This window comes from Mizuhopecten yessoensis, unplaced genomic scaffold (genome assembly GCF_002113885.1).
Source record: "Mizuhopecten yessoensis strain PY_sf001 unplaced genomic scaffold, ASM211388v2 scaffold6169, whole genome shotgun sequence".
Lineage (NCBI taxonomy): Eukaryota > Metazoa > Mollusca > Bivalvia > Pectinida > Pectinidae > Mizuhopecten > Mizuhopecten yessoensis.
Window position 1 is genome coordinate 1766599 of NW_018406415.1, and position 53039 is coordinate 1819637.

At 36.6% G+C, this 53039-nt stretch overlaps 1 protein-coding gene across 1 annotated transcript; it reads right to left on the bottom strand.

The window, feature by feature from the left end:
• Window positions 1–2064: 2064 nt before the first annotated feature.
• LOC110451775 (somatostatin receptor type 4-like) lies at window positions 2065–20089 on the bottom strand. Its single transcript, XM_021499944.1, has 3 exons — window positions 20012–20089; window positions 6371–6438; window positions 2065–5130 (listed from the first exon to the last, which is right to left on the bottom strand). Exons 2-3 carry the CDS (start codon window positions 6398–6400, stop codon window positions 4207–4209), a joined length of 954 nt encoding a protein of 317 aa, XP_021355619.1. The 5' UTR covers window positions 6401–6438; window positions 20012–20089; the 3' UTR covers window positions 2065–4206.
• Window positions 20090–53039: the final 32950 nt, after the last annotated feature.

The following is a 53039-nucleotide window of genomic DNA, read 5'->3' on the forward strand; positions in this document are numbered from 1 at the left end:
ATTTCCCTCCATTTGTATCGATTTTGAGTCCAAATTATGGTTTTGTTATCACTTCAGTGTCATCTTGTCGTGTCTTGAACCAATCTTTTTGTGTGCCAAAAAGGTTTACGTGATCGGGGTTCGATTCCCGTAACGGAGGTAAAAAAAGTATGGGGCCAACTGCCTCCGAGTAGGTGAGTATAACTGCGTTTTTCTCCTACATTCTTATATCTACGCCAACAAAAGTGATAAAGATACTGTAAATGATCGCGTTTTTCGCGTTGATTAATTATAACTAAACACAAAAATATTCGCACGGGAATATCTATTGATAAACTAAACAGATTATAGATAGATAATAGATAGATAATAGATAGATTTCAGAATGCAAATAATTCTACACCTTAAACATTGCCACTTCTACAGTACGTGCGAATGACTTGTTTCAAAAAATGTTTGTTACATTAATAGGTTTATACATACATAAATTAGGAATCTAAATATAGATAAGATGAACTAGATTTAGGAACCTAAAGCCTCCCTACTCCGCCTTCGTTCCAACAGATAACGGAACGGTGTCTCCATTGTTGATTATTTTAGTGATTTGTATTACGTGTTTTCAAAACTGTTTTTTCTTAAATATCTCTATATAATATATAAAAGTGAATCCTTGCAAACTTCTTTTTTTGTGTTTAAGGTCTATATACATGAAAATATATCTGGTTCAACAATTATCAAGTTCTTTAAAAACTTTCTGCATGAATTCCTCTGGTTAACGCGTCATGAAATATACATATTGATTGCGGATGTCAAATCACAGCATATCGAGTGTAGAAAATTTCAGAGGATACGTATGGATTTTCAACCATACCACATCAGTGTCGCTCAGAGTTTACAACGTTGGCTCCGGCGTGAGAATTGCCTGAATTTGATAGGAGACACTAAGATGAACTAGAATTACTCATTCTTCAGAATTACCTGCATGGATATGCTTCTGGTTTTTTGTTGATGTTCAAATTTTGGTCCTTTCCTATTGCCTTTACCTGTGTTTATTGTCTTTGCGTTTAATAAGCGTGGTAGAATGTTTCAATTTGTATCTATCATCAAAGAGTCCTACTATATTTGTACATCTATGGTGAAATTTGAGAACTCCTATTACGTGGTAGATCGATATAATAATCAATATACATATATCTGTTTTAGCAATAAGCGTTTTCCTAAATACTTTCTGCATGGATTCTTCCGATAAGTGTGCAAACTGATTGCGATCCAACCAGTACATATCTAGTGCTAGTTAAGACTAATCAATCCAATATCATCTACTAATTAAAGTCACGGTAGCATCAGATCAGAAAAAAAGCTACGTTTTGTTCCAAGTTTGTCTAGGAATATTTTATCTGACAAATCCAGCAGATGCCGTGAACGGAGAATCGACTTTTCTGTAGAACTATTACACCTTGTAAACTGCTTCATAGTTACTAACTAACCTTAATATCTTTTTGCCACCATTCTAAAATGTATCTCCAATGGGTGTGCAAAACGGCCTTGACAATGAGACGACCGTCACTCTCGTCCAATGGCTGATGTTCAAACGACGCGGACTGTCCGCTGTTCTCTCCCCTTTTCACTGATATGATAATTAGCGACGCCCAACGCCGGACGTACTATATCTGAACTTGTGTAAATGTACAGTAAAACCTCGATTAAGTGCCATCATTTGCCCGAAGAAAGGGTTGGCGTTATCAAGGGTTTTACGATAAATTGAGGAAATTGTAAAAAGGAATTATTACGTAATACTGAAAAAGGGATATTTACATATTTTGGCGGTAAACGAGGTGGCAAAAGAAACTAGGGACGATATATCGCGGATTCGCTGAACTTAAAGGTACATTCATCGTGAATACACGTTAAAACACAGACATTTTGAATGTCACAACAATGCAAAGAAGGAGTGCATATTTGAAATCAAACAAATTTGCCCCAAAATATTTTATACTAAACATATACACATATCTGTACTTACCGTAATCAAAATACATTGTTTAAATGAAAGCAAAGACATCATACATAATACGCATCATTTTATTGAAAATATGTGGCATTAAGTACGCTTATTTACATTGTAAACACATATAACACATTACTCCGATCACCTTGTGGAGCTTATAGTGGTCGTCAAAGTCAGTATTTAACAGTCGATGCAATTTTATAGACTCGATATATAAAGAGATTTTATAAAAAATGAAATTCTATTGCACAAAACATTCCTACACAAATACTTAGTTTAGTATGTATGGTATAAACACGCCATTTCCCTCTAAACATCGTACTTCTGTATATTCAAAACAGTTTGTGGTGGAAGGGAGCCAAATTTGGAACAGCTTACCAGTAGAAACACTACTTTCATCCTTCCCTTCCTAAATTCAAACAAAATATGATTGGAAACACTAGGAATACAGTTTGATTTTTTTTTTATTTTGATATCAAAGAAACCTTTCAATATAGCTTTTTGATGGTTATAGTTACGCTATATTAGCGTGTATGCTGTCAGTTTTTAGTTTTTGCTACATTAGTATGTATGTAATTAAGACATTTGGTCTTTTACTGAAAAGCATATTGGTTAAGCTTAGAATAGTGTATCTTTGCTTCTGTGATAATTTTAATGAAAAGTGAAAATGATCCTTTGATTGTATATATATTTAGTCTTATTACGGTAATTCAATAAGCTCAACTACTGTTATGCCTATGCTAACTGTGATAATAATTTGAATGTTAATTTGTTTACTGTAATATCAGGTTTAAACTAAACCTATTACTAACGGAGAACCCTGTGGAAGATTAGCTCTGCTTAAAAGGTTTTTATCCTCCATAAATAAAGTTTATTATTATTATTATTATAACTTACGGCAATACCGTATTAGTCCTTATGAAAACGCCTGTAATAATGATAGCAACGTAGTTGAGCCTCAATCATTCAGCCAATCTCATTTCTAGAAAAGATGCGTGGTCAATTTTAAGGGCTGCTTTATTAGGATGCGTTTGGGTAAAAAAAAGCAAACCGACAAATGGTGAACCTGTCGTTCTTTGTTAAGCAATACAATCATATGGAAATTGATAAAATAGAAATTTGAAAAAGCTGTTCCAGGAAGTTCCAAGACATAATTATAGTTGAACAACCGCAACATCATCTGAAGGTCATGCGACCACCTTTCCAATGGTCAAGGAAACGTGCCTCAAGTAACCAGGGGCTAAATCAGAGGAACAGTCACCTCCACACATGTACTAGTACGTGTCCTTGTAAGAGAAAATCACCAAAACTTATGGTAAACTTAGAGATATGTAAAACAGAAGAACATAAATCTAACTAACAAAACAAGATGGTGTGTCAAATCGATCCTTACAAGAGCATGTACGGTAAGCATTATGTATTTCGTGCATGACTTTTGTATACACATGAAAAAAGGATTAATTTCTCAGAATAGGTTCCGTCATCGCCTACCAGACACATTGGGTGCAGTCCGTTATCTCTCTACAGGCGAATAGTCCAGATGATATATTTGTGTTTGCAATCCATAAGTTGACGCCTACTGTATCGATACAGTACGTCGATATGTATTTCATATGATCCGTCATACATTGGTATAATTTTGTGCAGACGATGTCTGTTCATACTATGTTAAAATATTTAGGGATGAGTGAACTGTCCCTTTCGATAAGACATCGCCTGGCATACTCGCAATAATTTGGCTTAAGTTCCTGGTATTAAAACTTGAAAACAGAAATATGTTAAACATGTAATTGTATCATTTTATATAATTACATTGCAGTCATGTGTTCCACCCATGGCGACATCAGAAAGAGGACAACAGCAGATATGACACCGTAGACTTCGAGATGACATTTTGACGTCACATTGAGCGGCGTTGATGATTGGTCAGAACAAATATCCTGTGATGTGGTTTCAGGATCCAGTAGTTTCCGTTCACGAAAATGAAAAAAAGACATTTTTGTTCCTCTCATTCGTCCACACATCAGAAGAAAATAAAGACTCACTGTACGACTTGAGTTTGTGTGATCATTAGATGTATACACATCATTTCACGTATACCAATCATTGTTAGCACTGAAGTCAATGTCCTGGCTCCATGCGGTACCAGAGGAAAGAACACGTGAAATTGATAAATTAATTACAATAAAAAGTGAATGTATTGTGATGTTAATTACATGTCACACTGTCTGACTCGTGCCGGCAGAACCCTCTGCGCCAGTACCAGTACCAATGTATTTTGATGTTTCGCTCGTGGCGACATACTTCTTGCTCACTTCAGTAATTTCAGCAGGTTTTAGTACGTCGTCGCAATGAAAGATACTTTTAAATTCCTTTCGGAATGCTTTGTTGAAGAATCCATATATAATTGGATTCTGACCCGTATTTGCTAAAGCTATGATGATCGTGATGGTGAACTGTGTCGATGTAATGGAATTTAAATACACTGCAAGGAAACTGACAACAAAAAATGGCGACCACATTATTACAAAAGACACTACAATCGCGACAAACATTTTTGTGAGCTTGAGTTTCCTCCTCGTTCTCATTTCTGATCTGGTGAGACGTCCGGTGCGTCGCAAAGACCCTCGCACGAAGTTGAAAATCTTATAATAGTTTATGATAATAATCATAAGAGGGGCGACAAAGAAAAAAGTGACCATGAATGACAAATAGACGTCAATATGGAAATGTTCTGGCCACATAATACCACAGTAAGTCAGAGTGACGTTATCCCAGACTATCTCGCGTTCCAATTGTGCCCAGGCTATGGGTATGGGAAAACTTGACGAGAGCACCCAAATGGCCAGTATCACAAAGCATGCAATTTCTTTGGTCATCTTTTTACTTGACAGTAAACAAATGCTGAAGAAACGTTCAATGCTGATCATCATTAAGGTCAATATTGAGGATATTCCGGACACGAACTGGACATAAGTGACCAGCTTGCAGACGACATTTCCAAACACCCACCTGTGGGTGACGCGTGTAGCCATAATGAACGGAATCCACGTAGCAAACAAAAGGTCGGCTAGAGCAAGGTTACCGATAAAGTAGTTGGTGGTTTTCCTCATCTTTGGATTCCTATATATTGCCAGCATCACCTGGAATGAAGGTTACAATCAATCAGTTTTTGAATTAGCATGGCATTAGTGTTAAATTCACTAGTAATTAATTACTGGCATTATCAACTTACCCAGAATTTTCTTAGCGTTATCGATGCATGTATTCATCTTCCTAATTTTGTCAAGCAGTAATCATAACTGAATCTGAATTGCAATCATTAGCGATAAATCAACAAGTTTCACAAAAGGTCCTCTCTTTGAGAAGGGATTGATCCCACACAAGGTAAACCGTTGTCGTTAAAATATGGGGATATTTATAGTAAAATGAAACATTGAAATTCCATGTAATCACGTTGTTTTAGATAGAAAAGAGTATCAGACACCTGTATACCTAAAGTTCGTCAAGAGGGACTACTAGTTACGATGCATGTGTAGTTACTGGTAACGAGGCTTTTGTAGTTCTATGTAGACTGGAGAGGGACTACGGGTAACGAGGCATCTGCAGTTCTAGGTAGACAGGAGAGGGACTACGGGTAACGAGACATGTGTAGTTCTTGGTAGACAGGAGAGGGACTACGTTGCAACCAGGCATGTTGAGCTCCTTGATGCATGGCTTTAAATGGGTTACAGAAGAGGGGTTCACGATAAAGCTTCTTCCCGCCTCTTTGACAACAGGAGAGAGACAAGGTGAACGAAATATCCGACACGTAATGGTAGGGAGAAGGACTACGAACTGGAGAGACACATCATTCACATCTTAAACAAGATATTTAGAGCTTTATGGTAACAGTGTAACAGCGGGGCTACTTGGCGTACAGGCGAAAGTTGATCACTATAGCAACAAATATCAATAGATGTCNACACATCATTCACATCTTAAACAAGATATTTAGAGCTTTATGGTAAAAAGAAGACTTCTGTGTAACAGCGGGGCTACTTGGCGTACAGGTGAAAGTTGATCACTACAGCAACAAATATCAATAGCTTGGTTCATAGCTTGTTGTTTCAGCTATATAGTTTAACACCGCCGTCTGGCGGGCGAACAGGTATTTACTAATAGCAGTTACAGTCTACTTATACACATTACCAAACAGTATAGTGTTAAGCGAAAACGGTGATAACAGGACGTGATAGTTAGAATGTGAAAAATAATTTCTGTGAGGTTTCGATATAACGGTTTTGTATAGATTACGGTCATCACACGGTGAATATATTAACAGGTAGTCATTTTAGATAGTGGGTCGTTATAGACAGGTTTTCAAACCTTAAATATACATACCATTCCGTTTCCGATGAATGCCAACACCATAATTACACCCAGAACCAAAGCCTCGATTGCAGCTTGACCTACATATAGACAAAACAACAGGTCTAATTAATTAGTTGCTACAGTGTACATGTATTCAGTTTTATGATGAGGTTTAAACATGAACTGTGATTTGATTTGATTTTTTTTTTTAGTTTTGCTATTTAATGTGTTTATGTACATCAGTCGAATGTTTCATTTCAAACCTGAAACAAACTTTGCATATACTAACCGGGTCCGTATTCATGAAACCATTGTAGCTAAAAGTCAGGTGACATTGCAGGAGTTGACACTGGAAACATTTTTCGGTTTTAAAGCACTCGCCGATTATTCTAAATCATTCACAAAATGTGAAGTTTCATGGATTTATTAACAGATATGGAAATTCGGCCCATGCACGGAATTTAAGTTGGAACATGAGAATGGTTTCATGAACACGGGCGCGGGTCACATTATATATCTCATGACCCCGCTCCCCAGCATATATAGTTTCTCATTTATCACTAATTTCAGTTAGAACAGCTGTGTAAACGGTGATTGTACCTTTGTCATACACATAAAGAAAGGGTTTTCACCACCTTTAGATAACAATGTCTGTATTATTTATAAGTATAAGTTTAAAACTCATATCATTACACACTAGACAGTACATTTAAAGAAAGATAGAATACTTTTCCACGGGTTAACTTCACGCTCAGTGCTTATTTAAGATCGTCTATAACACCAAAGTTATTTTTGCAATGATATTTCGAAAATAAAGTGTACTTTTTATGTGACTTCCTAATTTGAAATTTTATCAGACAAGGACAACTGATATTTCATATCCCTCAGTTATTTTATATTTAATATTGACAGGTGATCTTATACTACTTCCGAAAACGCTAATCGTCATTTCAAAAGCATACATATTTTTTCTAGAATGTTTTTGACATGAGATGAATTTGCATCCAAAAGGTTTGTGGTTTGTTAGTGTCATTTATGTCGAAGGAGACCGGGTATCACTTTGATTTTTCCTTATTCGTACATTTCCATTGTATAACCTTTTTTTATAAATTTATCTACAGAAAAACCTGAAAGGAAAGCATGGCCAACGAGAACAACGACGCGTATTCAAACAAGAAGCGGTTCGGGTGTTTCCGTCATATTGTTTTTGTGAAATTGTAGACCTATACCATGTCATGGCGTTGGATTCATACCTTTAACTAGTTTTTGAATGGTTTTCTATTGATATTTGTCACCTGACATGTATGTGTCTAGAACGAAAACATTTTATGATTTTTGAAGTAAGATAAGGAGTGAAATGCACATCACCGTAGTAATTACTATTTAAGATGGTTTCCAACCAGACTGATTGCAGAAACAATCTCAAAGATGCGCTACCTTGCATCGTGTCATATGTTTGTAAGCGTCTAGGATTCATACCAACATAAGTATGAACAAAATATATTTTTTTCATTCATAAAGTATACAATGTACTTATGGTTGAGCTATATTTGAAATAAGTTGCGTGGGATTGAAATAAATATTATTGATTGTATGCATATAGATACAGCTATCTCTGTAGGTATCAAAACTCATGTTCTGAAGAGTCAAAAACGTTGTTTTTACGTCATATCTGGGGGATCGGTAGTCACTTGCTCCCTACGATTCTGGCCTCGTTTGTGTACACAAATTTGTAAAGGGGTTTATGTAACATGCAATGCCATTATGAGGTCGAAAACCAATGTCTGACCTTCACCTTGGCACTGATCCTCCCACAGGTTGTGGTCATGCTAGTGAATCATAATGGTAGAAACACAGGGTCATGAGAATTACGTCTGACAATAAGAATATATATAGAGAGAGATAGTTTAATGGAAGATGTGTGTGACACAGTATTATAATATTTTCCTTGTCAATGGCTTAAAACAGCCGAAAAAATGCCACTTCCCACCTACCCTTATTACATTGTATTTGTCGACCGTTGCCATCTCTACAACGTAATAACCATTTTCCCCTTAAGCATCAGAAAATTGTTTCTACACAAAACTGGGACTTAATTATAATGTCCCTGTGCTATTGGTGCACATGTACGCAAGGACGCCAAATCATTCACACTATATTATCTTTCCCGAGTGAATTGAACGCCCCCTACATTGTATTGTCATTCTACGATGGAAATCAATATCGTTAATTGTCCAATTTCAGGACATTCCGCGTAATCTTCTGCTCATTAGGCATATATTGTGTTAAGGTAAATAGAACCATAGAGTTAACTCGCCAAAGGAAGTAAATCTAAGCCAGAATTTCTCATTTAAATTGCTTTATCTTCCATTGAAAAGGGTGGAATCTAAAATCTAAATAGAAAAACAGCTCTGATGTGGATCTCTTAAAGTCTCATAAAGGATTTGTGATCAGTGTGGGATATCAAGTCATTGAGTAGATTTTCTATTGTATCTATGATTGTAAACAATGGAGTAAACTACAACTGCAAAGTGCTACAAATGTAAAAAAAAAATAAAAAAAAATATCATACATCCGTCACAGCAAAGCAGAAGGAAGGATGCTAACTGCATCTATTTTTCATGAATGATCTAGCAAAATACAACATATTTACGCGTGGAAAAGCCTACACCTCTCCTAATAACGCAGGTGAATATTGTAACTTGTATTTACCCTTATCTATTACATTTAAACATTACTCCGAAGCGACTTGGTTTTCTGTCACTTTTCCGTGCGGAAAATTATGTAATAAAAGCAGAAAAAATAATAGCCGGGCTGGGATTCGAACCCAGAACCCTTCGAGCTCTAGACGGACGATCTAACCAGTTTGAGCTACATGTACCCAGTTGCCGGTGATCGATCCAGTCCAGTTTTGCTACAATCATAACAAGCACTGATTGCCAACCTTAAAATAACGGAACTAAACTTTTCTTTGATAAAATGATACGATGAACTATGTAAAAGTGTCATAGTTTACAGAACTGAATATAATGAGGAAGATATGTAACAAGTTTCAGGAAGATCACCCATTAGTTAGTACTGATCAGGTAGCCTCTTTCATAGATTCGTAGTTCGAAGGCAGACGCACATGCTGAAACGTAGTACGCAGGTACACACAAATTGGTCTGTATCGGGGAATCGAATCCCGGTCATCTAAGTGAAAGGCGAGTGTGCAATCCACTGTGCCAATACGTAGTGCACAAGACCACGTAGTACACAGGTACACACGCCTTTCTCTGTAAGTTCATCTACGTATTACGCAGTAACAGCAACGGAAGCCAATTCAAAGTTACGTTAACAATTCACTATGGTGTTAAAAGTAATTTCAGACCGCCAAGTATGTATTTATAAATTCAATTAAATAAATCATCGGTGGTATTACTAACACTATAAAACACCCCCTCGAGACAAATTTAATCATTCAAACGTAATGTTTTGGACTTTTACCAGGATAACGAGCGTAAATCATATTACGGTTTTCCAATAGAGGTGATTGTGTATGACTTTACCACGATGTTAATCATTTTTTGAATAACTTACTTAATTTCATTGAAACAAATATAATTTCTCAAACACATTTTTAAAGGAATACAAGCTATATTATTGATTCTGATATTCAGTAAGTGAATTATTACGAACACATATTTTGAATAACGAAAGACGTATCCGTTTAAATTGGGAAAAAATGTACAAAACAGACATTTAGTGTTGTCTTAAACTATCCATTTATGGAGTCCAAAACATATAAAAATGTTTTCCTGATTCGAAAAACATCAGGCAATCATAATTGCGACGGGAAGGTCAACAAAAGCCAATAACCTATACATTAAGTATAAAGTGGTCGGGTGGTGCAGTGGATTGCGCAATTGTCTTTCACCAAGGCGACCGGGGTTCGATTCTCCGATCGGACGTGAAAAGGCTAGGGGTCAACTGCCCGACTACGTGGGGTTTTCTCCTGATACTCCGGTTTCCTCCCACATTAAGACCCCAGCGCGCTAACAACAGGGCAAACAAGAGTGATGACTATAAGTTGAAATAAATTGTTTCGTAATTGTTGTAAAATAAATAAAGTTACATTTACTGTTAAAGGTTTCTTCATTGGTACAATTTTTCTCAAAAGTTCAAGTTTTTTTATTTTACGATTCATTAGTTTCAAAAGTGAAAATTTTACAGTTTTTACAATACTTAAATACACTACAATACATTGCCACACCAACAGTATACAAACAGAACGGAGAGTGCAACGAATTGAAAGTGTTTTTTTTCTTACACTTTTATATATTTGGCCAAATTGACTAGTTCTTCTGTGATATTTACATCAAATAGTTCTATCATTTTAAAGTTATTTGGCTTTTTTAAACAGTATTTTTTTTAAACTTTAAAATGTTAATCAGAATAACATGGACATTTCAACATAAAATAAAACGTATCTTCAACATCATTTAAATTACATAATAAAACAGTTACAGAATGGAAACTAGAATAAAGTCCCTTCTTAGCAAACCCTTTCGCCTGGCATTTGAAATCGGGAGATAATTCCCTAGGTTGGTCGAAACACATAACATACAAGTATGAAGTATTCTCGGATCAGACAAGACACAAACTATCTATTTACTAATATTCGGAATAAGACTCACCAGTTTGGTATGAATAATAAAGGCTAAGTTTGTTTTGAACACATACAGGAATTGAAAACTTACTTCTCGAGATTTCGAAGAGAAAAGCCATTACACACCATGCTAACACGCACAACATTGACTGGAACAACTCAAAAGAGCTTGAAAGGGAGGACAATTTGAAAGTCAGGTCACCCTCCCTTGACTGCCTGCGGTGTTAGAGTGCAATTGGGCAAAATGTCTCTATGCTTTTTGACAGATGACTTTACAGATTCAGCACACTGTGGCTTAGTGAGTTGTTTTCAGGGGTTAAGAGTCGAGACGCCGGTGATTTGCACTCTTTGCTTGACAAAGGAATTTGACGCAATATAAGTTTTCAGTTCCTTTTTGTGTTCAAAATAAACTGAGCCTTTGCGTTCAATCCGGCTAGTCTTTTCCCCCTATATCCCTTCGCGGGATCCATACAAGCGAGGCAAAGCAATCACGAACATCTCAAACGACGATCTATACTAGTCAGGTGTTGGTACTATCCACGTTTGTCGGTGGTATTGATCGAACGATGGAATATACACTTCCTACTATATCGCAGGGAATCTCCAATACCACATTGTACATATGGATTGATTTTGTCTGCAGTGAGATTTGTGGTTTCCCGTTTTGTGTTTGAAAGTCCTTTTCAATCAAAGCCGATTGAAGATATCTTTTTCTTGTGAGAAAATATTTAACAGATATAAATGTATCATTTTATAAAATACTGTTCCGGCCATCAGAACCTTTTGGTCTTTCTATTACACTAACATACTAAGCTGAAGGAACACTTTCGTCCTTTTAGAATGAAAGCGGTATTTTCCAAGAGGGACGAACGGCGATATCAGTTTCTGATTGTAAACTACTTTGGGGTATATTTTGTGAAAAACAAGACAAATGATGCCATGTCCTTCCGTTCATTTTTAGTTGCATCGACGATGTGCTGTCTTTAAATGGGTAGCTATTTGATAACGTCGATCGTATGTACTCTCTTGTGCTTGAAATTAAATAACAACTGCACCCTAAGAAATCATTTGAGCAGCATTGTCTTGTTGTTATTGCCTTATGTTAACCTTGTGACGTCATCCAAGTAAACAAAATGGCCGATGTCTACCTTTATAATCGTATAGACATTGATTTATTGCTAAGATTATAGATGATATATTTGCTTTTCTTTGTTCATTCAGACTTGAGATATACGTTTGCTTTGTGTGGCTTTCTGCATCGACAAGCCACAATGGTTTACTTCGTATTTCTAGTAATTGTTTGACACACACATGATCACATATATTTTTCTGGATGTTATTGATAATATTGCTTTGGTGGCTGAAAGGTTGCATTGATGCATTAAAACTGAAATCTGATGATAAAACTTAGATATTGTGCCCTCTGAAGCATATAACTGATTTAAAAGCGAAAGTTACACCATTCCACGCTTTTTGGTCCGTAGTTGTTATCTCAATCTACCTAATTACACAGCTGGATAGACTGAAACATTCGTTGTAAAACACCAATGTCAAAGTCACAAAAATGTTATCTTTTATACAGCTAAGGGGACTTGAAAACATTTGTGATGAGATATCATTGACGCAAAAACATTCTATTGACATCGGCGAAGTCCTTGAACGTTGGATCTATGACAGAACAATCGGCCATGTACTGTCTCAATAGTCGTCTTATATAATACTAGTGCTTAGACCGCTTTAAAGTCAAAACACGTTACGTGGAAATGTACATGCATAATCGTATTGTTTGCACATTCAGGTTTTCGAAGTCATGATTTTCAAACTAACTCATATTTATCATTAGCATTATTGAACTTCCAATATGTTTTCTTCTTCTATAAGTCTGTCACATTACGTGTTTCTATGTAACCGCGAAAATATCACCACAAGGAAAATTATCCATGATCACAAAAACGTTAAAGCAAATGAAAATGTAGAGACAGCAGAAAGAACTTGATCCCCAAAATTTAATCCCCAAAACTTTATTCCCAAAATGTAATCCCCACCCCATTTCTCCTTTGGCCATTTGTAGACAAAGTAATGCATCTTATCACAAAGAGCAGTTAAGCTTAGTTTGTGTGTTCGTCTGTCTATTTGTCTCTCGGTGTCTTTCTACATCTGTCTAGTTATATTTGTTAGCTCTTACATGACAACTGTTTTAGCCTGTCTGATTGTGTGTTGTTTGCCCTTTTTCTTTGCTGCTTCGATTCTGTTTCTAATTTGTCTTTCTTTAATGTTTGCTGCGCGCTCGTGAAAATTATCAAAATATTAGCCACACTTAATGGTGCCACACATTTGTTATCACTGAAGACACCATTACATTTTCTATTTATTACATTTGCAAAGCATAAAACATGAAAAATGAAATGCATTAAAAAAGGGCGGGAAGCGTAATAATTAGCACCATATTCTAATGACGTCACGCTTGACAACAAGGCTGCGCGCCATTTTGAATGGGATACGTAACGCTATTCCGACGTTTTCTGCTATTTTCTGGTATGATTGCTTATACATTTTTTATTAATTGTATATTTATGTAAAAACTTAAGTATTTGTACAAAATATTTACCATAGCAACCACTTATTCTACCGTTTATTCATTTGAATCTGAACAGAAAATCGTTGACTTTAAATGCAGCGAATTGAAGATACCGTTATGATTGGTCAATACCAAAAAGTGATATTGTTACACTGTGAAAATATCACTATTGATCTTTGTGAAATATACCAGTTGTATTAAGTTAATAGAATTCGATATTTCACTGGTAAAAATGTAATAAATTATAATTTATGGAAGTTTCATACTTATCCCACAAGGGTTTTTTACTTAAAACACATTTTCTTTTGTTTTGGATTACACGGACTAAAGTGGATCTCCTTGCTCAACACCAAATATTTCCATCTCAACCACACCTCACTCTCTCCCTCCCATCCTCTTCCACACTCGCTCACTGTCTCTTCCACACACACTATCTCCCTCCCACACTAGCTCACTGTCTCTTACACACACACTCACTCTCCCACACTAGCTCACTCTCCCACACTCACTGTCTCTAACACACACCCTCACTCTTTCTTCCACACTCGCTCACTGTCTCTAACACACACGCTCACTCTCTCTTCCACATTCGCTCACTATCTCTCTCTTCTGCACTCACTCACTCACTCTCTCTCTCCCACACACTCACTGTCTCTCCCACATACACTCACCCTCTCCCACACACTCACTGTCTCTCCAAAACTCACTCACTCTCTCCCACACACTCACTGTCTCTCCCACATACACTCACCCTCTCCCACACACTCACTGTCTCTAACACACACGCTCACTCTCTCTTCCACACACACTCACTGTCACTGTAATTCCTCCCTCATACACACTTCCAATAAGAAAACGACTATCTTGAGCATGGCGTATCCAATCAGAGGTTACCTTTCACAGTAGATACCTCCAATATAAGATTACAACTGCCGAAGTAACAGTCTTCTCATGTAGATTAAAGTGTAGTATTTGTACACGTAACAATCTACAGTCGCTTCACTACAGAAACTATGCTAAAAGGCCAATCAGGGGTTAGGGGAGCTTTGATTACACATCAGCGCAGAGTTTGGCACTTCCGTGTTTGATACAACAACATCAACTATATAAAATCGTACAGGTTTTATATCAAATAAAATATTTCTACACAGGTGTGCAGTTTTTATAACATTAAATGTAACACTACAACAATATTTTAACTCTCGGTCATTTTAAAGGGAGACATTTGAGCGCGTTCTGAACAATTGCATATAAATTATGTTTTAAAATGGGAAAGGTAAACATTGAAATATGATAAATGTTTGCTAATTCCAAGTTGAGTAAGATGGTAGGTAACTCTTTATTGTTTAATTCTATATCAAGTAGACCGATTACACTTAATCCCTCCCTACTACCGCTACTAATCCCTGTAATTATCGCTTCCGTTATTGACTACTACTCAGATCAACGGTCTAACGACTCTATAGTACATAGCTACCACAGGATACTGAAGCACGATCTTTGCCTCCCATGTAGTATACAGTCATCATAGAGGATTGTAGCACGATCATTGCCTCCCCTAGAGTATGTATTTAACTACCACATGGGACTGAAGCACGATCATTGCCTCCCATGGAGTATATGTATAACTACCACAGGGGACTGTAGCACGATGTTTGTCTCCCCTGTAGTATACAGCTACCACAGAGGACATTAGCACGATATTTGCCTCCCCCAGAGTATATATATATAACTATAACAGGGGACTGTAGCACGATCATTGCCTCCCCTACAATATATATATATATATCTACCACAGGGGAGTGTAGCACGATCATAACCTCCCCTAGAGTATGTATATAACTACCACAGGGGAATATAGCACGATCATTGCCTCCCCTAGAGTATATACCTACCACAGGGGACAGTAGCACGATATTGCCTCCCCTACAAGTGTATAGCTACCACAAGGGAACGGTATCACGATCCTTGCCTCCCTTAAAGTATATAGGTACCACAGAGGAATGTTGCACGAGCTAGCAGGAGACTATGTCGCCTCTATAGTATATAGCTACCACAGGGGACTGTAGCACGGAATTGTTTTCACAAGACCTTGGACATACGGACATACGGACGTAATGACGGACGATTTCTGATAATAATGATCGTTTCTTTGGGCTCGTACCTATCTAAATACAGTCAAAAAGGAAAGATGTACAATGATAGAATACAAAAGATTGTCAAATATTTATAACAAAATTATAAAAAGAAAGTATTTCTAACATAAAATCAACAGCGATGTTTATACATTGATTTTTTAAAAGTTCCAGTGTCTTGGATAGTTTTATATTTTGGGGCAGTGCCCGAATGTTTGAGGTTTTTTTTATAAACAGTCGGAGTTGGGACGACAAATGAATAATAGATGAACGAGGGCTGTATTCATAAGCCATTTTACATTATTTTCTTGTGAATAAATGCGGATTAAGCTAGGTTATTGAATGTTCTTTTCATTAATACAGCTCTCTGAAATCCTATTGAATTACTATTTCGATAATTTAATGAGCTATTCGTTTTTTCTCTCCATATTTTACCATAATGTTGACCATATTTTCCCGTTTTGGTACGGTACCCGACCATGATATTCAAGAATACAGCTCTTTGTTTATTTCGTCTCACTCTTTTCTTTTTATCAGTGATGTATATTTGCATGAATATTTAACACATAGAATTTCGCGAAACCAATTACAGAATGCAATATCGATATAATATGTGTTACATGTCTCAATCAACGGAAAAAAATAGGTTGATACAAAGTAAATCAGGACTTATCATGAACAAACAAAGTATTAACACGGAGACCATTGAAAGATGAACAGGAGGAAGACCAGGTATTCCGGAAGTATAAGCGTCCCCTGCTTCCATCAACGACACCCGCCATGTAAATCTAGGTCAAATCACAGGTATCTGCTTCTAAAATGTGAACATGTAAATTTATTTACTATATCTTCCCCATTTTTGGGACAGACACTATGGTCAAATCAAAGTAATGTCATGTGGGATAAGGCAGAGTAATGCTAATTTAAAAAAAAACACGTTGATATACCTACTGCACAAAAACTATTACAAGTTCTGATAGCCTTAATCTGGAAAATTTGCTAAAACCTCACATATTAATTACATTTCCTTTGTTGTTGGGAAACAGGATTCTTTGTTTCTCTTCGATTGATCGTGTTTCACAAGGAATTTCGGAATCTAAGTGCACTGGCATCCACGACAATTTCCGTCGGAGCAATTGCTGTACTGAAAGTAATATTTTGTTTGACATGTAGTGACCAAAATATCAGTATGCGGGAAATAGAATGTCTAAAACATTGCAGCACCATGACCACCATCCTTGAGCAAGGAAATGCACTTTAGCCCGTGTATTCCAAAACAAAAGAAAAAATGTGTTTAAGTAAAAAGGCATTGTGGGATAAGTATGAAACTTTTAAAACATAAATATTGTCTTATAACTAATATCTATGCCAAGTTGCATGCTTATCCCAAAATGCCTTTTATGTACAATCAGCGCATTAACATTCGAAACAGGCACAACAATTGATAAAACAATGAAATGCGTAAACTTTAATGATTAAAACAGATACTTTCCTTGAAGCTAGGAGACTTAAATTACCAGCAAATCAATCTTCATATATTAAACTTATCATTTTACTGTAGTTGTGATGGCAAATGCCATTTTTCATTTGTAAGTTAACTTTGATAAGTAAGAAAACAAATCAGGACCTGGAACTCAACTCTGCCACAGGTGCTGAACACATATTATATGATATATAATATTAACAATTACTATCATATACTTATAGCATATAAAGAGCGTCCTGCATCTTTCAATTCACTTAAGATAGAGAGGTATTTGAAATTGCCAAATCTGAGATGTGTCCAGAAGCCATAACTCAGTATAAAACAAACTGAAAGTGTGTAGTGAATATGCAGTTTATGTAAGTGTACTCAAATGAGAAAAATAATAAATTTCATCTCAAAATATAAATTAGAAAGGACATTATTGAGAAAACAAAACACTTTTCATTTAAAAATTACCTAAAAGAACCCCCTGACTTAATCCTTTGTTTTTTATAAACGATCTTCAAATGACAATTAAATTTCTGCCATTTTTCATTTTTTTTTTTATATATGCGTGCTTAGTTTACGCATGTTTTCAAAATCAGAAAGGGAACTTTTTTGGTTTTAAGCTCATTTTGAGAACAGCAAATTATATTTGTGATTTACGCTACCCCTTTTGATACCCTCAAAACTCACTTTCGGTCAAACTCTTATCTTATTTTTTTGCGCATGTAATACAATAGGACATCTTTGAACAAATTAAGGAGGGCAAATCGGAATATACCGGGGCCCAAAAACGGGCCTTATAGATACTCATCCTTTTTTTATTTTATTTTTCATTTATTTAATTCAATTTTCCTTTAATATCTAGTGGCCATATAGATAAGTCAAATTTTGTTTAGATTAACTTTTATTACGAGGCGCATTTTCGTTTTTATGGACGTTCATTGCTATCTTTCCTAGCTCAGATAGGGATATATCGAATGTTCCGTTTTAAATGGATTCAAAAGCTTTCGACATAATGATGTTTAGCTAGATGATACTCCAAAATAACAATCTGAGAAAACATTGAACCATGTCGGTCCGCATTGCATCGTTCTGTCGGTAAAATATATAGAACTGACTGACAGCCAAGTGATTCCGCGAACTTGTGTTCCAGACGAGATCTCGTTATGTAATTCTATTGATTGTGGCGGAAATCGTGACAACGTGTAGTGTATAGGATTAAAGCCGAAACACTTTGATATATTTCTGTACAAAACACTATACCACTGGCTTGTATTGGTCCGGTAAAAATGCCTGTGAGCTGTAGCTCTCAGAGAGAGGTTTTACACAATGGCGTTGGCTCTCGACGGAAGACATTTTCAAGCATGCATTATACAGTCAAAGATACAATTTTCATACACTGTAAAACCTCGATATATACCGAAGGAACATTGTACCGGTGGAACCGCCTAATTGGCACGGAATACTGATATAAAAATGGTGATATATCAAGGGAAATAATAAAGATGAAAAAAGGCAACGGCCCTGAAACATCAATCCATTTCAGTCATTCCCCCGGGACGTGTTCTCTGATAGTGTTGTCCGGGGAGGAATGATGCTCAAGCCGTCAGGGTAAGGCACTATTTTCCTTTCAGACAATACTATCTGTGAGCTGTTCTCGAGGGAAATGTAATGATAGATTTAGTACATTACACTGAACATGTCATTCGAGAATTAGTTCATAATCAATACTAGTCTCCCAGAGCGAAAGACAGTCAAGACTATGTTTAACAGAAATCGTGAAATTGTTCAATCGGGATCGTTTAAATTGACACGTGATGCATGAAGTTGTCGATAACCGAGACAGCAAATGATACCAGGGGCGTTTTATAGAAGTTTTACTGTATTTGTATACGAGGCTCAATATTTCTGGAGGGTGAACGTCATCAACTATTAGTGTGGGTCGAATTTTTAATCCTGAGATTAGTTGTTTTCGAGGATTTTGTTACGCCTCGGCGTTCAATCCGTTTAATATGTCTCTTTTGTAATACCCCCCCCCACTTTAAATATTGTTTAAATAGACATTTCAAAAGGGAAAGCAATACCTTTCTTAATACACAGTTGGCCTCGGTCTCTTTGTATATTCACGTATTCATGTTCACATTACAAAAAACACCTGAATAACGTTTCCCACCTTATACATTCTACGTGAACGTAGAAAGAAATCGATGTAAAAGATGATGAAATACTCTATCTATTCCGACCGGAGACATCGCTGACTGTACATGTGTTGCTTGGAACAGCAGTAATAACACGGTGAAACCCACCGTTACACTGTAAGCAGGTATTTATAGCACAATGTTGTTCATGTCATTATTTTAAATGAAAATATTAAAAGTATTTAAAAGTTTGAATTTCTTAGCTATTATATTGCTAACTGATACCTTTGTATTCCCTTAACTGCATCCATCAGTTCCGGTCGGAATAGACAGAGTATTTCATCATATTTTACATCGAATTCGTGACAATTTTAGCCAAGATAGCAAGCGTCTGATTGTAAGCAACACGTGAAACCTTCCCGTTTTTAACAATACCATAAGCATTACTTATTTGAATGGAAGGACAGAAAATCCACATCAATCGGATAAGTGTGGTTTAAAAACAAACAACTTCAATGTCTGGCTAGTTGAAATATGTTTAGTTATGGCACAAACAACGTGTCTTTACAACGCCAAAAAAATAAGACGCACGTGTTTTTTTTATTGCACGTGTTTCTGGTACGCACGCGCTGCATTTGTAGAATTAGCAAATATCTCTCGGGCGATGAAATTGAGTTCAAATATAATCACGTTGTGCTTACCTGCCCATTCCACGCCAAACTCCGAGAAGAATGTGAACACAGTCTTGTTGGTCCGTGGATCGATAATCAATGATCCCATTTTGATGTTGTTCCAGGCATCAATGAAAAAATCCAAGGATTTTTTATTTATGTTTAAATAATCAAAGATTATGTAAATCCAGCTCCGTCCACCATCATTAGAACGGGTCCAATCATTCCCATCGCTTGAAGTCTACAGTAAACAAACCACATCCAGGTAAAAATAATCCGGATGTTGAACAATATGTTATTAATAATATATTATAAATTGCAATCAACACGTGAGAATATCAATGATAATTGTCTGTTATTGTACGAAATCCTCTGTGGCTTTTGATCCAGTTCAATATCCATTGCTCTATACTTGCTATACCTAGCCTCACTGCAGAGTTAACACAAGAATCAAAATATAGGTCTGCAACGTTAAAAGTCAAAACGACCACAAGTCAACGGACTCTGTGTTTACGTAGAAATTTCTCGGTTAGTTGACAAGTGCAGCATAAAAATAAGTGATTTTTTGGCCGAAAGTTTGAAGACATTCATCGAAGTCTTGGCCCTTTGCTGTACAATGCATACTTCGAGCAAAGTCCGTCTGATTGAAGAAATCAATGGATGTGCGGAATAATTGTTTACTTTCCAGTCATTGCGACTATATCCAGATCATCATATATCGCATTGTTTAAAGGTGGACACAATAAAATTCCGATAAAAGTTTTACCACAAAGCACGCCCCTAATCTGACACAATTGGCCCGTCCTCCGTTTGTTCTGAGCTGTACCATGTACCTCACGTATAATGTAGCTGCGGAGCTAGTTAGCACACACACGCTCAATACACTCGCCGATGCGGGCTATTAGCGTGACCGTAATTAGGCATATTGACTCTCCCTTTCCAACTCTGGACTGCCGAGATGGCTTATTAGCCGGCTGATTTATATTGTCTTATCGGGAAAGTACTTGTTCATATTTACACGTGCTAATAAACCATACTGCCTCGTTATCGATGCACGGAGGTGGTAAACCGGTCCGAGCCAGCAGTTATATATTCCCTCTTGGCGGAATGGTGGCGAGCGAATGTTTCACTAAAAGGTCTACAATAACATTTCAATTAAAGAGTACTCGATCTGAGAGTTTAGTAAAACATATAACCGCGGTGTCGCACGTTTCACTGCTTTGAACTATCTCATGCGCTATTTCTATTATCTAGGCTGCACGGTATTCAGTAAGAAATAAAGGCTCTGTCATTCGCGTGGCAATTCAACTAAATAGTCTTATGTCTAAGTATGTTTGAGTAACATATCCCCGTTCTCATACACATTTTTCAATAAACAATAGAAACTAACTCTTGCTCTATTTACAAATATGAAAACGTAATGAAGTGCGACGAGAAAGGCATGCTCTGTCTCAATGGTAGCTTTTCAACTCAATGGCATTTTGTCTGAGAGTTTAAGTAAAATATCTCCTCGGTCCTTCGATCATTCCAGCAAATATATATGTCGTTTTCCAAGTATCACCTTCTTGTGAATAACCTAAACGCAGGCAAGTTGAATTTGGACCAGAAAACCAACCAGCTTTCTTTAAGATGACATTTCACCGTCTTAAAGTTTCAGGAAAAGATCTAGAATTAAAATAAATGCTCCGGCGATGGTAGACGGCTGTCTACTCGGAACACCGTCTTGAACTACTTATGTATATAACCTAAATGTAAACTACTCGCTTTTCAGTCAGAAATAAATGAGCTTTCCAAGATGACAGTTAATTGTCTGAACATTGAAGTGAGGTAAACCCAGCTATCCTCAAATTCGCAGACAATATATATTTATTTTTTCGCAAACGCACACTTTGTATACTCGGAATACCCTCTTGTACTACTTATATAACATACATATACACTGTTTAAATTCCAATTAGTTGCAATGAGCGGTCTGTGAGATGACATATCTTCGTCTGATACTTTAAGTAAAATATATCCGCCTTTCTGCGCCTGCTAGCATACAATCTCTTCACCCTGGACGCAAGCTACTTCGCCATTTATATGTCAGGTGTATATATCTACGCCAAAAGCAATTAAATGTAGCAGGCACAGCGCAATGATTATTTCATTATATAGTAGTAAAAAAGGTGAGAGTAATAAAGGTGCAGTGAGGCGAACGGAGATTTTAGTTTCACACAGGCTTTGATTATCGAACGAATAGAGGCAATGCCAATGCACGAACTTGCCAATAAGTTGATCGCCTTCACTAAGGCAAGACACAGTCTACCTGTAACGTCTGTGGAAAAAGGAAAAGATGAAAAGAATTTTTTTTTTATTCTTATATATTTCACTACCCGCTTTGAAACAAAACAATTCTATGGAGCAGATGCTCTGAATCTGTTTAACACGTTCTTATTAAAAATCTAGAGTTTAGTTTAAAAAATCCTTGTTCAAAGGAAATGGTTGGAGAAGACAAACGTTTAATATATATAGGATCTTACATGCTTTTCCATTTAATATGAAATTCATGACATTAGGACATTTCATCTAGTTTCATCAATGTCATACTGTAGGGCATTTCATAGAGTTTGGTATCAAGGTGACCTACTAACCATTAACCTTTGGTTAATGTAATATATGTTTTCAAACCCCTAAGCGGCGCGAAGCGCCGCCGGGATTTGATCTGTAAACACTTTGACCATTTCCTGTGCTTCCCCATTCGTGAAAGCCTTCTGGGAAATTAAGGCCGCATACTGTCTTCAAAAATATGATGGTCTACGGTATCGGTATATATTAGTTTACATGTAAAGTGAAATATCATTGAATCTCCATTAGATAAAACATATCGTTAATGAAGTGAAGATAAACGAAACATCATATCTTCACGAGTAAAAACTTCACTCTTAGTATTGTCCAATCTGAACGGTACATTAGTTTCTCTGCGTAGATTTTCAGTTTCAAGTTTAGATGAAGTGACGGCAGACTAACTGGTTTTGTTTCCAGCCTTTGCTGCATACATTATTGTTTTTACATAACTACACAATTAATATCATTTTTGTCTGGAAATTTTACCAGATAATACTAGCAAACGTCAAAATTGCAGTGAAAACCCATTCAAGCGTGACGTCATTACAACTTTGCTTCAAATATTTACGTTACACATTCCCGCGCTGTTCTGGTGTAGCAATATTTGCACAGCGTGACGTGAAAAAAAATAAAGAAATAGAAAATTTCATGGTTTTCCCGTCCAATACGATATATTTATTTCACTTGTGTAAAACGAAAACGTGATAACAAACAAAATACCAGCGTTGTGGCAAAATGTGTTTTCGTAGCAATCTCGAGAAGTAATAACAATTATTTAAAGGGGCGGGGGCTACGATTGACGCTTTAACATAGAAGTTGATTGTTAATTCATCCAAAATAGTCAAATAGGTACATTGTCAAAAGAAATATTTGCAAAAATCGCTGCAATTTTAACAAAAGGTATAAATGATCTTTTATGTTAATCATCTAAAGTCCCGGCTTTTCTCTCTCAGAAGATGACGTTATTGCCAAATCATTAACTTTTAGGCCTAAACGTGTGGTTAAAACTGTATATTTGCGTGTTGTGGGACAATTATTGAGTGACAATAGTGCAAAACGTAGGGATATTGAGCATAGACGGAATATTCTGAACGACAAAATTAATGTCATTAACAATTTATAAAATTATAATTAAATAGATTCAAGTATGCAGGATCCGTTCCTTCGTGGTTGATGCACTGTTAGTAAGTCGTTTTCATAAAAAGGTTTGGTGTCCAGCACCTTTGCTGCATTTTCTTGTTAAATTATGTGTTCACCATTGTCATACTGTAGGTAACTGTCATAGAGTTTCTTAGTGAGGTGGCCATTAATATCATACTGTAGGTGAGTATAAAACAATTGTGTTGGGAGTAGGTCCAATATTGTCAACTGTAGGTAAAAATGAATACGACACTGAAAGGTGAATTTGCAGTGTCTTTAAATGTCAATTATGTAGGATAGATGAAATGCGAATTATTAAGAAATTATTTTCCTTTTTTTGTTGTTATATGTATGCAGCTTCTTAATGATATATAAAAATACAACATTGATTTTTCAAAATACTATTTGAAAAAAAATAGACAAAAAATAAACAGCTTATTGGGAGTGATGCATGCTATGGCAAGTACTGAGGAAATCCATTAATACTGTATGTACACCGATCTAAATCTAAACAAAAATAATCAACTTAGGTTATAGCCCAACATAGCATAGAAGGAAAGCGACATCCCACTTTTCTAATTTACTTTATACTCCAGTTTCCTGTCAAAGTTGTTGGCTTGCAATGTAAGTATGTGATGTTATAATCACCAGCCGTTCGTGACAGACATGTATAAAAGAAAATCGGTGAATTCCTACAACCAGTGTGAGTTAACCTTCGCCAGGAGGTCTGACACAGAGCAGCACCAAATAGCAATATCACCGTATTTCAAAATGGTTAAATTTTTATCACGTGGTCCTGGCAGAACTATAAGCTCACAGTTAATATCTTTTATATGATTACGCTCACGGCACACCTGAGAATATTAAACACATCTGATGCTCGTAAGCATTATTTTTTTCTTATCTCTAGCTGTTATCAATAATTAACTTGTTTACTGGCAGTACAAAGGAATTATAAAAAAAAGCATTAAGCCCAATTAAGTAAATTATCTGTTATCGTCTGCGCCTAGTGCATATATGTAACGTGACCTTCGGTAGTACACTTGTACATATATTTTTATTTTATATTATTGACAGTATGCATGCTTGATATAGCTAGTACAATGTAGTTGAAATATTCACGTGTATGCATACACTCACAATTGTACCTTTCGTGAACCATCAATGAAATTAAGTGTCTCACCAACAGTAAGCAAAATGGTAGCTATCGTTCCTTTGCGAATCCTCAAGAATCTGTCTTCGGAAACAAGTAATTGATTTACATCACGATTTTCACTCCATAATGCACATTTTGAAATTTTAATCCAACGGTGTTTGCCTTGTCTACGTTTACGCTTTTTCTGATTGTAATGAATGCAGGTCAATTATTTGAAAATACTTGCCTCATGACTTGATGTCACCGTGGTACAAAGTAAACAACCGAATCACATTGGCCAAACTGATCAGCCGCTCCTGTGACAGGTGCCCTTTATATAATCAGTTATATACGGTATATTCAAAATACATGAAAAACAAAAAATCAAAAAATCATGAAGTGATTTTGCTTTCAAATAACATCATTGGTCAAGACATACTGCAGAAGTGCTAACTTTCGTGTCGTGGCAATATTTTGCATTTTTCGAGTTGAATAAATAAGCGCAAAAATAGCCATAGGCAGATATATGCATAAAATATGTATAAATTATAGATAAATATACATATACATATATATTTCAAAAACATTGCCGACGTGACAGTTTCAACACTGCGGCCAGTTAAAAAGATCATGACGCGAACATTTCTTTACTTGAGGGTTTCAAATTGTACTGTATTTTCCCCCAAATAGGCAAGGATTGAACCTCCCTCCTCCCCCGCCCCCAAAGGCTGAGTACAGAAATCTGAAACTGTCGAGACAATTTCCCCAAAGACTCCATTGTCTCTCTGAAAGCTTTGTTGAAGTTGCATAGCTTATTTATGTAGTACATGTATGTCTCAACTATCATAGTTACAAAATGTAATAAATGTAAATATAAAAAAAGGAAACAAATTATAACAAAAGAGACGGAATTATATAATTGTCATGACCAGAAAGCATATGTCTTAAACAACACCATTCAATATTTCAAATAGATCATAAGGCATATTTCTCGATTATTTTAATCTTGAGAATAATAAGTCTCAAAAAAGTCCTTAACAGAAATGAAAATGTATTGTTTTCATTGCAGGTGGTGACTAGTTATTCTATCATTGAAATATAACGACAAAGTTACATGCTATCTAGAATTTCATTTTTATTTATCTAAATGTATCCCTTTGATGTTTTCTTTCTTGGTTCTTTTGAAGTTTCGAAAACCCCAGATAAGGAAACAGTAAAAACCTGTTCAATATTGTTTATCATTCAGAGTATTTATAAATCAAATGAAATCAGAAATAGTGTGCATTTCTAAAATGAGGACTTCATAAGCATTGATCATGTAACTTTGATCTTTGAAAGTTTACCGAACACTGCTATATTTTTGAAAAATATGATCAATAAATTATTAACACATGTGCTTTCATTATGGTGGAATAAACTACAAAGGTAAGAAAGTGATCGGAAAATATTTAACGAAGGCCGCATCGGCTGCACCACAATGTACAAATATATTTTGAGCATATACGTTCTACCCTATAGATATAAAATGGAATGTCCTTCTGTGTCTACTGCAGTTCCTACAAGTAAATGTGACTTAGATATGCACGGACAAACCTTTGTGACGGGGATTGGATAATTTTTGTTTGTTTGTTTGTTTGATTTTGTTTAACTTCCTATTAACAGCTAAGGTCATTTAAGGACGGCCTCCCCTGTGTGCAAGATGCATGCGTGTAGTGTATGTGTGTGTATTTTGGGAGGCTGCGATATGTTCGTGTTTGTCTAATCTTTTTCATTTCACCACCAGGCAATACTAAAGCAGATAATATAATAATGTCTGACAGTGCAACCGATGATGCTGTTGTGGTAGTCTAGCGTGGACGGCAGTGGACACGGTTCAATATATACAGATATGCACGTACATTCATTCAACAAAATCCGTGCAGGTTCGGGGAAAGATTGGACCTGCTATATCCCACTGCATGATCGAAGGAAGTGACTAATGTGGCCCCCTGCAGAACCGGTGTTGGCTTCTTCCATGTCTTTCATTTAGGGGACATTGAAGAAACCACGCAAAGACATTCTGCATCCCACTGCATGTGTATCGTAAAAGGAGATCAATGTTGGGCCTCTTGCAGAATTGTGAGTTTTCTTCTATGTCTTCCGCTAAGAGAACATGGCAGAGATCAAAAGTGATCTGATGTCCCTCCCCATTGCAACACTTGGTGTGTCTTTCGTTTCCTATCTGTCCTGTCTGCTTTCTTTTCCGTCTGATTTCTGTTTCAAGCGGTGTCTCCTTGAGCACCCGTCAGCATGTTACCCTGGCTGTTGTGTCTCCATGAGCACCCGTCAGTATGTTACCCTGGCTGTGGTGTCTTCTTGAGCACCTGTCAGCATGTTACCCTGGCTGTTGTGTCTCCTTGAGCACCCGTCAGTATGTTACCTGGCTGTGGTGTCTTCTTGAGCACCTGTCAGCATGTTACCCTGGTTGTTGTGTCTCCTTGAGCACCCGTCAGCATGTTACCCTGGCTGTTGTGTCTCCTTGAGCACCCGTCAGTATGTTACCCTGGCTGTGGTGTCTTCTTGAGCACCTGTCAGCATGTTACCTTGGCTGTTGTGTCTCCTTGAGCACCCGTCAGCATGTTACCCTGGCTGTGGTGTCTTCTTGAGCACCTGTCAGCATGTTGCCTTGGCTGTTGTGTCTCCTTGAGCACCCGTTAGCATGTTACCCTGGCTGTTATGTCTCCTCGAGCACCCGTCAGCATGTTACCCTGGCTATTGTGTCTCCTTGAGCACCCATCAGCATGTTACCCTGGCTGTTGTGTCTCCTTGAGCACCAGTAAGCATGTTACCCTGGCTGTTGTGTCTTCTTGAGGACCTGTCAGCTTGGTACCCTGGCTGTTGTGTCTTCTTGAGCACCCGTCAGCATGTTACCCTGGCTGTTGTGTCTCCTTGAGCACACTTCAGCATGTTACCCTGGCTGTTGTGTTTCCTTGAGCACCCATCAGCATGTTACCCTGGCTGTTGTGTCTCCTTGAGCACCCGTCAGCATGCTACCCTGGCTGTTGCGAGGAAGGTAAACCGCAAAACCCCCAACACTATTCACTTTGCCTTCCACCAGTCTTTGCTTTGAAAATACAACGACAAGTGTCTGGTCTACAAATCTTGCCCTTTTGATTGGCTGATATTCATATCACCAACGGTGATATTCTTTTCCAAGATGGCTTCTGATAATTTTCGAGGAAACAGTAAAATAAAATGGCTACGATCGCTTTTATCTTGTTAATTTCGAATCGATCACTTATGCGCAACATTGCTTTAGTGATCATGGAAAACAATTTAAGATGTTGTTTGGTGTGTTTTAAATGTTTAAATAAATAATACTTGTTATGAACAGGCGTTTGACGTTTCCTTTACTTTCATTTCCATCAACTATGAGAACAATGATTCATAGTTCAAACAGCACACAAGAGAAACTATCAACTTCTAAAGAAAATAAAAACGTTTTCAAACTTATTCCATACGTTTAATATTTCTTAACACCGTACTTCATCCAATCCAATTTCGAAACTAAAACCAAATCAACGATTCGTTGATTTAATGGACCTATCATGCAGCGCGCATGCGCTCGTTTGGTCAGGATCTTGACCAAGATGGAGGTCCTAACCCGTCTAAGTATCAGAATGGACAAACTAGTTGAGACAAAATGGTACTAAAGAATGTTATCCAGTCTAGTGACATGCCTTAGGCAATCTTCACTTCTCCTATTCTGAACAGTTTAACTGCTCTGATTTTAAATCACAATGGCACAGACTCAGTCCCATTGCATGTGTAAATGACGATGTTATTTATGTGAGAAAAGGGCGCATGGAGAGGGCAAGGTGATAATTTATCAATGAGGATAAAATGCCAATGCTCAGCAAAGCCTCTTTTTATGACAGACTTCAGGCGCGTAGCTGCCTATAGGCAGAATAGGCAACTGCCTACACATAAAATTTCATAAATACACTTTTTTACTGGTCCTTGTTTTTGTCGATTACATGAATAATTTTGCTTTTTGACTGTCTTCGGATAAAGTTTTGTCCCGTCCCCGGGCCGTCATTAACGAGTCGTTCCCTTGCCGTCCAGTTTTCTTTTAGTAAGCCGATGTCTGATCGATAATCTTACGAACGCTTGTTTCATATGTAAAATACGCATAAATATCGTATCAGAATCTGACATTGATTAAACTAAATTTTTGCAAAGTTTTCAATCTCGTCGTCGGCTCGGTATGTCACCTCCCTACCCCGACGTTGGTAATTCCGATTTAACTATCAACAAACGAGATATAATGTCTCTAAAATGGACGGACTGCCACCAGTACAATTTTCCATCAAGGTATATAAATATTGCTCCATATACACAGGCAATTGTCTCGTATGTGTGTTTGTATGCGAGTCTCGTGTGTGTAGTATTATAAGTATCCTACACACATGAGACTCGCATACACCCACACATACGAGACGACTGCTTGTGTCCATACAGCCTTATAGGCATATTGTTGTACTGATAACAGATATATATAATATATACATTTATATTAGAGGTGTGTCAAAAGTTATAAATATGTCGTAGGAGAGATACTCGGGGAGGGGTAAATGAATTCCTAGGAAACAATATGGTATGGTGGGTCAATCTAATAACCATGTGGACGGGCGGAAGCCCGTGGGAGGGGCGAGAGTTCGTGGGTCGAGGATCACATGGCAGTTAGAAATATATTGCAAGTGTACTCCAAAATTTAACTAAATGGCCAGTTTGCTGCCCGGAAAACTCGGCGATTACAATTTGTCTAAACACTGTCTGACCTCTGATATCGTTCAGTTAACTTGTTTACTGACTTTGGATAACGCTTAAAACATTTATTCACATAAATCACTGATGTTGCCCATCATAAAGTATGCATATTCGACAAAATGTGTGATATAATATGGAATAAAATATATTTCCCGATATTTTCTCACAAAAAAAATGAGCTTTATTTTCATTAATTAAACTATTGCAATTGCCAGCGGAACACGGGAGATTGCTCCTAAGGCCTTTTATTATTCCAAATTTTCCTGGGGGAGGCCCCCCAGACCCCCACCAAGGGGAGGGGGAAGTCCCCCTCTCCTGCCCTCCCCCTCTCGCGCTTCGCGCTCGGGTGCTGCCTGCGGCAACACATTGTCGTGGGAAGACCCCCTCCCATTCCCTCCCCTCTCGCGCTAACATTCTGCCTACATACCATATTCAACCCAGCTACGCCCCTGGACTTAGAGAAGTAATGTATATATAGAAACAAACTGAAATTCCTTAATATGCATAAACGCTTTTAAATTGTTGGCATCAATTCCCGCGTAGTTGTGACGTCACATTATTGTTATAAAGCGTGTCAGCTGTCTTTCTAGACTAATATGATCTTAAATGACCGTGTGGTGCGAATAGGAAAATCTCAACCTTGGAGTGAGCCTTCGTGTTCGAAATGAAGGAAATCAGCCGGGTGCAGAGAGCGAAAGGGAGCGTAATCCCTGGATTTCGAGGATGCATTAACTACTGCTGGAACCAAATATAAGAAGAAACAAAATAATCAGAATGCGATCGTCGACTCGGTGTTTTTTTTTTACTTTGTTCTTTTTGTATGGTTAACCATGTCAATGATGTAACCCTGTGAAATTGCTCTGGTGATTCTGCTCTGTTTTACATTGGTACCAGTTACTTTGCTCTGAAAACCCTTCAATCTTTTCAATGAAAATAATACAACAAACAATTTCTACATTTAGAACACTATCCATGTTTCAAGAGTAAATAGTAAGAGACCTGACGAGAAATCTATTCACTTCGTGCCAACATAGATATTGAACAGCCAGTCAAACAGGATTAAAAAGGGCGGACAATTTTATAGCTTTTTCAAGCTGTTGTGTATTTGGAAGGTAAAATACATGCACTATTGTATAATCGATTAAATGTGTTTACGCAACCAATGTTTTGACACTGATTGCTTAATAAATTGTGCATAGACACATGGAAAGATCAGTGGGGATTGCTCTTCAGCTACCGAGTACATAAGCTGAAAAATGTGAATAATTTTTGGGATACCAATTAATTTGTGTAATTAATGATTGAATTCTCATCATATCATCTGATAGTTTTTGCGATGTCCAGTTTTTGTATATCCATACACGTGATTTTGAAATGTTATACCTAGCAGCAGGAGTCTGGCGTTATCTTAAATAATTCACCTCAACGTTTATTAGCTAAGTCTATTGATTTTGACAAGGAATAAGTGATATATTCGGATTATAGCTAATTACATTACTTTCCGTAATAAGAGCTCTTCAGAGATGATGCAATTTGTATAGACGTGTAAAAACTAAATCAATCATAATGCATATTGTATACTTTATAAAGTCGAGGAACAATCAGGATCATGGCGCCGGTTAATATTTCATACGTAATTTCAAGGATACCAGAGTCATCTCCCTTTCACCAAGAAAGTCGAACGCTTCTGTGAAACTGATATTTTTGGAGCTCATACCCTAAGGCATTCGGAACACCTCGCCCCGATTAAATTTTCTTTTCCATCCTAGTTCCGTCAAGTTGGAAGCTTACGTCATACATCCGAGGTTAGATGACCGAATCTGCCTAGGAGTTCCGAGTGACCCTAAGGAGAATGTGAAGACCTGTGTTTACTGATGTTTACCGAGGTCATTTAAAAAAACAAATTATCTTTTGGCTTTAATTATCAAACTGTGTATGCATCCGAATCTTGCCTATTACTTTAAAAAGTTACATATTACTAATAAACTGTATGGTGTTTCAAAAACAAACATATATCAACGTGAACTTCCGCCGCAAACATGTGACGTCATTATTATTGTTGACCAGACACGATTTCGACTGATGGCATGACGTCATATTATGAAAGTACAAAATCGTTCCAGCCTCATGGGTAGTCTCATAGAGTCCATAATCATAATGTTATGGGAATGGGAAAATCTCAATAGGAGTTAAATATTTTAATTGTTGAGATTAAGACAGTTCAAATTGTATCAAAATATTTCCTCCTACATTTAAAACTTAAATGTACTAATTCCTGGTTCAGGGAAGTAACTGTATCAATATTCCAAAATAACTGACTGATCCTATTTTGATTTTGTTGCATTGCATAAAATACATGTGTCGTGGCGTATACAGATGCGAAGCTTTTGTGAGTTAGTGCCGTTTTAAATTAAATGTGCGTGTGAGCTGTAATTCCTAACTTACCAGAAACAAAAAAAGAAACAAAATACCAGAATCAGTCAATGATATAAAACTATTAAATCATTGGGGAAGATATTGATACATGCAAAGGCCTGAAGTTTTTCAAGTGGTTAAGGCGTCTGACATTCTGCTACCACTAGCCCTCCACCACTGGGTCGCAGGTTCGAGACCTACGACGGGCAGTCGCCAGGTACTGGCCGTAGGTCGGTGTTTTTTCTCTGGGAACTCTGGATTTCCTCCAACATCAACACCTGGCACGTCCTTAAATGACCATAGCTGTGAATAGGACGTAAAACACAAATAAACAAAACCAAACCATTCTGGTTCTTGCATATCACCTAATAATCGTTGAAGCTGGCTGTTCCTCTGTGCTCACGGTGTAAACTTGGTAACTTTACAGATGTTGCGGCTTAAAACAAGATGAAAGAGTCCTACGACAATGACCAAAATGCAATGTTTACAGTTCGTTGTTTTTTGTTCACTGGATGAAGCATTAACTGTAGGCAGGAAAACAATCCCCCGGAACTGTATTTCATATACGTAGTACCAGTCGGGTTTGCCACTTGAATGGTATAAAGTAGAGGTATGTGTATGATTCATGCATGAAACTGGACTGCCACACCTGTCAAACCTTAAAAAGCTCACTCCATTGCAGAAAAACCTTTTTCTGAAATGTGAGTTGACTCCATTGCAGAAAAACCTTTTACTGAAATGTGAGTTGGTGGTCATTGCTCAATGAGCTGCTACTCCTGAAATGGTTGTAATCTCTGGATACCTGTACCAATACCCCCTTCTATGAGACCATGGAACGATTTACCAGACACTGTCGGAGGACAGCCATCCTTTAACATTTTTAAGTAATTAATTCATCGTAATAAATTTGATTTATTGCCTAATTTTTCAAGTAGAAAATCGTAGCTTGAACGTTTGCTTACAAGGTTTCCAATCTGATTAAAATCATCTGTTACATGGCTCCGCCTGAACGAAGTACGAAGTTGACGAAGCCATGTAACATATGATTTTAATCAGATTGACAAGGTATCGTCATTCATGTAGTAAGTATGATTTGTACCGAGTTGATATCATAAGTGATCCGACGTATACATGTTGAAATGTGTGTGAAAATACAGTACATTTTTTTATTGTACGCTGTATAGAAGATAACGACAAATTCTGATTGGTGATATCTCGTTATTGTAATATTTCTGTCATTGTTCTTCTTTACGGTTCTCAAAACCTGTCTGATGAAGACGATGGAAACATTTTCCATATGGTTCAAACATACATTGAAAAAGTAAAACAGTTTAAGGTCAGTAGTATATGTACAAATTGAATCATCTCTTTTTCTTATTCTTCTCAATTTCCCTTTCTTCATTCCTTCTTTTCTTCCTCTTCGTTCATATACATATTTTTGATAATTATAGATTATCACACTGTGTTTTCAGGGTATGTCGTGGTAACAGTTGTCCCATCGCGAGCACGTGGATAAAATCGAGAGGCCATCGCATGTGGACTCGAGGGAGCGATGAGTAAATTGTTCGAAGGACAAACCCTGAAAATACTATATGATAAACTATTTATCATCTATATACTACTACCTACTACTAAATATTTTTTCATTTAAAAAAGTCAACTAAACACCATATTTCCCTAATGACTTCTAGGCTCGATGGTCATCGATTGCAAATTCTCAACCTGTGCCAAACGTAAACAAATAGAAGATTCGCGCGGAGGAATTCCATTAGCATAAAATTTTAGTAGAAAATGTTTTTTTTTATTGTTTTTTTTTATCGTCATTGATTTTTTTGTATGCATATTACCGCTTGAAATGGTGTTGTTATTCTTACTCTATTTTTTCGTAACTTTGTATGAATATGTTTCTTATGCGGATCACTTTTGTGTGAACAATATTTCCGGTTTCGGACGTCACCTGGCACGAGCAGACGTTCTATTTTGAGAAAATTCGTTCTCAAGTTGTTCTGAAGTTGTTCTCAAGTCGTTCTCAACTTCTTCTCATACTGACAGCCAATGATAATGAATTTATCATGCTACCGATAGGTGGTATAAATTAGTATATGGATGATAATGGTATTTGTTATTGTTGTCAATGAATTGTATTAGAAAAGGCGATTCGAAGTTGAGATCATTTGTGCCTTGTCTTTTTTTTTGCTGAATGACAAATAAAATATGTTTAAATAAAAACAAAAACTATGAATTTCGACCAAGACTATCACTGTTTCGTCCATTACTTGGTCACGATGTTCAGGATGTTATTTGAAATACAGAACAGTTCTGGCAGTTTGTTTTTTGTCGTTAAATAATGTTGTCTACTTTTTCAATGTATGTAGTTCTATAGAAATTCTGCAGTTTGTGTTCTCATCATATATTCTGTTTAATTTAATGTTAATATTGAATGAAACTTTCAAGGAAATGAAAAGAGCGTTTTATTTTGAGATGCGGATATCAGATCGGCAAGTCTTGAGAGAAATAAGGTGTAAGGCGAAACAACCCTTTGTATGTTGCGCTTGTCGTTGGATATAAACTAGAGTGTGCTCCCTTTCGCCGGGAATTATCTATATACCGTGATCGCGGAACCGGTTTATCAACAAATTAGGAGTATCGCCTGAAAAAATAAACTAATATGTATACTTTATACATAAGCAGGTCAATTTCTAATTTATTCGTCACACACATACTGTTGTTGTTGTTTTTTGTCCGAAATACCCACTTCTTGTTTAGGATGGGTTTAAGAAAGGTTCTTGATAATGGCGTTAATAAAGTGACATATTTCCGGTCTCGACAGATATAACCCCAAACAATCTGAACCAATTAAATTGTGACTAATTATACATATTTGTTTTTGTCGATCTGCTAACGTTTGAATAGTTCATCAAGACGTTTTAAGAGGTCATATTGATTGAAATGTTGGATAACGGTACGTTGTGCCAAGAAAGACAAAAACATTTGAAGAAAAGGGTTGAAAATATAAATCTGCGCCAGGTATATTTCGGTTAATTCAATATCGTCTAGCCAGAGAAGAAATAAAAAAAAAATCAGAATTGTTTCGCAATTGATTTTCCCTCCGTCTAACTGTCGAAGACATTTAATAAGCAAAATATTCAGTGACAACATATGAACAGTTTTGATTGGAATCGTGCTTTTTATTTCTTATGTTCAGGACGTCTTTTCTATGGAGGTAGAATCATACATTTGAAGAAAACGATGTTTTAAATCCACAATACGAGTATACTAATCTTTAATTAAACAGGTTACATTGCCCTGACAGGGGAATTAAGTTACATGTATTAAATAATGTAGTTTCCAAAACATGGGAGCATGATTCATTGGTTTGCTCTTTATCATGCGACATATGGTTCACCTGATTCATTAACGTACGTAAGTTGGGAAATTAATTGGCTCCCTTACATAACGAAGATAACGATATAAAGTTTGTTATTAGACTCCAAAGTCTTCCTCAACGTGTACAAAATGTACACGAAAGCGTTTTCGCAAAATGTACAGTAGGATAGCGACGACGGCATCCTTTTTTGTCGTAGATTTGGAGGATTTCTTTATTAACTTTTTGAAAATCGAGAAATAAAATACCGACGCATTAACAGATTCTCGTTTCCTTCGAACTTAATATCAATGAAACTGTGACTAATTATAAACGAAGAAAGATTTATACGGAGAGTGTGTGATAGTACAAGTAGAACAAGGCTAGATGCTACCAAAGATAAAATGACGACATCCGCCGTTTAAATGTAGGTTAAATCAACTAATGGAACGTTCTCAAAAAGGGAACCGGGATAATGACAACAAAACCGCAAGGAACAATAATGATTATAATCAGATCTGTCGATATGTATATCGCACAAGGGGAACTTCCCATGGAGATGAAATTAACGAACAATGAAAATTGCTCTGTCTTCTTTAATTAGCCTCTCTTAAACCCCTGTTATGTACATGTAAGTTTGTCCGTCAGCAATGAGCATCTATCTGGAAAACTTAATCTGCTGTCACATTGGAATCGCTGCCAATTTGTTTCTGTCTTACACTTTATTTGTTCGGAAATATCTCCCCATGTGATACTTTGTAATAGTTGTAAAATAAAACACTTCGCTGTGCCAATCATTGGTAGATAACATCGTCTTAAAGGCAATAGCCATAGCTGTTGTGTTGGTTTAAAATTCCGAGTACCACAAAATACCATGCGTCACCAAATCTACTTTCACCATCCAGTTATATAGGAAGCCTAATATTTTTGTTATTATTATTGTGGTAAGCGACTGTGTTATTGCTTCTGACCTAAGCGACAATATCTTCCGTTTCTGGTTTTGAAACAGTGCATTAATGATCATGTACATGTCGAACCTATTATTCTATTATGGCCCTTTCCCGAGGGAACTATTCTCTTATATTGTTATCTGGGGTGGTATAGTGCCCGAAAGATAATAGAGGGAAAATCCTGATTACGCAAAAAAGCAAATTCCATGTATAAAGTAACCTGAAACACTCTAAGTACAAAGGCCTACGACGACGTCGACAGCAAGTCCTAGTACACCGTATAGTAGACTACTTTTGTTTTGTGAGATCTATATTATCACAAAAAATAGGAAGATGTATTGGCAAAGCTTGGTTTTCTCTGTTTAGCATAACAAGCAAAAACCACGCAAAATTATCTATACCTAATGTTAATGGAAAACAAATTTATTAAATGTTCATAAAAGATTATAGACAACAGAAAAACACGTGTAGAGACACACAAATGATAAAGACAAACACGTGCACGCCCCGCCCATCCAATATCCCTCCGCCGTTATACAGGTATTTAAGGGAGGGGCTGGAAGAGACATGCTACCTTGATAACAAACAGGAAAACATGGATCGTAAACTGGAATGAGTTTCTCTAACATTAATTGATGTATACTCCCAGTTTCATTCCGAAAACAATTTATCAAAATTAAGTGTTGTTACATGGGTTATTTTTACCTTCAACATGTAAACATGCAAATATTTGTGTTTGTACTTGTAGGATAAGATAACGAGTCTATCAAAATTACGTTCCATGATATGTTGGGATGGTTTTTGTTTTTGTTTTTTCCCCTTATCAATTTGTATAATGCCCATTATTTCTATTATTTCGACATCTGTTTTGTCACATATATCTGCGTACGTGTATGTATATACAATTTCTACATCATGAACTGCCAACATTTAATTATTTTCTAACGTTTGGCACTGTAAGACTTAAAGTGTTAATCAAATTTAAATTCCCGTCTTTGAGGTAAAGCAAAACTTCTCTTACATTATTTATCATCGAATGATGAAAAAAACATGTTATATTGGGATACATGTATCTATTCAAATATGAACTTATTTATTTTGTAACAATTGCATGTATAAAACAAGTTATTTCAACTTATATTAATCACTCTTGTTGGCTCGGATGTTAAACGCGCGCGGGGGTCTAAGTTTGAGAGGAAACCGGAGTACCCGGAGAAAACCGAAGTTCTCGGCCAGGTGAACCCAAACTTTTCACGTCCGATTGGGGAATCGAACCCCGGCCGCCTTGATGAGAGGCAAGTGCGCTTTCCACTGCACCACCCGACTACCCTACATATATATGATGAAAGGAAAAGGAAGCAAACTGTAAACTTTGTAAAAACCTAGTATGCCAGTTGTTTTTTATTGTTGAAAATGATATTTAATAACCCAAAATTTGTTTTTTAAAACATTTTGTTAAAAACAGTTGTGTCCCTGAACTTGATATACACTTCAAGCGCAAACATATGATGAATCTAAAAAAAAAAAAAAACCACCCGCTACGTTGAGTTAGATTATGTGAAAAACAGTCTATATACGTATACTTGTATGAACAATTTTTAACACAGTCATCATGATATTTAGGCTATCTGGAGCCAACATTGCCTATACGAAAAAAAAAGATGGTGTTGACTTTTAAAAACAAAAATCTGCTGACACTATCCATACCTATTCTGGAAATTCCGCATTATTTTCTCGCCACGGGATACTCATATGGTCCGTGCATATATATGCTAGGAACGCACTTTAAACTTTATGCCATCCCACATACCTCGTACAATTTCATACCCACCTCCCACCCCTTTAGTTGTGGAATGCGCCGCCTAAGTGCATCACAGAGACCCCATTATTTCTTTACATAACAATTACACTCTGCTGACACCCACAGGTGATTATGGTGTAGGCTTGAGCATGTGCAGTGAACTCGTAGCCTCGGTATAGGCCTTAGATAGACCCGGTAATACTAATGTAACCATTATTGATGTATTTAGTCACAGCGGGCAACCATTATTTCACCACATACCCTAAACGGCTCCAATACTACACCAACCAATTTCGTATATATGAGGGAAAATGTGGTAACGGTTCTCACTTTCTGTCTGTATAACGTTAACACCTTTTTTTATGTATGAAACATCCCCCCACACCATTTTCCCCGATGGTTTTACAAACATGTTCCAACATTGCTTATAATAAATCTATGCATCAACATTCATAGATATACTTACAAAAATAAGTATAAATGTGTATCGTAATATTTGTGCTAACAGATTGCATTTTACATCCAGCATAATAAGATCTTGTTCTGTAACGGTATTACGACGTCACGGTTACAGTTAACTACAATGCAATGCATTTTGCCCCGCAGTTTTTTCTTTAATAGTATAGAATGAAAAAGGAAAAATATCCAACTTCACCATCGAAACAATTAATAGCTAGTAGTATTACTAGTTCCTACTGCGAATATTCCTTATTGAAGAACATTTTTTAGGAGCGTGCTATCAATTTCTTTAATTCATAGTTCTGTCACATATCCACTTCTGTTGTGAACAAATGTGAATCCAAATCTATACAGACTAATCTAATGTTAGCAATAAACACATAACCGCGTTACACTGACGCGGAAATAGGATGCTGGCGTTATACTGGAATATTCTTTGATATCCACAAATATCGCCTTGTAACAGTGGGCTTAAGTTCGCATATCAATGCTCATTTACTGTGTATTACTACATTTTCTCGATTACTATGTTTTGCAAGTGCGAAACAAACTATCTATTTCACAGATAGAGAGAAACAATAGCATATATATGTGTACGTTAAAAAATTATGTCTATCCTTTGGTGAACGTGTTTCACCGTGTTTGACATTTCAAGGGGAAGTTTAAAGCTAGCGGAAACCGTCTTTTCATGCAGCCGAAATGTAAATAAATGAGTGTTACATTTACCATATTTTCATTTCCATATCCTACACCGTATGAGCCCGAGGGGCCGGAGGACTGAGGGTTGATGGGTCGAGGAAGTGAAACGGACATGTTCTTTCCTTGATTCCTCGTAAGTGAGCGTAACCCCTGGAGTATCAAGGATCGGGTTGTTCCGGAAGATGTCCTATGTAGAGTTAGCAGTATTACACATGCTAAACAACCAATATCATGGACACGTATATGCTATAAAGTTACATCATTGGAGGACTATAAAAGACGTATTTTAACCAACGAATGTTTCACGAAATGGTACCTTTGACATCATGAAATAGTGAGTCGTTTTTTTTTTTTTTGAACTGTCAATACTCACAAACGGTTAACGACTTGAATTTTGTAATATCTTCTGACTCAAATAAACACATCTTTGGTGTTATAACAAGATTTTTAGTGGTCTTTGAAATTCGTTTCGAATACTGGAATGTCTGAAATTGTCCTGCTGTCTGAACATTAGGCACATTTCTCGCACACACCATTTTTAACAACATAAAATAAACCAATTGTTTAAGTTTTGAATTCTTCTTTCGATTATTTGAACATCATGATAATCAGCAGCGGACGAATAATTGCAGGGATATAAATGCTAAGGCTTCCGAATATCGTTTAACTTGAAATTTTGACACCGTTAAAAGTTTAAAAAATGTTAAAAAAATACATATGTTAGTTGTTATAGACAAATTTGTAAATTTTACGAGGGTTTTTTAAGACACATTTCCCGCTTTGCTAAATATGATTAATATAACTCTTATTGATTTAACAACAATTATGAAAGAAATTATTTCGACTGATATTAATCACTCTTGTCGGCCCGGATGTTAGCGCTTGGGGTCGGGGGTGAAGGGGGAATGGGTACTAAGATGGAAGAAAACTGGAGTACCTAGAGTAAACCCCAGGTGTTGGGCAGGTGGCCCCATACCATTTCACGTTCGATCGGGGAAATGAACCTCGGTCGTCGGGTTTAAAGTCTAGTGTGCCATCCACTGCCCTTTCCGATCCCCCAATATTTGAATTAGTTATTATTTGTGAATAACGATCAGCTTCGAGTATTGAACTGCTTTTAATATCCTTATCTTAGAGTATAGAAAATCGGAAAGATACATGTAAGTATTCGCAATGGAAGTACATCTATACAGGGAATTGAATCGAACGAATCGGAGTATGAACATTGGTGTCTATAAGACCTCTACATGTGTACCGAGATTGTTTATGAACTTTGTTGCCAGGGTCTTCCGCAACAGATCACCCGAGTTCGACACAAACAGACGAGGCGAGTGCTAGTCTCCAACGGGATACGCATTTGAGCAATAACCAAAACACCGTACCAGCAGGCCTGAAATTGCTTCTAACGAAGGATATCAAAAGTGGGCATTAGGAAGGGGGATGTGGAGGGACGACCATTTAAAAGCAATTATGACACAAGGATAGCCCCATTTACCGGATATTTGCTAATAAAGACCACAGTTTTTATATTCAAAATGCCACAAAGGTATTACCAAGTAATGCGTGCAAAATGAATCATTTTCTTACACCATTAGCCAATGAAAGGCCATGTGGATACAGAACTACCAGCCTGTCTTTCCGAGGCTACGGGAGGTTGTTATAGATTGTACATTGCCAGCTATTAGCGCCTAAACTGCTGGCATTACTAGATACTGAGGTAAGGTGGCTCCGCGGGACAACTATACATTTTTACCCTGCTCCATTCATCAAAACCCCACATACAAATTCCTTTTTAAATGGGTTCTATTGCTGTGATTATGTAGTCGTCATTTTCTAATTTTCGGCGATTACCAGAAATTGTCGGGGGGTCTTGCTCCACGTGCGCGTTCGCCAGTGACATCTGGTGGCATCCAAGCCCGAACCTACATCTTGAAACTTTCCAGAATCTCCATGGCAATGGTCAGCGTTTTTATTGCGTACTTTACAGTTAATTTAAATAAGGGACTATGAGAGTGGCCATGCGGTCTGTTAATGCAACAAGTTCAACGAAACCTTCGTATAAGTAAGATATACGTTCCCCATGTTATAGTATACAATACAATATCCCAGAGGATATTCAAATATCTAAAGCACTGCTAGAACGGAGAGAAAGTATTATTACATTTAGCTGGCTGACTTCATTACCTAAAGTGGTGTAAGAGTTCTATACTAATATGTAGAGTTACTTTCTGATTCCTGCAAACTAGACCTATTGCACAACTGATTATTGCATTCTTTCGGACATATGTGGTTCTCTATTTTTCCAATTCGAGCAAACTATTGTACACCATACGGAATACCTCGCACCGATTACAGTACCTTACATCAGAGAGATGACCAAAGTGAATCGGCCGAGGTGTTCCGAATGATTGCAAACCTCACTTTTGCGCTATTCGGAATACATCTGAACTCGCTCTGGATATTTAGAATACCGCTTATATTCCGCGTTCATATAGAACCAATTATGGGAAAAGAAAAAATACTTTCTGGGTGTTTGTCAACTTCACGAGACGATTTGTCCTGAAGCAATTAAGAAAACCATTCAAACTCTTACAATAGTGCAATTTGCACATATTCTTGTATATTATAATAATGTAAGATTGTTGACTACACATTTATCCTTTTATATGGAACAAAATACAACAAAAAAAGTTTTTATCGCTAAATAGTTTTAAAGCATTTATCCTCATTCATATTTTCAAAGAACTTTGGGAACCCTTGTTTTTGTTTCCGTCGATTACTTTACTTCGATAACTACCGGAGGTAGTTATGAGATGCTTGGAGGATTTTCTAATACATTGTACATTAACAATACATAGCTATCTTACATTTGAATGGTAGCTAGAAACGATAAATGTATAGTTCTTGTTTACAGCTCTCTGTACAATAACGCATGACTTTTAAAGCGATACAATGTACATTATGTAGTTACTTTGTCGGTCCCGGCATCTCCATCAGCAATGACATCAGGCGATCACCTCATGCAACGGTGTCAACAAAATTTCTACCATACTGTGCACACAATTGTATGATTAGTGTTTACCGTTACGCGCTATTACATTAAAGGTGTTCACGAAATTTGAGGCTACTGTTTTATTTTTATTTTTTATTTAAAACATGTGTAATAAGTGTAATGAGTATTTTATTCGCTAAAAAAGGAAAATACTGGTTTCACAAATACTTACATGTACACAAGCTTGCTGTACAGAAAGATTCCTATTAAGAGCACTATATTTTATAATGTCTTTCATTTGGGGTAAATATCTCCTGAGATTCTATTGTTTTTCATATAGAGTTTGAGTTTGTACTTTGTTCCTGTGTGTTGACGCAAAGCAAACGGAAAACTTCTATTCAAGTTCACAAAATATATCACTTTTTGTCATTATGTACAAGAAACATTTACAATATATTTGAATGTCCAATCGATTATCTCGGGGAATTGAAGCGAACATATATGAATAACAATAAAGTGATTTACAGTGCCTTTTGAGTAGAGCATGGATCCTCTTTTGATTTGTCCTCGTATTCCTTTGAGTAAAGCATGCATCCTCTTTTAATTTGACCTCGTGTTCCTTTGAGTAGAGCATGCATCCTCTTTAAATTTGTCCTCGTATTCCTTTGCAATTGAATAAAACTGTAAAACTTCCTGTTTGGTTCCACTTCATGTTAGAGTAGACAAGACACAGTGAAGGTTTTCCATAGCTTTTGAAAACGCTTATTTCACTACATGTATTACGTCTTGGTGTCAATATGTTCCTATCAGTTCGCCCAATGTTCTTCTTCACAAACACATATACTTATATGAATCTGCCATTCCGTATAGAGGTTGCATGTTTAATTGAGGTTGTACATCATATTCATATTTCAAAATGTCTGCACCTTCTGCAAGGAAAACAATATATTAAAATACTTAAAATACAAATTATAACAGTTTTCGAGGAGCTCATTGTACGATGTATCTTGGAACTTTTCTCTTTAGAAACTCAATGAAAACAAAATTAACTCAACGGTACACTTCACTGATTTTTCTTCTTCCACTCATGATTAAATACAAGATTTTATAACTATGATTTTGGGATTTGTAAACAGAATATTGAATAAAAGAAAAAACAACGAAGAACGTTTTTTCGGAAAAGTTAATAAGGAGCTTAGGATGTTTTCCATACATGCTCTGGTACACTATTTAATGGTTCATTAATAAAAAAGAAATTCATATTATTTGAAATCACAATAACTAGAATTCTCTCACGGAAGTCTGACACCGGAAGTGTGCCACAGTAAATATTAAATTAAGATTTAGGAAGGACTTATGACAACGCATGTGTATGGTTTTGGCAGGCTTTCGAGGAACATATCCATCATTAACGATAAAGCTTCTACAGGCTCGTAAAAATACGGGATGGCCAACGTAAATCTTAAATGAGTAATATTCGTAGTTAAACGGCAATTTTTTCGATATTGGCAAGATAACCTATCTGTGACATTAAGCGAGATCTAGTCGCTATAATGATGTAGCTTGCTGTTTGTTTAATGGTACAAGAATTCCTCCCTGTCTGACTGCTGTATTTAACCTGCTGCGAGGATTATTAGATACAGGGGCCATACGCGGCCCTCTGTCAGTGCAAATTTAGACGATATCCTCCATAACTGCGATATGACGCCGACTTTACAGTTTTGGATTAAAGTAAATTGGTTTGCGGTATTTTTTTGTAAACAATGATCAAAGGCAAAAAATTAGCTACTAATGGAACTAACCATAACCATCAAATTTCGTTAAGTAGTTTAAATTAGAAATTTTAATCACCATACCGTTATTGTGACTAAATATACAGCGGGTACTTAAGTTGTTTATCAGGAGGGTTAGCGTAATTTGAAATTAGTGATGTAAATAGGATGGTATCTCAACTGATGGAGCTTCATATTAAATATAAATCTGATATTCTAATAACATTTAGTTGTACTGTTTATCGAGAAATTTTCGCGGCATTTTATTTTGTTTTTTGCCTTTTTTGCCCTCTGGAATTAGGGCGAATTTATCATTACAAAGAACAATAGTCATCAACATTATTTTATATAGTAATTAAATGTGAAATTCGAAATTAATACTGGGCGAATTAGGATTTCACAGGCGAAGGGCGAAATTTTGACTGGGCGAAGATTTCCCGGTAAACAGTATTATGAATACGGCATTATATAGAACTTATACTATCGCCCGGTCACACTTTCGCCCAAAATTCCATATTCGTCAAGCCTTAGTTTCGCCTTTCACATTAAAGTACAACGTATATAAAAGGCGAAAAGTAAACTGCAGCGAAAAAATACTAGTGCACATTAGGGGGGAGGTTTCCAAGTGTGGTAGAATGTAGGCACTGAACTTAATTTTTTATTCTGAAAATGTTCTGAAATTGTTTTTTTTTTATAGCAGATACAAGGAAAAAATCCAGTTTTTTTAAGGAATATGTTTCTAAGTCTAAGGGGGCCGCGGTGTCCAAGTGGTTAAGGCGTCTGACATTCTGCTACCACGAGCCCTCCACCACTGGGTCGCGGGTTCAGGGCCTACGTGGGGTAGTCGCCAGGTACTTGCTGTAGGTCCGTGGTTTTTCTTCTAAAACTCCGGCTTTCCTCCACCACCAAAACCTGGCACGTCCTTAAATGAAATGAATAAAGGACATAAAACACAAACAAAAATACAAAACAAATGTTTCTGTTTTGGTCAGGTTATGAGGTGATGGCGAAGCGATCTTTGATATAGTTATTTTTCGTGCACAACTGGAGTTATCACCTCATAGCTTGGCCATAATAGAAAACTATTCTGTACATTTATAGTATATCTGTGAACGGTTTATAACTAGTCTGATCAGCGGACACACATTTCAGTTTCATAAAAAATCATAATATCGTGCAAGATATGCCTCTCTTTTCAGAAATGATTTATCAATGCGATAGTCATGCCGCTTAACTGGAGTGTTCACCTCAAAACCCGCCCAACATAGAAAAATAGTCCTTATATCAATAGCACTTTTCTGTGAACGGTCTATAATGATTTCATTCATTTGTCAGATCAGCGGACACAGATTTCATTTTCAAAATGTTTTTTCAGAAATATTTCGTAAAATATTGGTTTCTGTTAAGAAATGATTTATCAAGGTTATATATATGCTGCAAAAAAACAGTTTCCAAAGCGTAACTACAGTTTTTGACAGTGGCTCGTGGATCCTATGGACACGGTACACACGACTTTAATCAAAGGAATACATTGAAATATCACAGTAACATGAGTAGGCTTCGTGGCCATATGATTATTAGTTTATTGGTCAACAGGCCAGGATAAGCTGTAGAGACATTCCTGCTAATTATATCAAGCTCTGGAGTAGCGAATGAAATATAACATACAAACTCTATTAGCAGGGGTTAAATTATTTTCATTTAAGAGCATATTTTATTTTTTGAAATCAATCTCGAAACATAAAATACTGAATATGTTAAACCTTTTCTACCGTATTACAGGGAATAATTTTAAAATGTTCGAACTCACGAAAAGTTCCGCAACCTTCAATTATCTTTAAGTGGAAATGATATATAACCTTAACATTCAACAATTTCCCATGGCCTTTATAACGTAGAAACGTAGTGGGACTATCTACTTTAAATGTCGTACTTAGTGCAGGACCCGCTCAACTCCACGTACGTGCTTTGGACCATAATCGTATTGTTGTCAACAATATCCATTACGCGCTGCGTTATTTGACAATGTAGACGGTCATTGCCTGTACAAGGCTCCTAAATTGACCAATCAATGTCCCAAATTACACATAACGTGTCCTTCCAATCACAAACACAATTTTTATAATCGTAGAAAATTGCTGTCTATCTTATGGAAAGTCCTTAGTTTTCTTGAAATAGATTGCTGCTAAAGGTTTTAGGTTTTATTCTGAAACGTTAAAGTAGATTACAGAACGCCTTTGTAATATCGTAATTTACTCTGTCATACCCCGTCATATCACTTTATCTCAATTTCTTTTAGTTGTCCTTGGAAGTTACGTTACCAAATAACCATCAATAATATGAGGTAAATGTGTACTTATTCGAATTCGTTCGGTAGCACTATCGTTTAGGGACAACAACTCTTGCAGACTTTTTTGAGGCAAGAAATAATGTATTCCATTTTCGCCAGTGAGCTGTATCAACTTGATAAAACTGATATCTTTCAGACTGACAGGTATAAAAAGTTATCTTTGTCATTGTGTATAATAATTATTTTGGTATTGATATATATATTTTTTTTTTTATTAATATTGATATTTGATTAGAACTGATTTTGGCCTTGTGTATTGATGCTATGAAATATCTTATTATATATGATGTATTGACATAATTGATATTAACACCTTTCTAATGATGCAAACATTATAAAACCATACAGTTTATTATTCAATAATTATAAAAGAAGAGGACAGCGGACCAATGAGATGTCTGTCCGCTTGGTAAAACGAACCTTACGCTGCAGATTTGTCATTGTTTATGGAGCTAAACGCTAGGTGTATCATTTTTATTAACGCATGTCTGAGATTTTTTAATAGCTCACGGCCATTAATTAATGGCGATTATGGCGTCAGTAAGACCAATTGACATTATAATAAACAACAATTACAAAAGAATACCGAAGTGCCAATAAAACCACAAATTGAACTCAAAATCGATACAACAATGGCAAATACGAACAAGGAAAAGAGTTGCATGGAGAACCTTGAAAAAAATACGAGGATAATAAATCCAGGTGTTCCGGAAGGGTAAGCGTCTACTCCTTAGTTAGATTGACCTATCTATGATCATAAAGCTAAAACACTGTATATATAATTAGTGTTCTTTTCAGTAACACGTCAACACACGAAACCTGATAACGTCACAGCGCGCTTGAATCTCTATCAAGTGTTTTTTTTGTAGGATAATGACATATATTTTTCATGTTACACACATAGACAAACATCAAATATACATTTACTGTATGCTTATAACCTATATTGGAACAGTACGACAAAAACCGATGCATTTTAAAAAATTGATACGGACATGCATTTCGTTCTCCTTTGATTCAGATTTTTTTTGCACGATTCTGACGTAAAAAACGGTTCGTATTTCCTTGTGATTACTATTTCGATCATTAAGTTTATTTACGATTTTCGTTATCGTGAAGTAATACAATTGCTTTTTACGGTAGATTTATGAGATTTATTCAGGTGTTAAACCAGTGTAATTTGCACTGCATACTGTATAGCAGAGACACCGTTCTAATATATCTATACGTAGTGAGAAGTCTACCGCGGGTACGATTCAATATAGTGAACTGACTTTCTGAAATTAGAATTTGCATGAATTTTGTGTGGACTTGGAAGTGATTTTGTATATTCAGACTATTAATGATTAATTTTTAAGACAAACATCAGCTATAAAGCGCGACGAAGAGACAATGTTGCAGAAACGAATAGTTTTGCATGATATTTGTTCACGCATTGGTCCAAATCCAGGTAAACAACGAAGCGCAATCGAGAAAATAAATGTCTTGAAGAAATAGACGATTTCCCGATTCCAAATGCTTGATGGAACACTACAGACGTGCTGAATGTGGTTTGCTCAAGTAATATTTTCTTTAGTTTTTGAATGGAGACAGAATTGATTTACCTCCTGTCTTTTGAATGACTCCATACTTAATACTGAATTTGAATATTGAATTTCACATTCAACTTGTGATTTGTGTTAAAGTTATCTCACAGGAGATATTATAAAAGCATTTGTAATAGTTTAGAATTGCCTGTGTGGTTATTAGTTTATGCATCATTGATGAAGAAAAACATTTTAAAGATGTAGGCATCATATCTGCGTTATCACAAGGACGAAAATACGCCAACATACCCCGCCTCCGGCACACATGCACGCATACACAACATACATGGAGGCACGTCTTTAAATGATATTAGCTGTTTATAGAACCAAACCAAACCAACATTCGAAAGAACTCTTTTCGAATGGAGACCAACATAACCTGAAGGTACCACATAGTCTTAAAATACATTTGAAAAATGTGAGGTCATGCTCTATATGAATTATATCTACAAAATACACACTTAAATTGTATCAAAATAACCTATGATGCAAAACCAAACGGTATCGATTGTCTACCCCGAGACTTGTTTCATGCCGAGGGAAGACATTAAAAACTCTTGGTCCTTAGGTTAAAGTTTCACTGAAATTTATTCCAATCCTATCAATATCCTATGTTCCAAATCAACTAATACTCTATTAGTGTTTGCATTCATTTTTATTCCTATCTACAACCAAAGTTGATGTTGGCAATGTAATTGATGTAAATTACTCCACTTAAAAAAACCACTTCGTCATTTAATAACTGTTCTTTACTGTTTGTCTTAAATTGTCTTAGTGAACATATCGCATTTTGTGTTGGTATAACCATTAAACTATAATGAATGCATACAACACACTAACAGAATACTACAGTGTAAACCAAACCTTAGTCTAGAGTCAAACTCGATCAAACTAGGGCAAAAGATAATAATAAGAAAGCTTACACGAAGCCTCTCAAAAATACAAGTAGGATAAGACCAGATGTTTCAGAAGGTAAAGCGTATGCTTCTTCATTGACGATATCCGCCACACATTTCTAGGAAAAGCATCAGTTGAGAATGACATCATGATGGCGACCAGACAACTAACAACACCCCGTGTTGTAAAGTTTCATACAGACATGTACTAAGCAATCATGTACTTATGAACAATGGCATATATGTCTTGTCTTGTAAACAAAATGGGGAAAACAACAGTTGTATACAGCTAACTTCGTTATACTGTGTAATGGTCAACTGGTTGAAAGATGTAGATGTAGATACTGTCAAATTTGCCCAGCATAATTGTGGTACGTTATATAGAGGTTTGTCGATATATGGAGGGAGAAAAAATATGGAATTTATGGAAGAGAGAAATGAAAACATGAGATATTGGAAAATGTTGGCTGGAAGTAAGAGGCAAAATAAAAACGAAAGCCATTTAATCGCGGTTCTACTTTGTATTTACAAATGTCTACTGAATCTGTGTTTCAAATGTCCTATTTTGCTGACAAGACATGGATGTGTATTTGGGATTAACAAGTAAATAATTTTGTAATGTTTTGATGGCATGTCATCTTACCAACTGGGAAACAATCATGTTCTTGTAAAAATACAGGTAGAAAGACAATAAGAGAAAATATTACTATGATCCTAAGCCATCTCGCAGTTAATTAAATTACTACTACCTCATACTACCTATTGTATCTCTCACATTGTTACTTTTCCGTACAGTGATAGATAAGCACTAAAAGATAGGCGCAAACTATTTAAAGCAAAACAACAATTTAGCTCTGCTAATGAATTCAGGATGCGTGTTGACCCTCCAATCCCCGTCCTATCACACCTGTTTTTCATGAGTAGATCATTACCTTTATTTACGAGGTAAATCTACGGTAGGGAGTTGCATTCAGGGGCGTTTATGATAGATTTACGAGACGTTTACATATGTTAAAACATATATTGGATTGACTGAAATCGCAACTTTACATTTATATCATGTTGTAATATTTCATCAGCGTAAAAGATCAACCCGTCAGGGTGATATCTGCTTTAATGGCGCTTTTATGGCATGTTCAGATGCGGCTACATCGAGTTCTTATTCCTCCCTTTCAAACCCTCAAATCGCTTCCTCTCCGCCCTTCTGTCTCTGACCTATGCTAAAATAAATCACAAGCATAAAATCACCGCCCAGGAAAAACACTGAAAGTGCAACAGGAAAACCTATCAGGAAAAAAGGACACAGCAAAACAAATGAGAATACACGTTGAATGCCCACAACAGCTTCAAGAAAGAGAGGAAGCCATGTACCCCAGACATATTACATTTTTCTTCGTCATAGGTGCTATTTTATGAAAGTTAACTGGCCATCAACTGTCTAAGACATAATGATTATGCACAATTTCCGCAGCGTATTTTCAGTCGATCGCGAAAGGTAACCTTGACAACATATTCATTTGTAAATAGGAACCATCTGTCCCAAAAATCCTGAAATTTTACAAGCACTGTAGTAGCAAATCAAACGTTACACGTTAAATAAAGGCCGCCATGTTTGCCATATAGAGTCGATTAAGATGACCGTATTTGTCATACTGTAGGTAAATGTAAATTAATACAGTTGTTAAATAAGGCGTAATTGGTGTTTTAAGTGACATTGACAACTGTAGTTTTGGTCTTTTTGGTATTATCAACAGCAGTGGTGTGAGTGTAGGAAAACATCGCGGGGCTAGACCTGGATTCGAACCCTGAACTTCAGACTGCTTAACTATCGCTCCAACCGATTGACCAACCTGGTCGACAAGTGATCTGGTCCAATTGTTCTACAGTTATATCGAAACGGATGTAAAGAGGAGATTACTGCATATGGGGTGACACATTACATCTCCAGGACATATGCAGGCATACACACATAGTGAGATATTAGCCAGGTGGCATATGACAAGTAGTTAGCGCATGATAAGGCAACTCCTGCGAATTCCTCAAAAAATGTTTTGATTTAAGTATATGCTAATTGTATTGATTGTATATGTAAGTACTGTAAAGCGCTTTAGAATGACTAATGTCGCTATATCAAATATAGTATATTATTAGTATTATGAACTTCGATGGAGTGGGACATCTTGAGTATCACTGATTTCTTGTAGTGTTTTTTTTCATGACTCTTTATATGGTTAACATGATAGTGAGTTACTTACTGTGTTGACTTACTAAAATGTTGCTATATTTGTACATATAAGATCGTTAAAGTCAATTTCACGATGAAAGTAATAATGCCAGCATACCTGGGTACTTTTGTAAAGCTGTAATACCTTGTCCAACAGAATGTCTCCCATTGAGCATACAGGGCCGATTTAACGTCCAACAGGCAACAAATATTGCAAACAATATCGACAATTTGTCCCCATCTGTTTGATATATCGACCTTATTATGTCATCGTGACCGGCAGGAATGCATGTCTACATCCGCAGTGTATTAGATTGTGATTAGGCATTGATTGTAACCGGCGACCACTGCCCAATTACCTAACACACTGCGCAAACAAGTAAACCCAATACTTTAATTTATAGCTGGTTCACAAGACTAAAACATTTGAGACGTTAATAAAGCCTATTTGCTGTATATCGACCTGGAAACTGAGCATTAAATTTTTCAATTAAGAACCTGTTTCAAGATAATGACCGGGACTATTTTCATACGCTTAAATGCACTCGATAAAGAAAACCTGTCTTTGAGGCCCAATATGGAAGGAACTATATTATAAACTGCTTGTGTTGGCCTACGAACCTGGGGGTGAAATCTCCATCGCATGACGATAAATATTTTCATTTTGTCTTCTATTTAATTGGACAATTACGTGACAATCCTAGCCGAGTTACTCACGCTGAGAGTCGATCACTCCGCCAAATAGCCACTTTACGTTTCAGCGTGGCCGCCGTGATTAGGATCCTGATGGACAACACAGAACGTGACTATCACCATCAAGAAAAGTCTCGTTTTTTCCGATAAAAGAAAACTCTATTTGGCTTATCTTTACATTCCGTGGCATCCCATCAACATAGAAGATGAACGTCTTCCACAAGCGATGACCGAGTGTTTCCAAGCCATCCAGATCCTGATTATAGGGTTAAATCCAGTGCTATGACTTTTATTGACTTTCATTTCAATTTAATTTGCAGTTAATGATTGAAACGGAATCATCGGTTACAGGCGACGGCTAATTATAACTCGAGCACAAGTTATTACCCACGTATATGGAACGAGTCACATTTAGGGAGTCGATTAAGGCAAAAGTAATCGATAAATATAGCGTGTGACAATAGCTTAGACACAACCCGAACTGGTGTGATTCCAGACAATCGACGGAGGATTATGGATAGTCCCAGAATCGGCGGTTCTCCGTTAGAATTACTATAAAACAGTTAATTTCCTATCAAAATATTACCACGGAAATACTCCCTACAATTTTATCTGTAATTTCATCATTAAAGGACGAGGAGAAAGAGAGGTAATTGATCAATTACGCCGATGTGAATATTGAAATAAATTGATGCGCGTGCGTGTAATTATCTTATGTCTTTAGGACTATTAATCATGGCTAGGACGCGGAATGGAGGCAGTCACGTTAGCTATAAGCCGTACGGGAGAATGAATCGCTCTATCCCACTTGGGCAAATGGGTACCCCATCCTCTTCTGACTCTTGGAGCGGACTAAACATTCAGATGCCCGCCGCTGCTGTTGAGGACAACTAAACTGTTTATCTTATAAACATGGTGATGGTGATGTTGACGTAAAAAACTACTTTGAGGCAGTATCCTCGGTAAAACATGTTTGTTAGGGGTTTACCGTGTTCGAAACAGCTAAGGTCATAGCATGTGAAGACGGGAGCCTAGGGAGACACCTCCGGGCAGACAGAGCGAGGAAGTGAGAAAGAAAAACAGCAGCAGATGAATACAAGTTTGTATGCCCCCTAAACAGAAGGCACACACACACACACACATACACCCCCACCCCCACACATCCC

What these genes read in the sequence shown, in the direction of transcription:
- LOC110451775 (XM_021499944.1), bottom strand. Translation starts at nt 6,400, where the DNA reads ATGGTGTTGGCATTCATCGGAAACGGAATG. An exon ending in CATTCATCGGAAACGGAATG is followed by an intron (nt 5,131 to 6,370) that starts GTATGTATATTT and finishes CCTTCATTCCAG; the next exon opens with GTGATGCTGGCAATATATAG.